Raw genomic sequence first — 72,089 nt, forward strand, 5'->3', positions numbered from 1 at the left:
TTAAAATAGTAAATGTCTACCAAATGTCCATCAATGTCCACAAATATTCACAGATGTCTACAAAAGTCGAAAAATATATTTTTGAAATGTTAGTATAAATATATTATTTCATGTAATTAAAAAATAATAATAATATTAAAATAATAAATATCTACCAAATGTCCACAAATATTCACAGATGTTTACGAAAGTCGAAAAATATATTTTTGAAATGTTAGTATTAATATATTATTTCATGTGATTAAATAATAATAATATTAAAATAATAAATGTCTACCAAATGTCCATCAATGTCCACAAATATTCACAGATGTCTACAAAAGTCGAAAAATATATTTTTGAAATGTTAGTATAAATATATTATTTCATGTAATTAAAAAATAATAATAATATTAAAATAATAAATGTCTACCAAATGTCCATCAATGTCCACAAATATTCACAGATGTTTACGAAAGTCGAAAAATATATTTTTGAAATGTTAGTATTAATATATTATTTCATGTGATTAAATAATAATAATAATATTAAAATAATAAATGTCTACCAAATGTCCATCAATGTCCACAAATATTCACAGATGTCTACAAAAGTCGAAAAATATATTTTTGATTAGCACAAATATAATATGCATTACACATTTTGTCAATGGACTCAAGATCTTAAAATGTCCCCAGGACATTTTGTCTATGGATCAAATGTCTTGAAATGTCTATAAAGACATTTTGTCTACAAACTCTCAATGTCTTGAAAATGTCTATGAACACATGTTGTCTAGAATAACTCATCCGAAATGTCTTGAAATGTCTACGGGACATTTTGTCTATGAAAGTCTGTGAAAGTCCCGCTCCACTACCCCCCCGAAGAGTCACCTTGGGAGATATTCATGGCAGTGCAAAATAAGTGGCAGGTCCATTTGCAGATTTCGTGACGGTACGTTGTTGGAAATTACACAAACAGATTTGTATTTTACATAATATTACGATTTTGTTATGGAAAAATTTAAGACTATTTTTCAAATAGCCTCTAATTTTATGATCAGCTTTCTGACTAGCCCCTACTTTATTAAAAATATCCAGATAACTCTCTTTTTTAGTTACCGTTATAACTCCGTTAACTAGTCATTAGTCATTACCTCTCTCTCCTTCGTCTCATCACCTCTCTCTGCGACCTCATCTTCTCGCCATCTCATCGTCTTCACCGGCGAAGGTCGTCGGTCGGTCAATTTTCCGGTCGGCGACCTTCAAACATTAAAAAAAATAATAAAAATTCCTCTCCCCTCTCTCTCCAAAAAAAAATTATTATTCTTTATTTCCTCTTTCTCTCTCTAAATACTCCAATGAAGGGGTTTCCCCTTCGCCGGAGGTCGGACAGAAATAGATCTTGAAGGTCTGTCTAACCTCCGACGAAGGAAAACCCCTTCGTCGGAGTATCTAGAGAAAGGAAAGAGGGAATTAAAAAAAAATTAGAATAGAGGAGAGAGGATTTTTTTTTTATTTTTTAAATGTTTGAAACTCGCCGACCGGAAAATTGTTCGGCCGGCGACCTTCGCCAATGAAGATGATGAGGTAATGAGATGGAGGAGAGAGAAGTGATGACTAGTTAAGGGAGTTATAACAGTAATTGAAAAGGGGGTCATCTAGGTATTTTTGATAAAGTAGGGGGCTAGGCAGGAAGTTGGTCAGTTGGGGGTTATTTGGGAATTAACCCAACAATTTATTCCTCTTTACCGTTAATCACGTTCTGTCCTTCCGAAATTTCTCTCTCCAAACTTTTTATTGCTTTTTTTGTTGACAATCTCTCCAAACTTCCTCTCTCTTCAATTTTTTATCTCTTTAATAACCAACTACACTTTCAACAAAAAAAAAAAAAAAACCAACTACAACTATACTTCTAGATTTTTTTCCTCCTCTCTCTAAATTTTTGGAACAAAATTTATTTCTTTGAAGTCCTTTTTGTTTATTTTCTTTTCAGATTTATTCGTTTCTTTTTTTAGTTTCCTCACACAGATATTTTCTCTCCAATCTCAACAAATTTCATTCTTTATAAAAAAATTCTCTCAAGATTTCCTGCTTTTTGAATTAAACTTTTTTTCTCTTTATATATAATTTCTTGTTAATTTCTAATTTATCTCTCAAAATCTTTTCACTCTCAGAATTTTATTCTTTCTCCCTATTTTCTTTCCAGATTGTTCGTTCTCTTTACAATAGTTTCTCTCCAGTTTTTTTTGCTTTTTAAATTTCTACTTTTGTCACTAAATATTTTCATTCCATTTTAAAGTTTCTTTCCATTTTCTGCTTTTGTTTTTCTCTTTTAACTACTTTCTTTCTCTCAAACTTTATCTCCTTATGTTTTGACATATTCTTTTTAAGATTTCAAATTATTGGACATTTTGTTATATACAGTACATAATCAAATGTCATGTACATTCCTTCATAACTATAACTTAATTTAATGAAAATTTACATGACATTTTTATATGTACATAATCAAATTTATTCTATTGTACATATGATTATGTCCTATACACTTTTCAAAATTATACAAGAACCGAATTTGATAGCCGACATGTTCGACCAGTTGGGGACAGGGCGTCACCAAGCTGTTCTAGCCACCTTTTGAACTTTGATTCAGGAGAGAAAGTATAAGACTAGGGGTGGCAATTTGGTCCGAACCAGCGGGGTTTCGCCCAATCCCACCCTTAACAGGAAGAATTTTACCGACTCGTTTATTTAACGGTTCGGGTATGGTATGAAATTAAAAAAATAATTGGGTATGGTATTAGATAGTAAACTTTGCCCTGCCCCGAGTAGTATGTTATATATTAAATATACGTTACATTTAAAGTTATGTTGTTAAAAGTTTAATCTTATATTATCAATTTACTAGAGTTTGGCACAGTTGAACATAATCATGTCTAGCTAGACCGACGTCCAACGCAATTAAGTGTTCCTTTTTTTTTTTTTTACCTATAACGGAATCTTATTGCTATTTTGTTATGTTTGATAGAGAAAATGCGGGTTTATTGGCTTTGACACAAGTTGGAAGTAGAAGAGTCGTTCAAATAGCAGCGGCATTCATGATCTTCTTTTCTGTATTAGGTACAACAATGTACCCAAGTTTTTTTTTCTCACTCATCTGACTCAAATGGACCTAAAATCAAATCAAATCTGCCATTCAAACGACCCAAACATCACAAGTCAAATTTCAGTTTTGACTTGGAAAAAACAAAATAACTTTGTGTTAGAATTTGTTTTCATCGGGTAGATGAACTACTTATTCATTAGTTTGATCACTCTTTGGTATATTATATTAAATTACATTTCTGTACTCTTAAGTTGATCTAATTTTTCCGTACTTTATGTTTTAAATAAGGAAAATTCGGAGCATTTTTCGCGTCTATTCCTCTACCAATCGTTGCAGCATTATATTGCATTATGTTTGCGTATGTCGGTATATCTCTCACTATAAAATCTAAGAATACAAGGAGAATTTAATGAAGCTCTGTGCTTTTTTAATTATGGGTTATCTTTTTGTGGTCTCAACAGCTTCTGCTGGTATTGGTCTGCTTCAGTTCTGCAACCTCAACAGTTTCTAAACAAAATTCATATTGGGCTTCTCTCTTTTCATGGGTCTTTCTGTGCAACAATACTTTCGCGAATATTACTTGGTTGCTGGTTATGGGCCTGTGCATACCCGTTCTTTAGCGGTAAGCCGATTCGAATAATCTTTATTACTTTTCGACTTAATCAAAGTTTCTACCCTCTTCAGTTCAACGACGTAGTGAACGTTATCTTTTTATCCCCTGCAACGGTAGCTGCCATTGTTGCTTTTTTCTTAGACTTGACACTTTGGCGAAGAGATACTGTAATTCGAAGAGACTGTGGATTGATATGGTGGGAAAAGTTCGTGTATTTTAAGACAGATACAAGAAGCGCCGAGTTTTATTCACTTCCATATAACCTCAATAAATATTTTCCTTCAATCTAATCTGCCAAATTTGCGTTTCACTATCCTTACATACTTGTGCTTTTAATTGCATCTTATTGGTTAAGGATATATAACGGCATAGTTTTCATTATGTTTTACATAGCGGGGTCTTTTGTGTTTTTTTTTTCCGTAAGTAGCTTGACTCATTTACGATTTGGATAAATGTAAATTCGACATCAATATATGGTGATATTATTTGCGAGAACAATCCCAAACGCAAGAACAGAAGTTTCATATGCGTAGGGTTTTTCTACCATTGCCAATTAGTCATTTTTCGATCCTCAAGTATTTATGTTCATAATAAACTTACAACGTGAGGACAACTTAAATGTTGAAATATTAAAATATATTCATCCTATATCAACAACACTTGGCTGAATTTGTCACTACGTAGGTTTTCACCCTCTAAATCTTGGGTTCCAGACACCTATATATACTTATTACCTTTATAAAAAGGAAAAAAAAAAGAACATGAGCACCAAAAGCAATGTCTCCTTGTATAATATGGATTTCAAACATTTATGATCTGCATATGAATGAATCAAACTATTAAACCCTCGAGCTATTAGTGAACTATGTCCACAAGAATTGTGAGCAATACAGATACTCCAACATATAGAAATATTCTTGTTTTTTTTTTTTTTTTTTGTTGAAAGCGAATACATTAACTTAAGAGTCTTTTACAATATCCAAAATAAAAACCAACATAAAGGTAAACAAAGTACAACGACATAAAACCGAAAAGAGGAATTGCACAAAAAAGCTTCGTTTAGTGATGCTTCCTTCATTCTGTAGCTTATAAGCCCTATAGCTCTTCAAGAGGATGATATGCCAATTGGTCTCGAGAGTCCTTCCGATTAATAGAAAGATGAAACTAGTACCTGTTCTTCTGGTTGGTTGAATGATGAAACTGTTATCTAAATTCCTGTAACATTGAAGATGGATTAAACAAACACCTATAGTTCCAATAAGAAACAACAGTGTCTGCAAGATGGAACCAAAAGATGATTCCGAGGTATCCCGCCAGTATTTTCCATGTACAGAGACCATATCCGCTTGAGTTCTACCTAGTAGAATCAGTTCAGACACCTGGTAAATGGGATCGCCGTCATAACCCGAGTATAAATACCCTGCTAATCCGACAAACGATCGCAAATGAATTGCGACAAAGGGTGGAAGTGAAAATGTTACAGAACTTTGATAGAAAGTTAAATCAATTTGATAACCAGATTCAAAGGTAATTAACAAAAAGTGGAGTGGAAGAATAACAACAGAAACTGCACGGCAAAGTTGGAGAAATATATTCGAGATATAGTGTCGTCCGGGGTCGAAAGGAAAGTTAAGATGTATTCTATTTGTTATTCGGCTGATCCAGAGGCCAACGTGGCCAGCAACTGTTCGATTAATGTTCCTAAGCTGATTACAGTTAATGATGGATGAAACTAACATGGAAATCTGATCAAAACTACCGCAAGTAGATCGACGATATGATAACATTATGTAACGAGGATTAGTGTTGTGAACGAAGTATGCATAAAGGTTCACCATGACCGGACGGCCGACAGAATTGAAATCAGATATTAGGATTCTCTTCGGAATGATGAGTACCATATAGAAATAAATCAGGATGAAATTCATGAGCTTACGGATCAAGATGCAACCGGCATGCAACATTGTAAAGGTATGAGTAAAGTATCTTTAGGGTTCTAGCTTCTAACTGACCAGATCAAAAAATTTAAAATGAACGTGAAGCAAAATCACAATAAGAAAGACTCCCCTCTAGGTTGAATGAAGCTAAGAACTTAACAGTAGAGATAAGAGGACTTCCCTGATGTAGTTCATTGTGGTTGCAGAAATAAGATTAGAGAGCGTTTGTGTCCTGTCGATACCCCTTGACCTCGTCTATTAAATAAGAAGATAAAAAGGTTCGAGAAACTCCCCTTGCATGTGTGTGACGATGCTTGATGGTGGATACTTTCTCTTCTGTGAGTGTTTCTTTAGAGTGGAGGACAAGGATGAGACCCTCAATCAGCAGTTAGGGTTTAATAGTTTTGAAACCAAAAATCTAGATCTAGGTATTATGTAGTAGATAGAAGTGGGTAGGTTACTATGTAGTAGATATATATGCTCCTGGTGAAGATACTTGGATGAGAAGGATCAGGTGGGTGGATGTTGAAGTAGGTCGTGAATGTTAGGGTTACTTGGCTGAATAAAAAACTAGATCTACATGGTTTTTTGTTGGTGGAAGAGGGTGGATTACTTGTAATAGTTAGGAATAGATGATTAGGTGATCTTTGAGTTTTGATTTAGGTGAGGAATGGAGATTGATTCTGTGATAGTATTATGAATGTGGGCGTTTCTATTAGGGTTTGGGTGAAAAGGGGAGAGAGCAAAATCGCAAGATGCTGATGTCACGCGAGAAATATTCTTGTTATTGTTTCAACTTATATTCTCCAAAAAGTAGATCCCTCTCTAAGGGCAAATCCAATGTATGGGGGCTGGGAGCCCGGGTTGAGGGGCTCCCAGCCCCAATTGTTACTGTTGGGAGTATCCATCGGTAACAAATGGGTTGGAGATCCCCCAAAAAGGGGATCACCCCACTTATATTTTATTCTTTTTATTTTTTTTTTCAATTGATTTTTTTATTTTCTTAAAATGTTATGAACTACTTATTTCTTATTTTTTTCTCTTTTTTTTGTGTGTTTATCTTTTTGAAATTATCTATCTCGAATAATATCACATTTTCAGATTTCGACTATAAATTATTAGATTTCGACTATAAATTAAAATGTAATATTATTTGAGAGAGATAATTTCTAAAAGATAAATACCATAAAAAAAGTAGTTCAAAACATTTTAAGAAGATTAAAAAAAATCAATTGAAAGAAGAATAAAGAAAATTAAAAAGAAGTGGGGTGGATCTCCTTTTTAGGAGATCCAACCCAATTATGACCATTGAGGCAGCCCAACAGCCATATTTGGGAGTTGGGAGCCCCCCATCCCGGGCTCCCATTTTGGGAGCCCCCCATCCCGGGCTCCCAGTTGGGAGCATGAGGTTCCCAAATTCGAATTGGGAGCCCAATCCCCACCCACGTTGGTTATGCCCTAATAGCTTCGAAAAAATTGAATACATGCATTAAAATACGAAGACTTTATTTTCACTCTTTCACGTATTAGAAGATTTTAATTGGAAAGAAAATGTTCCATACTAATCCCGGGTCCATAATCATGGTTTCCAATGCACGAGATCTTGTAGTACTTACAAATGAGGCTCTATCATTAGTATTACATCCAAAACAAATCCATACTAGATACTAATGCAATTTGATTTGCTCTTCATAGACAAAATTAGGATTTACGATCCCAGGTAAGATCTGTTCAGGATCACTGAATTCCAGGATCTTTTTTCTATCGGATAGGAACGGTTGTTGCACAAAATGAACTTCTAATAAACTGTCCCATAAATTCCATACCAATCTATATGAAGAAGAAACCATGCGTGCAAGGAAAGACATTCTTAGTTGTAGAAATGGTAGTTCGAGTTCAGAACGAAATTGACGATACTTTCTTTATCTTTTGAATTGTTCATCCGGCTAGATGGTTTAGCTATTCACATATTATCACAAGATGATAAAAAAAAGCTAGTGAGACATGTTCTGGCCAAGAAACTTAAATATTATGGCTACTGTGATTTAGAGCATCTCGCTGGTGACAGTTTTTTGGGGGGCCGGGACCTCCATTTAACCTAAATGACTAGGCACAGGAAGGAGCAATGGGCATCATGAAGAACTTGGATAACCTAAATCTATCAAGTAATGGCGATTTTGTAATTTGGATACACAATGATCAGGGGAGTCTATTATCTTCAAGAGCAAAGGACCTAATGGTTAATTAGCCATCTCAAGTGCCCAGGACTTCAGGCCATTTCGGAGACCTTAAAGAGCAAAATTTCATTCCCCATCTAAAGTTCGACCAGTTTTTTACAATTCCAAATCGTTATTTCTCTTTCATCTAATTTAATTTTTTTTGTTGAAAATTAAAAGAAAAAAAAAACACTGAGTTGTGCGTGGGTTTTGATAAAACCAACTACTTCCCTAACAATGAGCAATAAACACTCTGATTACCTCAAAGGTTTAGGAAACAATCATTTGAAATATTTATGGAACACCAACCTCATACTAAAAAAGATTGAATATTTTTTTACATTTAATTAGGATTTTATATATATTTGTATAATTAATTAGAAGATATGGAAAAACAAAAGAGTTATTATTATGTCCTCATACACAAAGTCCCCAACTATATCTTTGAAAGTTGAAATACTCCATTTGAAACCTAATAGGCAAGAGCATTAATAATTATTCATATCCAGTATAGTATTTTATTTGGAAAATGAAACAATGCCCAGCTATAATACCGGCCCAATCCCGGCCGGGGTATGTTATACTTTCTTTCTCTAAATATCAGTTTGTCACGTACCCCGACTGGGATTGTGTCTGGGCATTCTGTCAGGGTTGATTTTATTTTCTCTTCTTAATATGTTAGAATTTGAAATATATTCCTAAACAACAAATCTCCCTTAACTTAAATTATTCTTTCTAGAAGATTTACTTATCTCTAAAACGAAAATAATTTAAAATGTAAGATAACTATTGCTCACAAAATCATCATTAAATCCAATAAATCTCCTTGCCATTTTTGATCTAAGGCTTTCATAATTCCTCGCAAAACCAGAGAGACAAGACTTCCGTTCTCACCCTATAAATATATGAAGCCAAATGTCTCCTCTAAGATATGGTCTGCAGAATTTCTTCAATTTTGTATTCAATTGTTCATGGTACGAGTAGTTGTTTTTTCTCGATCTTTTTGTCCACACAATTACTAAGGGTAAACTGTGTAGGAGCATTGGATAGTGAGATGATTAACAACTATGTTGGATCAATGAGTTTCTATGACCAACTAGGCGACTCAGCTCACAGAACACTTGTTGATTCCAACCGAATGAAAGATGATGGGACCTTCAACTAGTCTAAATCTTTCTGGTAATTTAGATTTGTTTGTTCTTTCTTTTCATTTTTTTTGAGGGTTTAGATTTGTTTGTTCTTCCTTTTCGAAGAGTAATATAGAAGTATATAATATATACACACACCGACCCACACACACACACACTTTTCTTTGTTCTTCTAGTTGTTCCTATTTATTCAAAACAAAGATCTACTTTTGCAGGAATAAATTATCAATCATTATGACTTTCACTCTCAAATTTAGCCTCTCATGCATCGGCCTGGGGAACTCAAATTTCATTGTGAGTGTTGGAGACAATAATCCGACATCGTAAGTAATCTCTATTCTCTAGCTACTAAATTGTACTTGTTCTACATCGGTCACAAGAGAGTCTGGAGCTTGGACTATAGGTGTACGTTTAAGCTTAGTAACTGATTCGGTCTTTTAGGCAAACTCATGGAGATTTTGCCTAGAACAAAATTCCATACTGTCTGGCTTGGGCCTGATAGTCTTAGTTGGGAACAATATTGATGCTTGCTGAGACTTTGGGGGTATCACAATTCACACCCGAGAGTGGCTCGTCCCCGAGGATAGGGGATTGTGAAGTCCCACATCGCTCGTGAAAAAGTCTGGACACTAGGCTATAGGTGTACGCTCAAACTTAGTAATGCCATAGTCTTCTGGGTAAGCTCGTGGAGTCTTCACCAAGAACAATACGTTGTACCTGTTGGACTTGTACGGTTTTGTTAGTCTCTTATTTGTTCTTAGTTTTTGTTTTAAGTAGCTCTCGGCCATGGTAATTTACCCTTTCATGGTTCTCTAATTCTCTCAACCTTTCTACAACTCAAAATCCTCTCATGCGTGTTTATTCATTTTCACATGGTTGCAGGTAGCAACATTTAACCAACTGGTCACGTACGAAGCTGAAAATGTTAGCTTCATCATCACTTGGTTGCAGGTAGCAATCTTTGACCAACCGGTCATGGTGAAGCTGGATATACAGCTACTTCATTCTTCTTAAATGATTTCAGTTGGAAAACAAATTCCCATAAATAGATCACTGTGCATTTCCTTGAAATTTCTGTATACTCCAACATGTAACATTTCTTAGCTCTTAGGTGCTTTTAGATTGGATTGATAGTAATGGATTTTGACTATGTCTATCTTCTTATAATGCTTCATGGAATAAACCAGTGTTGCTATAATAATGTCTTCTTTCTCATTTGCATTCTCACTCAACGTAACGTTATATATTAATTTTAAGTGATAGGTTTCGTGTTGAATCTTTTACCTTGTAGACTCGCGCACAAAGGAAAGTACCATCTTTCCAAGTTATTTAATTTAACGTATTAAAGTTGCACAGATGCAGGCGCATAACGCGTGGGCCAACGTTCACGCGTGCCCACGACCTAGTCGGCCGGACTAGCTAGTTTAGGAAGTTTTTATTTTATGAAAGATTCATAATGAATCTAGGTTTAGGAAGTTTTAGGTATTTCTATTATTTAGGAATCCTAGTTTATGTCTGTCTAGGAAAGTTAGTATTCTATAAAAGGAGGTCCAGTCTTGTTTATTCTTCGTATATTGAAGAGAAAAACCATTGAAGTTAATTAAGTTTTAGTTTATTTATCGTTTTCTTTACAGTTCTTCGTTTATTTTCTTGTTCTTCTTTAATTCCGCTGCGACTACATCATGCACCTTTTGACAACTCGCTTAATTGAGTATATTACATGATTACCATAAATCGCATATTTTTTATTTGGCCATTTGGTCCTAAGAATCGTTGAAAAAATACACAAGTACCCCGATTGAATTTTCCATGCAAGTATTAACTCAAAAGGTTAAAATTTTTCATAATTTTGTTACCTTCAACTTGATTAAATATTTCAGAACTTCTATTTCATAGAGGTCGGAATGACTAAGAAGCAATGGGATCCATGAACATCTCGGTTAGCTTTAGTTTATGAACTCAATTGATATTCTGTAATTTATATGACAATAATGATCAAGAACCTATTGTTGTTAATCAATGCTAAGGTTCTTGTTTTTGCGTCGACCGCCTCAGTGTCAACCACTAATCTAAAGATACAAAATCTTTTGATTAAATATATACCTCAAGAGACATGAGTCTCATAGAAGGAAAATTTTAGGCTATTCTAGTACTTAAGCTGGCCCCTTGGGTGCAATCTAAAGAGTTTTATAGTCAAACTAGGGTATAGCCCGTGCCTCTGGCACGGGGCCTTTTGTGAACCACTTACCTAGAGAGACTTACAAAATTTGTACGATATTTTTGGAGGAAAGAAACTCTACCAGAACTAAAACTTAAATTGCAACTAACAATGAAACTGGGACTTGAGGCATCTGAAGTTCTTCTCTTGGTTATAAAGTTAAATAGGTAGCGCCCTGTTAACCTCAAGCTTTACTCTCTCTTCGTAGTTTCCAACTTGGTTGGTTTTTCTCTATCACCATTAAAACTTTACCCCAAAGATGATGGTTCTAAGATTTAATGGTTTAGAACGCTGCGAGTAATTATGTATCATCACCTGTAGCGTACAAATTTAATGTATTAGAATAAATTGATCAGATGGAAAAGAGGTTAAGGACTTATAAGAAAACAAACACAAACCTTGTAATTCCCCACACTCTTTAGATTGTGGTTTAATAACTTTGCACGGTATCATAGTCGTTTTTGTCCATGTATCGGTGACCACATTATTACCCACGAGAGCACCACTCTAAAAAGCAAAGATAAGTTCAGGAGATGCCAAGATGCGAAAAAAGCAAACCCTGGTCCAAAGCAAGTCAAGCCAAAATTAAAAAATCTGCAAAATTGAAGGACTCAGGATGAAAACTTATATGAAAAGATCAACTGTAAACATAATTAATGGAAGTGAGATGAATATGGGCATCTTCCCAAGCTTGCAACCCAAAATTAGGGAACTGTGAGAATCCACATTATTCTCCTTCATAGTAGAGCCACTGACAACACCCCGTACAAAGTTATCCAAAAGAACTTCGTTAATCCATGGACTTGAGAACAACCGTTGTTGTGTTATTAGCCTACGTGGAATCGAACATGTCCATTAATAAGAATTTTGTCTCAAACTGCAAGTCAGGAAAAAATCATTCTCACGGGGAAAAATCATATTCCGAGCTAATTTAACATGATAATGGATCCACAAACTCATCAGAAGAACTAATAATATGAACCGAAAAGAGTTGAAACCAACTTGTAAATCTGAGTGGCAAACGTAAAATTTATAGGCCCAATAGGATTGACATTATTGACTCAACTTATAGTCAATCGCATCAAGAATAAAAAGCAGAATGTAAAATCATAATAATCAGACATCCCCCACTTAGAGGCAACAACTATAACAGAGAAACAAAGAGTTATACCTTTCAAAGAAGAAGCAATGCCAAGAGTCGGACACGACCTGTGATTCAGAATACTATATTGATTTAACAATAATGAAGACAATAATAAATTACTCAAGAATTAGAATCCAGTCAGACATTTGAGAGATATTATTCTTGAGTTCCAGTAACATCTGATGTTGAGTCTCCTGGAATGGACGGGACTGGATATCAAAGAGGGGAAGAAACAAAGAGGAGTTGGTGAAAAGAGATTTCATGACCAAAGAGAGTGAATCTTCTTTTGCACATTCAATATCCCCAATTATTTCGTGATAGTACTTTGCAGTTTTTCTGCATATATGACAAATTGACGAGTTTGTCGTGCAACAAAAACATAACCATTGAAGTACACCATAAGAGAATCCACTGTCCGAATTACTAAGCACCTGGACTACCAAAAGAGAGTGAAAATTCTCTAATAGATGAAATGGAACCGTCAAGCTCCTCGAGAACAACTGTTAAAATTGTAGGTCGGTATATAACAAAATGAGATCCAACGGGAATTTCTCGCACCTCAGTGGAGTAAGAGACAGACACGACCTAGAGTTAGCACTTTTTGCTTCATAGAAAACCTCGTTGATCACATCCCTGTTAATTTCTAAAATATGAACTCCTGGGAATGAAAATAAAATTATAAGTTGAAGTAAAACTCGTGAGGAATGGGAGTTTAGAGATTCAAATATCACAAACTTCAACTCTAATGTGAATTGAATAGATCGCGACAAAGAAGATAACATACTTGCGAGATTAGAAGAGCATTCAGTTGCTTAAATGCAACTCAATACTTATAATATCAAGGTTGAAAAGAAACAGAAGAAATATTGGCAGCCATCAACATCAAACTTGTATTCCTATACTCTTCTGATCCTTGTAAGTCACTTGGGCTTTAAGTATCTTTGTTTCTTTAGAATACAAGGATCAGAAGAGTATAGGAATATGCAGCAAAGTTGGCAATTTCAGCCACAATATCACTACCAAAAATAATGAAATCAAAAAATGAAGAACCAAAAAAGAGAAGTCTAATTTAAAAAATGTCTTCACAGAAATAACTAAGAGAAATATAATTGCCAACAACCCTTGGTTGGAGTGGTAAGAGGTATAATCTTTCACCTAGAGGTCAAGGGTTCGAGGCACACGCTTAACCATTCAAAAAAAAAGAAAAATATAATTCAAACAGAAGAAATTTAAATATTTTTTTGCAAGATTACAAAGCTTGCTCATGAGACATTGAAGAAGGAACAATAAGATAATAGTGGAATCATAGTCGAATCAGTCAATGCAGTGGAAATCCGCATTTTGGATGTTGTTTGAGAGTGAAATATCAGTTCAAGAAGATTGAATAATGAAGAGATTGATGAGAGGATAAAATTAGTACCTGAAAGAAGATCGAGAAAATAGGCGTTAGGATTTCTGGGTGAGGAAGAGGAGAAAAGTCAGTGTGAAGGTCAGGAAACGAACTTTAATAACCGTACTCGGGATCAGTTGGACCTCTGCCTATTATCATTTGTAGAAGTACAATAAGTTCTAGAGCTAGGTAGCCATGAGTACCAGCAAAACAACTTGTAACAGACCATTCATTAGTTTCTTCTGCTATCCTTGCAATCCCAAAATCAACAATCTTTGGTTCATAATCTTCGTCGAGTACAATATTCGTACATTTGTTTAACCTCGCTTTCTTTTTTTCCTTTCACCGGTTCTCACCACCTAACCGGGAAAGGGTGCAATATTTTCTTAATGGTTAATAAATCTGAACGTAATTCTCGGGTTGGTAGAAGCACCAACGCTGTTGAAAAGAGTTCTTTACCTGCAAATACCTAATACAATGGCATCTTATTCACAAGTTGGCCGCTTAGATCAGAACACATTCTCACATTGGTAGATGGTACGATCACTATCTATTAGAAATACAACTCCAAACTAAAAACTCAGACCAAGTTTTAAACACAAACATGATCATTAGCTAGGTCTTACAACCCCTACGACTGGTAAGTGCTAACAACGGGATATGGAACGGGAGAGACCAAATAAACAAGCTAAGCAAGATTACGACTATACAGAAGCATCATAAGCAAGAAGGATACTACAAATATACGATTGTGATCAAACTTGTAAAAGATGCCAGTCTAAATACAAAATCTATCCCCAATGACCCATAATGATTCTTTTTCCAATACATACATTCATTAAATCTTATGTCAATGGGCGGATTAGGAACAAAGTAACCCCATAACTTAAATCTTATGTCAATGGGCCTATTAGGAACACAGTAACCGCATAAACCTCACCAAACATCATTATGTTATGACATTTGATAGATGAACTTATCGAATATTAGAAACGATAATGCGTAGAAAAGAACCTCAACACTCGTGATAATAAACCTCAAAACAATGAAGAACCTCAACACTTGTGATAATAAACCTCGTGATAAATCTAGAGAATAAACTACAATCTGCTCGATCTCATGAGTTATTGCCAGAAGGGTGGGCAACCATTTAGGCTGTAAACCATAAGCATATCTGCATATGCTGGTAATAATATCCAAAGACTATAATGGACTTTAGTCATTCTCCACTCCCCTTACCATTTAGGCTATAGCCTATGACCAACGGATTTCACGTCAATTACAACTAAGTTAGAGACCAAATCATGTTACTACTAACTTCAGACTGTAATGGAAACCAGAAAAAAAATCACACAGACATTTCACCAAACATGTAGTGTGCAGAAAATTCACATAGACAATCCACTAACTTCTTCCTATTTTTCCTGAATCCAATTACTATGATTTCAGTCGCAGTTTGTTGATGATTGTGAATTGGCTACAAAATCAATGATTTTTTTTGACCGATGAAGAGAACAGAAAACGAACCTTCCCGGGGAAATTTGGGATAAATTCCAAATCACAGGGTTTTTCTGGAGAGAAATGTGAAGACCAAATTCGGGTTTTTTTCTCTCTAACAAAGTAGACAAATTGAAAGAACATAACAAAAATAAATGAAACCCCAATCAATGATTTGGTAAGAAAGAAGCAAATTGAAAGAACAAAACTGACCTTGCCTGCGTCTGATATCAAATTCTGGAGCCTATCGATTTTTGGGAGAAACTTTAGTTGGAAACGATTTTTATGGAGATAAATGAGAAGCGGCACGGCGGAGGGATGTGTCTCTCCGTCATGAATTGAGATGCCGAAAAGATGCATTGCTACAGCATGGGATGAGTCACTCAATCCGGTGGTGGATGAGAGTGTTGACGTGGATGGAACGACCGGATTTATCCAAGGGTTTGTCCCGGTCAGCACCCATCCACCTATTTTATTATATAGATTTTTATAGTATTTAAGTAGTTATAGTGTTTATGGTCGATAAACTCCAAATTTTTATAAAATTTTGTTAACAATAATATATTACTTCAAATTAAAATATATTTTTTCGAAGCAAAATACAACTTTTTTGTTTGAACACGACCCAACCGACTCATTTCATATTAAAAGGGGGGGGGGGGGGGGTAATGGTTTAGCAATTTTTAGTCGGGGCGGGTATGATAATTGAATATCCGCCCCGATTAATAATTGGGACGGTTATGGTAACACCTGTTTACGAACGTGACAGAATTGGAAAGGGGATAAACCGTCCCAAACCCGCCTCGCTGCCATCCCAATGTAGGACATTTTGTTTATTAGTTGTATCGATGTTTAAGAGGCTTTTATAGTTCTTTTTGTGGTTCGGGTTTCGACCCGAAACTGAGTTGAGTTTGTTTAGATTCCGCTTCATAGTTTATTTTTGGTGTATGCGAATATATGGTTTGCATGACAAGTTTACAGGTGCGACCGGTTCGATTTACAGAGGAGACTCTGCCGGATTTTTGTCTCGTCTGTGAATTGCCGGGGAGTGGTCGTGTCTATTTTGGGATACGGGGCGTCACAGTTGGTATCAGAGCAGTTAGTTTTGGTGACCTATATCAGAGCAGTTAGTTCTGGTGACTGTCCGGTAAGTCGTGTATAGTGTAGAGCATTGACTGCTCTAGACTTTAGGAATAGATAAAAAAAAAGTGACAAAACTAGGTGTCTAAAAAACTTCAAGATTAAAAAAAAACTATCAAGAGTAAAAGATGCTATATAGTATTTGATTTGTTTTGTTTTTCTTGTGATTTTTGTTTTTTTTTTAATTCGTTTTACTCGCGAACGGGAGACTCGGTTGGAGGTTTAAGATGGTTTCATATTTCGTTCATTGTCGTGCAAGATATTATGGATGGACAATCAAGAGGTTTCAGAGATAAATTCTAGATAAGTCAACATGGATGTTGTTGTAGTATCGAAGACAAATATGTCTGAGGAGATCAATATAGTTGGCATTTGACAAAATAGAAGTTTAGAAGGATCGGCGACAACGAACTATTCAGAAACTTTACAAGATACATATATATATATATGAGCTCATGTGGGAAGGATGCTATATGTGGTCGACTTGTTTGATATGTATGGGCTAGTGGTAAAATTTGTGAGCCTAAGTCACTCAAGCAGGTGATTCTCATATGAAAGCATTGCCAGGAGTAGCTACCCTAGGCGAACCAGAAATGTGAGAAATGCCATCGAGTAACGAAGAAGCTATTGATTGAACCACTTAAGAAGTATTGTGACCATAATGGAGTGACCATAACTTCAGAAAGGATACATGAGGGTTGTAGAGAGATTCAAATGGATGAAGAATGTAAGGGTGGTGAAATATACGATGTTATCTCAAGTCTTAAGCCGGTAAAGGAGAATCAAGTATACTATCTAAATAAGCTTATAAGTATAAGAGCATGAGGAGCGAGCTCTTAGAGAACCTATTGATGGTTTCAGAAGTTTTTCAGTACAGTACGAAACGATAATGAACAGTTGTGGTATGATCTGATTAAGAAGTCGTTGAAGGAAAACGAGTAGATTTCGAAAGATGCATTGGGAGAAAGTCTAGGTCGATCCAAATTTCGAGGATGAAATTTCTATAAGGGGGGAAGATTGTAACATCCCATGTTTCTAAGGATAGTTTAGGGACTATTTGACAATTGGGTCAAGTCAAAAGAGGGGCTAAATCAGCAAAGAAGACAATTTAGGGGTTATTTTGCAATCCACCCAAATTCAGGGACTAAATTCTAATTTCGTGAAACTTCTTAAAAGAAAGAAAGATCAGAATTTGTTTCTCTCTCTACTCGACTTTTCAGCAAGGTTAGGGTTTGGAGGAAGAAAAGAAATTCGATCAAGAGAGGAGTTGGGAAGATTGTAATGGGGATTTACTTGTTTTGTCAAATTCCAACTTCAAGAAGTGATCAAGCTAGGTTTTGCCAAGAAATTGGTAAGAATTTTGGTTCTCTCTCTCTAGATATCCATGGTGATTTGAGTTTGAATTAGTTTTAATGGTGTTGTTCATACTTGCATATGTAGGGACTAATCAATTAAGGAGGAGAACGAAACAAAATAAGGGTAATCTTTCTAGCATCAAAGAATTCAAGGTGAGATTGACAATTCTTTGAGATAAATTCAACTCTAGGGTTTATGTGTATGAAATTTGGGATATTTTCATAATTAATGTAATTCGAAGGTTGGGATTGCTAGAAGTTAAATGGATTGTGGAATTTAAGAATGTTACAGAAGTTGATTAGGTTAAATTATCAATCGAAAGGCGAACCGAGGGACTGAAATTTAGTCCACTGTTATCGACAATATGGTCCTGTTATCTTATCCAATTGGACTTACCCGAAACACGAGAGTTATAGATTAGGTTGTTAGCTTTCCGAAAAGGTATGGTAGAAGTCGTTTTGATATCGGACGAGAAAGTTACGACTGTTTTACTAAACAACGCACTATTCAGCAAATCTGAAAACTGCCTACTGTTTTTACTGTATTAGATAGTCATAGAGGTTCCAACAGATGTTATTTGAGTCTTCTCCATTATTGTAGCTTGTCTCTATACAATTCCATAAAGGTATAGTACGAGTAATTCGAAGTTCAGATGAGAGAGATATGAGCGTTTTAACATGCAGCGTACGATCAGTGAAACTGATGCACTGCTTCGTATGTTTTGTATTTTTCAGAGAGGTTCTAATTTGAATTAGGATAAACCACCTTATAGTAAAACATTATAAAGGATATAAGCTTTCCAACGACTTAAGAATGGATTGAAACCGATCAACGATAAGAGAGTTGTGATTGTTATAGTGCGTAATGCGTTGTTAGGGATATCTATGGTGTTGTTGTGTATGTGTGGTAACTTTCGAGGATGTCTCTCTAGGGTAATGGGGTACATATTTAATAACCAAATGCTAAGGATATGAGTACCTTTAAAATGGTATATGATTGACCCTAAATGGACATGGCTATGAAGTTAGAAAATCGATCGAGATTTGGTTATACTTGAAGTCTTCCAGAGTTCGCGAATGTACTTTTATGTTTTGTTTCTTTACGTTATTGCTTTGTTGTGCGAAGGTTCTTAGTATAAGAACCTAATGTTTCTGTTCGATTTTTGGTCATTCTTCCTTGTCTCAGAGTATGCGAATGAGGAGGAATTAGTTCGTCTGGTAGGCGGGAGGTCTTTGATGATGCAAGGACTGAGGTAGGGGTTTTAAATCCTTTATCCAGCATGGTTTTATAGATAATGAATATGCTAGATTCTATAGTTATATATGCTCCATTATAACTAGAGTTTAGGTAGCATGAAACTCGATTTATGTGATGAATTGAAATATGCTTGAAATGTGTTGATGCGATATGAGAAATGTTTTCGAACTGATTTTACGATTATTGTGAACTACTGGGATTTTCTTGTATGTACCCGACTGCGGATTATGTCAACCTACGGGCACGTATCCATTGAGGATAGGATGACATGTGGACACGGTTGTGATCTGTGTGAGACCGGTGAGGTGGGCGACACTAGTCATGAGACCTGTGGGAGCAGAGTGCTTCACTTGCTGGCGATTGGTGCTCGTGCCTCCAGCTCGAGGCTCAGGGCCGTACACCCTAACCGCTCGCCTGGGAGGTGACATTGATTGGGAATCTCTTTGCTTTGTGGCGATATGACTCTTGGTTGTTCCACTTCCGTGTTTGATAAAATAATGAATCGAATGAGAATATGGATTTTGATATACGAATAAAAAACTGATTTGAATCGAATATGAGAATGTGGTTTTGATATACGAATGAAACTGATTTTGAAAGATCGCATTAAATGCATGACAGGGTACTGAAGAGAATGAGGTTCAGGTCCTTCCATGGTAATTGGGGGACGACTCTCTTATTCGAACTCGGTGATCAAAAAACTGATGTGGCGTTAAAATGCCACATTTGGATCACTTAACTTGGATGAGTTAGTTCGTTTCGGGTTTTAATTCTAATTATTTATGTGTTTTCCTTGGTAGGTAGCTTATTTGGAGTTTGACGTTTGATTTGGAATAAAACGGAGCATTTATCACCTTTTCATCTCATGTGGAAGAGATCGATAGGAAAGAGCATCAGGGGTATTTTGGTAATTTTGTGAAAATCAGAGCTAAAGTCGAGGCGAAATGTAATAAGATAGGAATCGAGGTTTTGCAACTTTGGACTTAGATGATGCTCATTATGATTGGACGCTTACATTTTAGGATGAGACTACTAGTGAGGAGACTTTTAGCATTTATATGCGTTTATCGATTTTGATTCGCTTGTTTAGCATGCTTGAGTGTGTCATTGGTTGTCATTATCTTATTTACATCGATGTTGAACACTTTTATCTCTTTGAAACTAGAATTTTGTGGGTATATTCACTGGAAACCCTCACGAGACGACACTCGTCCACTAGGGGTAACCTAGGGGTTTAACGGCTTGTTGCATACGCTAAATGCAACCGGAATTCCTCCGAAAGTGAGTTAGGATTTTACTTTATTGTTTTATTTTGTTTGTTTGCTCGGGGACTAGCAAATTCTAAGTTTGGGGATGTTTGATGTGGCGTTAAAATGCCACATTTGGATCACTTAACTTGGATGAGTTAGTTCGTTTCGGGTTTTAATTCTAATTATTTATGTGTTTTCCTTGGTAGGTAGCTTATTTGGAGTTTGACGTTTGATTTGGAATAAAAAGGAGCATTTATCACTTTTTCATCTCATGTAGAAGAGATCGATAGGAAAGAGCACCAGGGGTATTTTAGTAATTTTGTGAAAATCAGAGCTTACATGGCAAGTGGAGTCTATGGCGAGTCCAACGGCGAAGACGGAAGTCGAATCGGAGTTCGGACGAAGAAATTACGGAAGAAATAAGTTTGAGGGTACTTTTGTCTTTTCTGGAAATTAGAGGATGTAGAGAAAATTATGAAGGCACACCCTTGATTTCTAAATGAGCAGCCCAAAAGTTCACAAGAGAAAGGACAATTAGAAGTTTTATGAGCACCCCTAGTCTGGCCCAAGTCAAAGAAGATGGACCAAGTCTTTAGTCTTTTGGGCCTTTAATTAAGAGAAGAAATAAGACAAGTCTGGGAGGAAAAGAGGTCATCTTCTCCAAGAGCTAGGGTTTTGGAAATAGGAGGAGAGAGAGAAGAGGAGTTCCGGCCAAAGCTTGGCCGACCACCACACTAACCGGCCATAGCTTTGGCTGACGCGGCACATCTAAGGCACGGGAAGACGGGAACAGCAGCAGCCATGGGAAGAGCTCAGGTATTCACGGGACTCCATTACAGCAGCTCGGCTGAGAGCTCGGGACTCCATTACCGGTGCTCGGCTGCAACAAATCAATTAGCTGCTAGCTCAGGTCTTTCCTTCTCGGGTCGGGATTCCAAGTGAGCAGCAGCTCAAGCTCCGGTACAACAACAACTCGGGTATTCACGGGACAACAATTCTACCTTCTTTCTTGCCGGAAATACCAGATCTGACCGGATTAGTTTGGGTGATTTCGCCCATTATTTTGGCAGGAAAGATTAGGGGTTTTCATTGAGATGTTATTACCTTGATGTCCTTGGTGTTTGATTTCTGTTTTGGTGTTCAAACTTTAGAGAGAGAAAGCTTGAAATTTGCTTTAATGGTGGATTTGGGTCATGAAGAAGAAGATAGTACTGTTGCTAAAGGGACTCATGTTTTTACTGAGGGGACACCTGATTTGCATAGTTAAGGGGAAAACAGAACTTTGCTAGGGGAGATCAGCAGCACTTAATGAACCATTTATTCCTAGCCTTGCGCCTCATCAGAATAGGGAGATTTTCACCTTAACTTATGTCTTTCTTTCTTATCTTCTCGTTTATTATGTGTTCCACCATGTCTAGCTAGCTTTTGTATTCGGATACTCGTGAAACATGTTTTGATGTGACAAATGAGTTTTAATGATGAAATCTTCCGGGTTTTTAGACCGTTCATGGACTAGAATCTGAGTTATACAAAGAGTTTGTTGACCAATCCAAGTAAATGGGTGAAGGTAACTAACTTTTCATGCTTATTGATTATTAGTAATAGTCACTATCGATTTTGTGGTTCGAAGTATCCTCACTTTATTCTTGCTCGACCATTTTTCTCGAATCTCTCTCACCTCTCACTTTTAGATTAGATCGTTTTATTTGTTTATTTATTATAAACCAATCAAAACCCCAATTATCATCTTTTCATTTTAGTATGAGTTAGTGGTTGACACCTAGACCGGTGTGCTAGACTTTCTCGATATTCTTATTACCTTCCTATCTTCCTGGATCGATCCCAGTCTTACCGGGTTATTACTTGACGCCCGTATACTTGCGGGTGGCGACCTTTTAGGGTAACCTTTTAGGCCCATCAAGTTTTTGGCGCCGCTGCCGGGGATAGGTTTAGTAGTTCGGATATTGTTTGCTTGTTTTGTTCATTAGTTTAGTGTTATTTGTTAACTTAGACGTTTTTCTTTCTTTATTTTCGTAGTTTCTTATCTTTTCTTTTTTCAGGTACCACTTTAAGAGAAAAGCCCAAAAACAGGAACATAAGAGCGAAGGGGAACAAAAGAATCAGAAAGGAATCGGAAGGAAGAACGAAACGAGAGGAGCATCCGCTAGTATCGTATTCTATCTCTTTCTTTCTTACGTGTGTGTGATTGGTTGGATAAGTTTTGATTTACATTGATAGCTTGTTTGTTAGTTCCTTGAGCATTGTGAGATCATGACACGTTATTCTAATGGTTGGCCATTCCATGTTGATGATGACGATGACCTTGATCTGAGGAGTTCCATCACTACCCGACCTGGTATGACCTTCGGGGAATACCAGCAGATGAGTAGAAACGAGTCTGACCGACCTGGTATGACATTTGGGGATTATCAATGAATGTCTAGAAACGGTCCGATTAGTGAGTGGAGTAGATCAGAACCTGATCGATCTCGTATGACATTAGGAGAATACCGACAAATGTATAGAGATGGTCAAATTAGTGATCGATATGGTCTGACACCGAATATGTATGAGAGACCTTATAGTCCACACTATTTTGAGACCAATGATTTTAGAGACAGGTATGATCCTAATATGTACGATGAGAGTTATGATCAAGAGTCGTCATTGAATTACACTAGTGAGCCTTATTATGAGGAGACTCTTGAAGAGTCCACGAGTCGTCTTAGAGAGATGATGTCACAATTTGCGACTCAAACAACGCAGGAGATTGAGTCATTGACTCAACAGGTAAAGATGCTTAAGTCACAGTTATTCGTCGACGAGGAAGGGGTTTCACCACCCCAAACTCAAGAAGGTACTAGGTACGATGACGAGGGTAATACGTCTAACCCTAGTACTAAGTTAAATGTCGATGAATTTACTGATAGTACCTTAGAGCCTGAACGATCTGATGGCCTTGTTGTCTTGTTTCCTCCACCAATGTCGTCTCACCATGATAGGACTACATTAGACGTTGATGTTCAGGGTTATGGCTCTACGAGCAAGTTTGAGGATGACAGGATTATGAACTATCCAAATTTTGACACTTGTAAGGAGTCAGTCTTAGATGCAATGCTAGGAAGGCCTGATATTATAACTGACTGCGAGGCTCCAGATGTCTTTGAGGATATTGATGACGTAGTAGTTAGAGACATGTTGGATAGTTCGTCAGACTATTTACCTAAGAAAACCATGGACCTTGACTTGGTCCCCGAGCCCATTGCCTTACCCTTAGAGTCTAGTTCGACTTTCCACATGATCTCAAACTCGGTTGTTGATCCCTTTTGGGACATTTCAGACGTCTTTCCAAAGACGTCTATGGACATAGTGGATATTCTATCCACAAAGCTTCCAGATGATTTTTTGCCTTCTACTGATATTTTGACCCTTCACGTGTATGTCGATCCTTTTGATGATTTCTTTGTTGTCGTTCCTTCTATTTATGCCTACTTAGTGGGCTGTGCACCCACTAAGTTTGGGGATGGCTTGTTTTCTTTTAGGGTTAATTCCGTTTTGGCCCCCGATTTGTGACCAACTCGCCGGTTTGGCCCCAATAAGTGTCCGGCAGTTCGTTTTGGCCCCAAAACCAATTTTTCGGGCAGTGCTGACATCATCGTTGCATAAGCAATAAATTCCTATACCCAAAATACCCCTCTGACCAAATCCCCCCCTTTCCCAAGTAAATCTTGAGCCGTCACATCCCTATCAAATCCCTTCGGCTATTTAATGCCTCCCTTACCTTCCCAACTAAACTTTCCCTTCCCTAGGCAGTTACAGAGAAATCACCTCTCTTATTCTCTTTTAACACTCATCTTCTCTTTCATTACCCTTTCTTCTTCTTATCTTCTCTTTCATTACTGTTCTTCTCATCTTCTCTTTCATCAATTTTCTTTTCTATCAAAACCTCTGAAAATCTCAGTTAAAAATGTCGAAGATGTAAAATCAAACCCTAATCATGTTATTACTAAACCAACTTCTCAAGGTGTTGTTCGTCGGATTATAATATTATCTCCTGATTCTGAACTCAAAAGAGGTAATATTTATTTCTTAATTCCTTCTTCTTCATTACCAGAAAACAAACTCAGTAACAAGAAATCATTCAAGAATAAGAAGATCAAAACTACTACTAATTCATCTGTTTCTCCAACTACAACTAATTCAAATCCTTCTCCCCCACCACCAAAATCATCAGCAACAACCCAAATTGAAGATAAAGTCTTAGATTGTGATAATTACTTATCTGATATTCTCTCTGAAAGGAAAATTAAGTCATCTTCGTCACGCCGACATCGCCGGAGTAGAGATCCAATGGTATGGAGACCACATCTTGATAGCATTCATGAAGATTTATAACATTTTCCTTTTGCCGGAATCTGATATCTCTCACCGGACAGTTAGTCGGAAAATGTATTATGGACATTGATTTCACGGTTCAACTCATGTGGGTACGTGGGGTAACGTTTTTCTTTGCATGTGGTGGGTCATGTTGGTCTTGTGGATAAATTTGTATTTTTTTCTCTTTTTTTTTCTCCAAATTAACTGCAAATTTAATATAGCAGATTTGGATTGGCCTTGTATTTTAGTAAATTTGGAATACAAGATGATAGATTTAAGTCGAAAAAGAGATTGGAAATCTTCCTTTATCATTTTATTTCATAAGTCTATCAATCTATCGATTTATGTTTTAGTTTTTGACATACGATGTATATAACCGAGAAATGCATTCCGAACAAATAATAAGGCGGTACAAAGGAAGTAACAAATCTAAATAGGTACGGATTTTAGAAGCCTACAACAAAAAAAAATGAGATGTATTACAGATTTAACTGAGATTTTCAGAGGTTTTGATAGAAAAAAAAACTGATGAAAAAGAAGATGAGAAGAACAGTAATGAAAGAGAAGATAAGAAGAAGAAAGGGTAATGAAAGAGAAGATGAGTGTTAAAAGAGAATAAGAGAGGTGATTTCTCTGTAACTGCCTAGGGAAGGGAAAGTTTAGTTGGGAAGGTAAGGGAGACATTAAATAGCCGAAGGGATTTGATAGGGATGTGACGGCTCAAGATTTACCTGGGAAAGGGGGGATTTGGTCAGAGGGGTATTTTGGGTATAGGAATTTATTGCTTATGCAACGATGATGTCAGCACTGCCCGAAAAATTGGTTTTGGGGCCAAAACGAACTGCCGGACACTTATTGGGGCCAAAACGGCGAGTTGGTCACAAATCGGGGGCCAAAACGGAATTAACCCTTTCTTTTATTGTCTCATGTGCACTTCATATTCTTTATCTTTTTGTGAGACGATTAGCACCTGCATATAACTTTCTTTGGGTTGACCCCCAAAATTTCCGTCTCTCATTGTATGATCTTTGACTGATTGAGATGAGTCTTGATGTTTGTGGGTATCATCTCTGGAAACCCTCCACGAGACAGAACTCGTGCTCTTGCAAAAGCAAGAGAATCAACGGCTAATTGCATAGCTCAATGCAATCGTGTTTACCCGCGTTAGTGGTCATTTTTATGGTCATGATCTTATGTGTTTCATTCTCATATTTCTTGTTGATCATAGGAGCATTTCTTACTTGTTTTGCTTTTGAGGCATGGTTTGTTCCAAGTTTGGGGATAGCGACGAGCTCGACATCAACTTGGAACCTGTTCATACACGAGTCTTGGTAGTAGTATCTTTTATCTCCTCCGGCTATGGTAATATCTTTCCATTCTTCTCTTTAAATTAATATGTCTTATCTTTTGGTGAGTATATGGTTGAAACATTGAGGACAATGTTAGTTTTAAGTTTGGGGATGGGGTATGACTTTTAGCCATGACCCTGGGGTTTCAAAAGACAAGAAGGTTCGATAAATTCGACCAAATTTGAAATTTTTTGGGTAGATTTGATATGACTTTAGTGGTATGCTTAAGTATGTTGATGCATGTGTTTCAGTTTTGGTGAATGTTATGCATGTTCTTAGTCTTTTTCATGAATGTCGAGTCCTTTAGCGTTTGTTGTCTGATCATGTGAGTAGCATCCTAAGAAAGAAGAAACATTTCGGAGGGACCTATACTAGTCATTAGTGGAGACTTAAATCCATGTGAGATATCTGAGCCTTTATATTGTTTTCGAGTGTACTCTTCTGCGCTAACTCTGAGCACCCCTAGTCTGGCCCAAGTCAAAGAAGATGGACCAAGTCTTTAGTCTTTTGGGCCTTTAATTAAGAGAAGAAATAAGACAAGTCTGGGAGGAAAAGAGGTCATCTTCTCCAAGAGCTAGGGTTTTGGAAATAGGAGGAGAGAGAGAAGAGATGTTCCGGCCAAAGCTTGGCCGACCACCACACTAGCCGGCCATAGCTTTGGCCGGCGCGACACATCTAAGGCACGGGAAGATGGGAAGACGGGAACAGCAGCAGCCACGGGAAGAGCTCGGGTATTCGCGGGACTCTATTACAGCAGCTCGGCTTAGAGCTCGGGACTCCATTACCGGTGCTCGGCTGCAACAAATCAATTAGCTGCTAGCTCAGGTCTTTCCTTCTCGGGTCGGGATTCCAAGTGAGCACCAGCTCAAGCTCCGGTACAACAACAGCTCGGGTATTCACGGACAACAATTATACCTTCTTTCTTGCCGTAAATACCAGATCTGACCGGATTAGTTTGGATGATTCCGGCCATTATTTTGGCAGGAAAGATTAGGGGTTTTCATTGAGATGTTATTACCTTGATGTCCTTGGTGTTTGATTTCTGTCTTGGTGTTCAAACTTTAAAGAGAGAAAGCTTGAAATTTGCTTTAATGGTGGATTTGGGTCATGAAGAAGAAGATAGTACTGTTGCTAAAGGGACTCATGTTTTTACTGAGGGGACACCTGATTTGCATAGTTAAGGGGAAAACAGAACTTTGCTAGGGGAGATCAGCAGCACTTAATGAACCATTTATTCCTAGCCTTGCGCCTCATCGGAATAGGGAGATTTTCACCTTAACTTATGTCTTTCTTTCTTATCTTCTCGTTTATTATGTGTTCCACCATGTCTAGCTAGCTTTTGTATTCGGATACTCGTGAAACATGTTTTGATGTGACAAATGAGTTTTAATGATGAAATCTTCCGGGTTTTTAGACCGTTCATGGACTAGAATCTGAGTTATACAAAGAGTTTGTTGACCAATCCAAGTAAATGGGTGAAGTTAACTAACTTTTCATGCTTATTGATTATTAGTAATAGTCACTATCGATTTTGTGGTTCGAAGTATCCTCACTTTATTCTTGCTCGACCATTTTTCTCGAATCTCTCTCACCTCTCACTTTTAGATTAGATCGTTTTATTTGTTTATTTATTATAAACCAATCAAAACCCCAATTATCATCTTTTCATTTTAGTATGAGTTAGTGGTTGACACCTAGACCGGTGGGCTAGACTTTCTCGATATTCTTATTACCTTCCTATCTTCGTGGATCGATCCCGGTCTTACCGGGTTATTACTTGACACCCGTATACTTGCGGGTGGCGACCATTTAGGGTAACCTTTTAGGCCCATAAAAAACGTTTTTAGATACTTAAGGTATATATGTATCATGAGGTAAACTCTTCAATGATTGCTCCCTTAGTGGGAGAAGGGCTTACCGGCTAGGGGTAAGTCTCTTTCTCGAGGAGACGTAGTGCATTAGCTAGTGCCTAAATTGGCTTGTACTATCTAACGCACTCTAGGCTCTCCTGAGGAACTCTCCTCTTATTGGGAGCGCACCATGGGTGGGCAGCTAATCACTGCTATTGCTTGCTAGATTAAGGAAAAATGGTTTTGTATATAGTATATATAGTAACTGGATTGATAACTCGTTTTGTCATGATGTTTACAACTTATTAAAGGAACTTTTGAAAACGTGATGGGTTTTGGATTGGTCTTCTACCATAACTCGTGTCGGTGAGTATTCTGACCCCCTACCGGTTGTTTGTGGGCAGGTGCTTGGTTGTAGCCTCGAGGCGGAGTTGTATTCCAGCCGGTGATCTTGTCTAACAAGGCTAGAGGTGTTGCGTTGTTTTCTTTGGTTTTCGTTTATTGGCTTTCCATTATTTTAAAGTTATGTAGTTATTGCACAACTGAACTCTAATATGTCTATATATAACACTTAGATCTGTTTATAAGTTGTATCGATGTGTAAGAGGATTTTATAGTTCTTTTTGTGATTCGGGTTTCGACCCGAAACTGAGTTGAGTATGTTTAGCTTCCGCTCCATAGTTTATTTTTGGTGTATGCGAATGTATGGTTTGCATGATAGGTTTACAGGTGCGACCGGTTCGATTTACAGAGGAGACTCTGCCGGATTTTTGTCTCGTCTGTGAATTACCGGGGCGTGGTCGTGTCTATTTTGGGCACGGGGCGTCACACTTCTACTTTCTGCGGATAAAGTATAGGACATTTTGTTACGTGTTGTACATAGTTAAATATATTGTACATAGTCCAATGTATTGTACATATTTTATGTGTAGTACATAATCGTAAAAAAAATCAGAAAATTCACAGAATTTTTTCAGAGAAGCTAAATAAGATAAACCAAGTTCATAAAATTTCACACAACATAAATGAAATAGATCTGAGTTCATTAACAATTTCAGGTATCTTAAAAATCATAGATTTCATTCACACGTTTCTTAATAAGAATCTAACATAATATATATTAGAAACCTTTTACAAATAAACCAAGTTTGATTATAAATAATAGACTAAGTTAACAAAGATCTTCGATCAGCTTTAAAAAACCAGATTTGTTTGTTTTTCAATTTAATTTTTAAGAAATCTTAGATCTGGATTTAGGATTCACAAATGGAGAAAAGAAAAATCGATTTACAACTTCCTTAATCTTCGTGGTATAGAATTGTGTTCCTCTGTTATAGTAAAAAAAAAAATATTCTTTTCATTAGTGAATCTCTATTTCAAAAGCAAAAAGATTTGTTCACACATTAAATCAAAAATCCAGATTTGTTGGGTCCATATTCCACCGGTTCTCCCCCATAAACCAAAAATCGTCGATCTAACTCTTCAACAAAACTCAACGACCTAACCTTTCACCATTAAATCATCGATTTAACTTTTCGCCAAAAATCATCAACGATTTATATTTTTTTATCAACTACCAAGTCTTTTAGAGAGAGGGAAAAAGAATAGAAAGCTATAAGTTTTCTTAGACAAATAAAGGTGGGACAGATATAAGAAAAATTAAGATAAGAAGGGTAGTAGGGAATTAACAAAGTTAGGCGCATGGACTTGTTGTACTTTTTAGTTTCAGGCCCACCAATTAGTGACAGTTGGACCTGTAACTCATTCCTAAATTAGGGTGGATCTTACCCACAATAGGATGCCCCGTTTTGGACTTTTCCCCCATTTTTCCTATCTTTATACAGACCGATATGGTTTTCAATGACCGTTGATTTGGGGAAATAAGAAAAGTATCCGGGGTGCAAAGACTTTTTAAAAAGATGTTCAATATTAGTTGACCAATATATTTTCTAATTCTTACGGTGAGTAAAACGTTGTTGACCATTTCTTCCGCATACCGGCAAGGGTCGCCAGAAAGCTGTCATTGCCGACGACCTTAATTATTTCTTTTCAAATCTTTCTTTCTCATCTCTCATTTTACAATCACCAAATCCGACCATCGCCACCCCATTCACCACTATCATCATTTCTCTCTCTCCCTTTTCATCGTTCTCTTAGATAGCGAAATCGCCTCGAAATCTCTCAATTACAATTAACCAATCAATTTCTCTCTATCTCTAACTCGACCTAATTTGAGAACCTATTGCCCTTCAATTAAATCGTGAGTCTATATCGTCAAAAGAGTAAAGCTTGAATATCAAGCATATAGTGGATTCTAGGGTTTCTTTTCCAGAGGACAAAAGAGACTGTGTAGGAAGTTTTGGAACAAATCTAGGGTTTTTTGTAACTCGAATTATTAGATTCTAGACTCGAATTATTAGATTCTAGGGGTTCTGTAAATCGAGTTGCAGGAAATTGATGAAGATTTAGGGTTTTCTGTAACTAGAATTATTAGATTCTAGGGTTTTGTGTGAGAGAGAGATAGCGTGAGAGAAAAAGAGATATTCTGTGAGAGGGAGAGAATGTGAGAGAGATATCGTGACAGAGATAGAGAGATCGTGAGAGAGAGAGAGAGAGGGATTGGAAGAGACAGCGATAGACAGTAAGAAAAAGAAAGATAGAGAAGGGAGAGAGAAATAATAGTGGTCGTGGCGCCTGGAGGTGGTGGCCGGATTTGAAGAAGAAGAAGAAAATTTTTCTTTCCCCTTAAAATTTGTTTCCTCGGAAAAATAATGGGTCATGAAAATGTCTCATCTGAGTCGTTTAATTTAGCCGAGTTAGTCTGTTTTGAGTCTTTATTATAATACAATGGTTGGTTTTCTTGATTAGGTGTGTTTTGCAGAGTTAGGTGTGAAAATGGTTAAAAATGAGAAAAAAGATGCATGAAGGATATTTTGGTCATTGGGAGTCAAGGACATTATGGTAATTTGGTCAAGGTCAGTGCATGGGTAGAAAGTAGAGTCCAAGACGAGCCCCTAGGAGAAAACGGAGGTCAAATCGGTGTTCGGACGAGGGAATTATGTGAAGTCAAAGGCAGGTCAACATTTGGTGCACATTTGGTCAATTTTCGGGACACAATGAGGCACAATTCTGTCTAGTGGGATAAACTTCATGACGTGGCTCCCTTTTTTTCCATTTAAGTCCCTGAATTTACAGAAATGCCCCTCCTTTTTGTCCCACTCAAAATTCAGCCTATAGTTAATTGACAAGTGGCCATCTTTTCACCACAACTCCCACCAAAAATTCCAGATTTGCCCTCAATTGTACTAGTTGATTCCTTAGCCAATGTTTATCCATTTCTTGAGTAGAAAGCAACCCTAACTTCCTATTTTAACCCTCTTTCTCCTATTTTCTCCCAATTAACTCCTAAAACCCTAGCCATCAACCCATCTATAAATAAATCTCTACTTATCTCATTTCTCTCGATACTTGAAAACCCTCTCAATCCCTCTCCTCTTTTAGTCTCCCTTTCTCTCTACATCTTCTAAACTAAAAAACCCTAGCCTCCATTCTCTGCTTTTACTACCCATTCCACCATAATTTCTTTCCAATCTCTCTCTTCTTTTCTAATTTCTTCATCTCTTCTCTACATTTTCTTTCTACTTCCAATTTCTTCATCTAAACTTCCAATTTCTCCATAACTTCTTTTCTAAAATCTTGTATCCTCTTACTTCTTTTCTAAATCTCATCTTCTCTCTTCTCTCTTCTTCTTCTAAAAAAGAAGCTACCATTGAAGTTTTGAGATAATATTCTTGGAAACAGTTGGAGCTAATATTGGACATCAACATGGAGGCACAAGGAGCTATGGATCTAAATCTCATTTGGTGATTTCTTTTCATTCTCTTTTGTAATTCTATTTACTTTAGAATTTCAATGAATATTACTTTAGATTTCATGAGTAGCTAATCTTGTATCTAGAGTTTTAGAGGAAACCCATACTTGGACTTATTTTAACATATGTTATTGATTAATGAATCCTTGTATTGAGCTTCAATATCTATTAATTGTTATTTCATATAGATTCTATAATCTTGTCTTTGTTCATGCTTCATAGTGAGATATTTCATGCTTTTGTTAAGTTATTATATGGATATGCTTATTAGATGATGAATGATTATTAAGGAATATAACTTTTATGTGATAATCAATTAAAATATAAATGATTTTGAAATGTGTTATTAAAGAATATTTTCCGGAATCTAAATAGTTTATTATGTTAGATTTTGAGTTATATATGAAAAAAGGAATTTGTTAATTGAACTCATATTTTAGATAATCCATTTATGTGGTGGAATCAAGAACCCTAGATTTCTTTCCCATCTTGATTTCATTCTTCTTTAGTCTTATCTTGTTTTCTTTTAAAAATAGTTTCATAAAATCAAACCAAAATTAATAAATGGAGTGTTAATTTAAGATTTAGATAAAATTACTTGTCCCTTGGAACGATTTCCCGATTTACAAACTTTACTATAACTTGATCCCTACACTTGGAGAATAGACCTTTTTAGGCCTATCAAAAATCTTCTAAATTTCACATCCTCCCATTAAAATTATGCACCCCGGATACTTTTCTTATTTCCCCAAATCAACGGCCTTTTCAATTAAACAAATGGAACAATTTTAGGATAAGACTGGCGGTAATATTATAAGGGCAATAATGTCTAAGTCATAACTTTTTCTTGCGCTACTTTGATAAATAAAAAGTCGACCTCTTGGGAAAAACAAAAATTTTATAGTACAAAATTTCAGTGGGTTAGAAAATCAAATTTTTTTAGAGACACATCCTTCTTATTATGTCGCCTCCATATAGTCGTCTGACGGTTTTCGTCAGAGTTCTTTTTCTTCTCATCTTCACCGTGTTCTCTCTCTTTTTTTCTTTCTCCATTCGTGCTAAATAGTATTGTGTCTATACGCATACTCCTCCGTAGTTCCTCCTCCATCGGCGTTCATCTGTTCTATTAAGTCTCTCTCTATTAAGATAAAGGGTTATTTCCCAAATAGCCCCCAACTTTGTGACCAGCTTCCTGCCTAGCCCTCTACTTTATCAAAAATACCCAGATGGCCCCCTTTGACCGTTACCACCTATTTGACTGTTAACTATTTATAGTGCTTTCCAAAAGTACCCTCCCATTGATTTCCATACAGTCAAATCTCTTTCTCTCTCTAAAAACTCTTTCCCTCTCTTTCTATTTATTTCTCTTTCCATTATCTTCACATCTGCCATGAAGTGTTGTTTCAACTTTCTGTAAAGAGAAAAAAATTTATATTTTTGATTTCGATTTGAAATGCTTTTCGATAAACTAATAGATAATTTTAGTTCCCATAATTCTTTCAGGAATTCCTCTTGCATTCTCGACCAAAATTCCGAGATCTAAAAAACGAGTTCCAGAGACTATCATTTCAATTCCGAGATCTAAAGAAATGAGTTTCAGCGACTATTATTTCAATTAAAGCGGCGATGTTTACTCGAATTTCAAATGAAGGATTTGATAGAAGCTTCATCAAACCAAGAAGATCAATTTTTGACCAAAAAATGATTACTTTTCTTTCAGATCTAGTAATGGCAGAAGTGATTTTTCAGAGTCCCATATTAAAAACTACAGGATAAAAATTTTGAACTTGATTCAAACAACACATTCATCAATATACAAACTGAAATAACATGATTAAGAAGTTCAAAAATCTTTTAGTTAACTCTTTTTCTCTCTCTATACATTTCAATCCCACCATTAGTTCTAAGATAATCAAGTTCAAATAGATCTGAACTTTACTTGCTGCATCATCTTCTTCGTCTCCATCTTCATCTTGACACTCAAATTAACATCTCTCATTTCCTAACTTATCTTGGTTTCATGATACCCTTTAAGAAGATCTCAACCTTCTTCAACTAATCTCCTGTTCTTCATCAATGAAGATGATGATAAATTCTTCACCCTTTGATGTAAATTAATTTGTTGAAGACATTAAATGTGGTTCTTGATCTTCATAAATAGATTTATGTCCAATTGCTCTAAAATCTTCATCTACCATCACACCGAGATAAGCACGAGGAGAAGAAATTTTCCACATGAGATGTTACTGCTGGGGAATAACCTAGTGTATCTCATACACCTAATTGTCTATTAGTGTTGGTAGCGGAATCTCAAACATCATATGTTTAACACTAATTCCAGGATCTATACATGAACATACCAATGAACTAGATTGGAAAGATGATTACCTCTTAATCGCTTTCCCACGAACTAAATTCCGATCAGTATTCGGAAGATAAGAGCTCCAAGTGTAGCTCCTCTACTTGAGACACCGAATAATGACTTGAACTCCCTCCTTTCAGTCAGCTAGGACCTTCTTGAAGGTTGAGATGAAGAACTCCTTCTTCTTGACTAGATACTTGAGAAAACTCCTTTTCTCTCTCTCTCTCTGAGATGTATATTCTGAAACTCTTTCAGTTAACCCTCTCAGTTCTTGAGAATTCAATCTCTGAATTGCCTCTCTCTCTTTAGGTTGTATAATTAGGTATATATAGAATTCCCTAGAAGAGGTATTAGACTCAAACTAGGATTCCATAAACCTAATTATTAGGCAACACCCAAAATACCCTCCATTGGGTCACTTAAGTGTGGCCGGCCAACATAGCCCTTTATGGGCTTCCTTGGCCGGCCCACTTAGGGCCTAGCCGGCCATCACATGGCCGGCCCTATTGCCTTGGCCGGCCATCACATGGCCGGCTTCCCTAAAGCCATTCCGGGCCTCCCTTTTGGGCCCGAACATGTTTATCTCTTTCGGACTTCTCCGAATCTTTCTGGACTTACCAATAACGGATCCAATCCACTTATTTGCCATTATCCATCTAGTCAATTCTCTCCGTTCAAATCATTATTCTGTTGTGTAACCCTTGTAGGATCCGGTCTATGTTAGCCGCGAATCAACTCTTGATTCGACGATCGTAGTTGGCTTCTAGCTAAGCATTACGACCCCTAATTGGACCGGACTAATGATCTTCCGAATAAGGTCATTAAGATCCTAATAGCCAAATTGCACGCATTGCATCCTTGGTCGAAGGACACTCCTTCGGAAGGATACCATTCCTTCAGACTTCAGGCACCATATCCTTCAGTTACTCGATCTAGCAACAATAGATAAACATGAGAAGAAGAAAATTGTAGGAGCTCTAGAATCATTGAAATCAGATCCAGAAGGACTACTTGGATCGAAATAAATATCGCACCAGAAATTAGTGCTCATTTATTAATCAAGTTGCGTATATGATTTAGCCCCGATCTGTGCCACAACTCATCAAATAATTTCTGAGTTTTTGGAACTCCTCTTTGTAGAGAGAGATTGGGGAAATATTAGGGATTACACAAAGAGAAAGAGAGAGAAAGAGAAGAGTTTGTTGAGTATTTATTTTCTCTCTCTAGAAAGAAAGAAAATGGGAGTAACGTTTGATTCAAAGTTTTAGTAAAGCTCTAGAGAGAGAAGATCTAAAAGAGGGAAAGAAAAAGTGATGATGGGAATGAGAACTTTTAGGGAGAGAGAGAAAGAGATTTGACTGGAGGAGAATTAATGGGAGGGTGCTTTTGGAAAGCATTATAGATGGTAACAGGTCAAAGGGGGTCATCTGGGTATTTTTGATAAAGTAGGGGGCTAGGCAGGAAGCTGGGTAATTAGAAAGATTTAATACATCTAGCCCATAGATGTGAAAGTATCGTCCCTCGTAGACTGAAAATCTCAGATTTGTCAAGAAAATTTTCGAGGGAATTCCTTCTCTAGTGATTATGAATCCAAGTAATACTCTTTATTCTTTTTATCTTTCACTGTGAATTATTTGAATCATTTAGGTTCATATTTTTCGTTTCCATTTTTCTCTTACGGGGATTACATCATTTCCACCGTTGTACTTTTAGCTTTTGTACTTTTAGTTGGTTTAATTTGGTTTCTGCAGCTGAAGTGGTTACTAATGTCATAGAGTTAAAAAATATGAAACTATGATCAGTTATCCATGTGATATCTTACAGTGGGGTGGCTGAGAAAACCGAGACCCAGTGGAAAGTTTTATTCGGGGCCTTTTCAATAATATAAAATAAAATCTCTTTTTTTTATACGTAACATAGTAAACAAAAATTTCCATTTTGGTTACATAATTCTTTTTTGGTTGTATTTTAGATGAATTTGAATGAATATAGTAACTAAATATGTATTTAGTGTTTCAAGTTACTTACGACAGAATATCTTACTAACAACTTATTGTCTTGCAAGAAAAAAAATTAAATTCTAATTCTATGTAAAATATATTTAGAATCATTATTTAAAAAGACGATGAAAACAATAATTATTGAATTTCGAATTCCATAAATTATTAGCCTGAAAGCATATTCTTGTAACTGACTATTTGGTAAAAAAAAAAGGATAGAAAATTGAACTCTTGACCTCTAGTTTGTAAAACAATGAATTTACCAACTAAACAACAACCAAGTTCTTGCAACAGCTTAGTCTTTCAAACATTATACCAAAATTAGTTGTTTGAGGAGCCCACAAATTTTTTAAGTTTTCTTATAGTTTGAAAGGGGGGGAGGGGGTCCGGTGCGATCGCACCTATGGACCCCCTCTTCTGCGCTCCTGATATCTTATTGCCTACCTTGTATTAATCCATTTTAGATTCTCATAGTTTTTTTTCTGTCACAGAAGACTCTCATAGTTTAGTAAGGCTTTTTGTTTTATTATTTTGGAAATTGACTACGATCTACGCAGGATAACAACCTAATTCTAACTGTTACGAGAACAGTCCCAAAGCCCAATTACATTGTATACCTTACTAATTTGAGTTTAATAAACCATAGAATCCACCTCTTCTGGAAATCGAACGTGTGACCTCTAGAATTTTGGACTACCGGGGCTACCAAACTTTAGCGAACTTTTTGTTTTAGTTTGAAGAGAAATAGGCAGAATGATGGTCATCTCGGTTTCATGGACTAGTGACTGTTGGCTCCAAGAAAATCCTGCCTTTTTCATCCTTGCATATGCCTATAATGTTTTTTTTGGTACAATTATACTTTTTTTTTTTCTTTTTTATTTTTTTTTTATTTTGTTGAGCATGGTACACTTATACTTGATCTTTACTTCCACACTTTTATATGTGGAATCAAATAAAATGGAAAAAGATAAAGGGTATGTTGTGTTTGTGGATATTAATTTTTTTTTTTTTCAAAATTTTGTACCATAAAAAACTTCTTTGTCACCCTAAGACAAAAAAATCTAAGTTACGAAAGTTTAAAGAGAAAGGGTAGGTGGTCACATTTTTTGCAACACAATTTCTTTTTTGCCATACCCAACTACACCTTTAAACCACCATCGCCACCATTTCTCTTCTCTCGTATTTTTTTCTCTCGCTCGCCTTCAGTGTCGTGCTTGACAATTTAGGAGCCCAGTACCAAATTTTGATTGGGGTGCTTTGAACGAGCTCACACTGTTTTACACATAAGATAATAACCAACAATTTTAGAGTAATTTGTGTCAAAATTATAAATCAAATGGAGTAATGACGCTGCTACAAATCAGTCTAACATTTCTCCAAGTACAACTTTTTTCATTTGAAGAAGTTCTTATTTCTACGTAGTATTATTTAGAATTCAAGGAAAACAAACTAATTTATTGGATAAAGTCTTAACACCTATGGTTTTATTACTCTCCTGCCCAACGAAAACGATAAACACATCGGTTTATTGTCTTTGATTTTATGAACTTATTAATGTTAGTATTTAGAAAGACATTGGAAAAGTTAAGCTTCTCACCTTTACCATGGGATGTCTAAAGTTATGATTTTGATAATTACCTCAGGACAAAATAAAAAATTAGATGCAAGGAAGATAAGTTTGATAAAGAGAAAAGATCTGAGAAAGAAGAGAAGAAAAGAGAGAGAGAGGGAGGTCAAACCCTTAGGTAAGCTTTTAACGCTTAGAAAAATATAAAAACCAATTTTGTAGGTCATTGAGCTCGAACTTTTATTTGATATACCGTAATAGTCTATAAAAAATTTCCAAAAGTAGGCTCTTTGTGGTGGGGGGCCTGTGCGGGCGCACGACCCGCACCCCCCACCACACGACCCTGCTCGCCTTTTGTCTCTCTTTCTCATTTTCTATCTCATTATCTCTCCGAAACTTTGATTTTCTCTCACTCTCATGAAGGATTTGTCCTTTCGTTCTTGGACAACCCCAAGTTGACATATTAACTCAACATCGATGTAGTCCAAAATCTGAACTGAGATTTTTTTTCCAACACATTTCTTTCATTCTTCTTTGTCCATTTTTACTTCGTCTCTTGTTGCCATGGTTTTGGGAGGTGATGTGAAGGAAGCAAGAAATATTTTTGTCCCTTAATACAAATTTTAATTATTTTTACACCCAATATTGTTGTCCATATAAGAAGTTTGTTTATTTCAACAAAAAAAAAAAGAAGAAGTTTGTTTGTCCGCCTATTAACGACCTTTACTATAATAGACGTAGTTTTTGCACACGAATGAGAATCAACCCCGTTGGAGGGTGGACCCATCACACGTGTACTTGTATTAACATAAGACATCAAGCATATGATGTTCCGGTATATAGAGTAAATTAGAAGGGAAGCAAAAGTGTGGTAAGCACGGAGTCATGGAATTAGTAGAGAATAGGAGAGAAAAATAGAAGAGAGAGAGAGAGAGGTTCATCTTCTTCTTATCCCAAAACTTTCTGGTTTCCGAAAATTTGATCAAAGCTGTTAGAATAGATTCTTCCTACGAGTAGGGGTTTTAAAGGTTTTGAATCCTGAATTATATAACAATGGTGGTTGATCATGATCTCTCGTTTCGAAGTAAAGCAGTTCACTTTGTTTCTGATCTCACTACTGTTCTTCTAAATCCAATCTCTGATAAACCCTCAAAGCTTCATGTATGTTTCTTCCTTACTTCATTCATATATTTACTTTCTATCTTCTCAAACTTTCCTTTTCTGTTCAATTTTGACCCTTTCTCTGTGAAGTTAATTCCATGATATATTTTTAATGGCTATTGTGAAATTAGGGTTTTTCCGATGTCCACTATTTTAAGTTGACTCATTAAGGCTTATCAATCATTCATGGGTATGTTAAGAAAGTAGGGTTTCTCTGTTTCTTGATGTTTTTTCTCGGCTTGATGAGTTTAAGTTAGTAATTCTACTCATGACTGTGGTTTTATGTTGCCAAAATCTTGTATGTTAATTCATGTAATAAAGCCAAGTTCCAAATTCAATGGTAAAAGCTTTTTCTGACTTCTTCTACTGAGTTGCCACATATGGAAAATGTTGAGTTTATGGTCATCCAACTCAACACTAATTGGCAATGAGTGGAGAAGACCTAAACATTATATTCTTGGTTTCTAGATTGCCCTTCTCCCATGTGGGACTATTCTTAGACGCCCCCTCATGCGTGGTGTTCTTTGAGCCTCACAAGTGTTTTTATTTTCTTTTAGGGTGACCTGGAGCATGTGTGGCTTTTAAGCCAATTACTTGTAGGCCTAACTTTGATACCATGTTAGGTTTGTGGTCATCCAACTCAAAACCATTTGACAATGAGTGGAGAGAACCTAGACATTATATTCTTGGTTGCTAGATCGCCCTTCTCCCATGCGAGACTATTCTCATTGAAAATTTAGATCTTGGAACTTCTTGATTATTTACATTGTTCCCTTGGAAAAGTTCAACATTACAACCTTGTGTTCCTGGCCAATAGAATAGGTTATGCTTCTCTGTCGGCTACTCACATATTGTCATTTATTCAATATATATTGTATAGCGATAAGCCTAGGAAGTGGCATGAGTGGTTATTTTTATGACGATCAACACAAACCCAATGCCAATTTTTGTCCTTAATATCTCGGTCCATGCTTGGTCCCAAGAGGCAGGATTTATTTTTCTTTGTTTGAGCTCTCAAGAGCCCCAAGAGGCCTTGATAAGAGATGATGTTGAAGTTCGCCTTCTACACCAGGAGTCTTAGCGCTCCCTATTTGATGTTGGACTATTACATCTCCACCGTCCACACATTAGGATGAGTAGCCCTTGCCTCTGATCCCATTTGTGACAACTTAACGTTTTGGCCATAGCCATGGCCTTCTTCTGCCATTCTCTTACATGATAATCCTCAGAGAAAGTGAAAGCATAAGTTGGTGATTTTCATTGGTAGACACGCTTAGAGCCAATAATCTTTTCAGAATGAATGTACTCTTCTATATTTCTTTATAATCATCTCAAATTTCTGAAGTTCAGTTTTATCCTTTAACTGTGTCCGAGTTTGTTACAGAGACATGTCTGGGCTTTTTAGCACATTAAACGAGTCATATTTAGGATAGATAGGGCAAGAGCAAAGTGATTTTGTTAGTTCGATATGTACGTGTATATATTTCTACCTGCTGCCCACACTTGTATAAATCTTATGTGGTACGCTTAGTGTTGCTATGTTGCGCAGCAAAATGCAGTTTTAAACTAGATGAAAATTTCTGCATGTGTAACTACTGCACACAAAAACATGCTTCATTCACTCCTTTTTCCTTGGTGTCTGTTAATGTTTCTGTTTTGTCAGGAGGATGTGATACAGGATAATGAACGAGAATCAACTTCCACAGATGATTCCGGTATCACTGTCGAAGGACCTGATACATCCTCATTTTCTGCATTCCTATACTCGCTACTCTCTCCTGAATCCGGGACTTTATCAAATGTAGAGGAACAGAATCAGATTCATGAAGAAATGAATGAGGGAGCAACTGATCCAGGCAAAAAGAAAACCACTGGAAGAAAAAATATATTTTCTAGGAGTAAACAATCACTTGGCAGAGCCATCTACCAAGTAGTCAGGATTAACGGGTTTAGATCAGATAAAAAGTTTGATGCAAAGAGTTCTGGTGGGAGTGATCAAATACTACCCCAACCTGAATTGGAGCTTGTTGATAATCAAATTCAGACTGTAGCAGAGGTTATTCTTCCTGATATCTCTGAACCATCATTACTGCTCTCAGAGAAGGCTCGAAGGTCCATTTATGTTTCACTTCCTGCATCAATCCAAGGGAGGAAGTGGGTGTTACTCTACAGGTACGAAGATTTCTGAAGTGTTTAACAAATGAGAAATGTAAATGTAAATGTTGTTCTTTTGTTGCATAAACTCAATCAAATTGTTGTACGTCTTGTTTTTGTCTGTGGATATGTACACCTTGAGGTGTAAGCATCCATCGAATTTTTAAACATGGGTTACTTCTTTGATATCTTTCATTTGATTTCATGCAGTACTTGGAGGAATGGAATATCACTATCTACCTTATACAGAAAAAGCACAATTTGCCCTGGTTCCAGTCTGCTGGTATTTCCTCTGACCTTAGAAGTTACATAGTTTCTTAGCAAATATATGTAGACAGCCTTATTTGTGTAGGTTGCTGTGTATGGCTCCTCATACAGTGCCAGACAATAATAACTGTTCTAGTATCCATGTTATATAGCTTGACACATAGGGTATGCTACTCACATATATACATATCCTCTCAAGTTGTATCCAACGTTTGATTCTTTAAGCATCTAAGGTTTCTTAAATCGTGTAGGCATCCTGGGTTGTGTCTGCAACTTCCAAGTAAAAACGATTTATTTTCTCTTCTACACTAACTCTAATTAAGAACAATAAGCTCCAAAAGTACTCCGTGCCCGAGTCTGACGTTTTTGGATCTCTCTTCTCATCTGTTGTCATTCCTACAATACACGGTGAACACTCTACATGTTTTTGGGTTTCTAGCAATCTCTCTTTCTTAGTATCTTGAATTGGAAGTTGAGTTCGTTTGATTGTTAAAGTTTGAGTTTTTATGTTTTGAGCACGGGAAGAAAGAAAGTTTGAATTGTTAGATTACAAGTTAAGGTTTATGAAGAATCAGGATGTAATCATGGCTTCGTCTTCTTGAAGCCGGCATTGTCCAACACTGGTCAAACCCTTGCTATTAAAACTTAACTCACATTTCTAGAGCTAATTTACTTAAGCATGAAACTGGAAAGGAGTCAAGCCTTCGACTATTTGACTCTTTTATTATACTAGCTAGTAATATATATAAACTTTAGATGGAAGTCGCTCCTTGTCTGTCAAAAGCAAGAATTTCGTCTACTTCCCTCGTTACATATTAAGATGGGTCACGCAATTGGAACTTGCACATTCAACCCCAGAGCTTTAGAAACCAAAATTATTTATTTCACCTGATTGTGGAGCAAGTATTTATATCACCTGATTGTGGAGCAAGTATTTATAACATTAATACATTTATTCAGTCATTGGTCTTAATTGTGTTCGTTTTGTTTTAGTGAAGCTCATTATTAACTACGCCTTAATGGGTACAAATATTCTTTTGCTTAGGTTGTTGGGGATCGTAGAGGTGCAGTATTTGGAGGCTTGATCGAGGCACCCCTTAGACCAACCAATAAGAGAAAGTATCAGGTATTTTTTACTGACACTTTTTCTTAATAGATTATTTTTTTCTTTTCTATGTAATTTGTTTTTTTTTTAGTTTTACATATATTTCCTTCATTATTTCTTATCGTGAGTCTCGTGTTTCAAGCAGGGTTCAAATAATACATTTGTTTTCACAAACACATCTGGGAACACAGTTGTATTTCGCCCTACAGGTACTATACTATATTTTTGAATAACAACAATGTATGTAATTTTATTTTTACATAAAAACGTACTATATATGAATATATGTATGTTTAAATAATAATGATAATTGATTAGCCGCGTTGTCCGATTTTCATCTTATTGACTTCTTAGTCTATCGGGTAGGTTGAGTCGCAGGCTCAGCTGAGACTGGTTTGAGTCCAGAGCTCAGCTACACGTCTAGTATGTGATTCATTTACGCAATAGACACCTACTGGAGTCTGATAATGTAATGTCTAACTTTAAGATGAAATATGCAGGTGCAAATCGGTATTTCACTTTGTGCTCGTCCAGTTTTTTAGCTTTAGGAGGCGGTGGTCACTTTGCGCTTTATTTGGATGGAGATTTGTGAGATTCATATTCTCTTCATCTTACCCATTTCATTTATTTCTAGAAGTTGTTCAGTACGTGATTTTGTCTTACTTACAGATTGAGTGGGTCGAGTTCAGTTTCCGAAACATTTGGGAATCCTTGTCTGGCGCACGCAGAAGACTTCGAAGTAAAGGAAGTAGAGGTATGCTTTAATAATCTGATCTTGCTAGTTGTTCCTGTTAACTGATTCAACCAGTACAACTTTTATATGTTCAAACATTTCTTTTCCCAGCTGTGGGGTTTCGCTTATGGATCTAAATACGAAGAAACCATAGCCCTTTCTCGAACTGAAGCACCCGGTATTTGCAGATGGTGAAAATATGCTCTCGTTTTCACCATGAATAATCGATTGATCCAGCCTCTGCAACAATTTAACAGGTCAGCGCTGCCATCGACTTACTCGTATGCTTTCGAATTTGGTATTAACAACTAAATAGTGGAAGTGTTGTACATATACCATAGTATTTCAATATTATCATCACCATGTTTTGTTCCTTAGAGTAACCATAAGAGCCTTGCTTGTACATATAGTAAACCTAATATTAAGACTGTGTTGGTGTTTCTTGACCACTATATTACTTTGTCATAGGAAACTATGATTATCTTCTCTATCATGTTCCTGATCTGTGTGTGCACGCGAATGGGATCGTATTATAAGGTTTTTTTCTTTTCGGTTTCATGTAAGTGGGTACCAATTGACACCCGTACGTTCGACATATTATGTGAAATTTAAATCTCCTTGTGTGGTTGTCATTTTCTTATTCCCGGGCACTATATAAATGTATTACTTGGTTGATAGCTAATTTTTAATTTTCATAAATAAACTATAAACATAACTTCTTAGTGTTATTAATTTTCATAAATAAATTATGGCTGCTGCTATGGGGAATAATAAAAAAATCTCGGGGGCATAAAGAATAAGTCAATCAGGATTGACTTGGGGGAATATTTATGTTTTAGCCCAAAATAATTCTGATTGCATTTTAACCCTTAGTCTTCATCTTCACCCACAATTTCCGACCACCACCATTTTATTCTCTCTCCTCCTATCTCTCTCTCCCTCCTCCTCCTCCTCCTCCTCCTCTCTCTCTTTCTCATATTTTCCCTCTCTAAAAAACCTAGCAGATCTGCTACCGTACTGCTAGGATTAATCTTCAACTCAATAGAAGACGAGGAAGGGGGAAGCCTTCCATTGCAGCGGGGAAGCAGATCTGCTACCGTACTGGTGAAGGGGCTTTCTCCTTCCATTATGAAAGTATGAAGGATGACTTAGGCTTTCCTTCTTATTTAATCAAATTGTTTCATGAGTTTTTCTGATCGTTCATACAAGAGATGTTTCATAGAAGTATGAATCTCCTTCCATTATGGAAGTATGAAGGATGACTTAGGCTTTCCTTCTTATTCAATCAAACTGTTTCATGAGTTTTTCTGATCGTTCATACAAGAGATGTTTCATAGAAGTATGAAGATGTATAGATGAATAGATGTATGAAGTATGAGAAGATTTTTTATACAACAGATTGTTAGGGTATTGATCTTCAACTCTTACGTACTTTAATTTCTCTCTCATATAAAGCCACTTCTTCATTCTGGTCTTTCCACTTAAGGGTACTTATGAGGCAAGCTTGTAAACTCAAATCTTTTCTTATTGTTTGTAGTGTTAGTCAAATCCCTACTTTCAAAGAAAATTGTTGAGATCAAAGATAACCAACATCTCTTTCAAAACTAAAACTACTACTAATCTAATCACTCATAGAACAACCGATCTTCCGCTCTATATGATTTGTGAAATGTGGTGGTGGCGATGGTCGGAAATTGTGGTGGTAGTGGTTGAAATTTGTGGGTGAAGATGAAGACTAAGGATTAAAATGCAGCCATAATTATTTTTGGACTAAAACATAAATATTCCTCCTAAGTCAATCCAAGTTGACTTATTCTTTATGCCTGAGAGATTTTTTTATTATTCCCCAAAGCCGTGACCTAAATTATAAACATAACTTGTTAATGTTATAGGATGATGTAGCCTAGCCATCTGGCTGCTAGTGATACTGTCCGCTAGTGTTACTGTCCGCTTTGGCGAACTTGCGCCTCACGGTTTTAAAAGGCCTCACTAGTGAAGGGTGCTTAACCTTTTAAGAGGATCACCAAATTCTGTGTCACCTCCCGATGTGGGATTGTTTACAATAATTTGGAGGTAATTTAGCATAAAGCCCCAGGCAAACCCGAGCGTGTCTCGGACTTAGTCCGAGACACGAAGGGACTTCATCAGACTTAGTCCGAGACTGAGACGACATAGGACCTCGACCATGGGCCAGACGCGTATGGGACGGCCTAAGACGTCTCGGTCTTGGCCGAGACGTCCAGACAGGTTCGACCCTTAGGCAGACGCGTATGGGACGCGTCTAAGCCAAAGGCTAGCGTCCTGGCCGAGGGGTGTCCAATGCCCAAGACCGAGACTCAGATGCGTCTGGCCTATGCCTTGACGCGTCTGGTCTCGGTCAGACCGTGCATAGGCACGCCCCAAGAGGTTTACAAGGGTACAAAATTACTAGTCTGACGAAATGTTTTGAGAAGAAATTTGGGCCGTTCCACAACCTATCAGAGAACAAAGTGGTTGTTGCTCCTAATGGTATTCTTTTGATAATTAGTGCTTCGCTAGGTTATCATAAGAATTGCGAGAGAATGTATAAATCGAATTACTTCGACCATGAGAAGAGTCATGTGTAAGTCATCGAAAAGTACTGGTCGAATAAGTTCGACCAAGAGCAACAAACTGTTAAGAACAGTTAATCGCGGTTCCTAAAAGGAAATAAATGGTAACGATAGATTAAACTCTAGATAGCTACTGCACAAAACGAATACGATTCGCAGGAGAACTTTCAAGTAGTTGAAAGTTGCTCGTTCGGAAATGTCTCAAAGTTTGAGAATACTCCGCATTGTTTTTCATAAGCCCTTAAGGTCAAAATAGTTTATCTAACGAATTCAGAAGATTGAGATCTTACTGATAGAAGGTAAAACCCATAGACCTGCGTAGAGACGAAAACCAACTCTGGATTTTGACTTGAAGCCAAAATAACAAGGAACCAATATCTCATCAGGTTCTAGAACTTGGTAATTTGGTCAATGGAGTAAAACCCGTTCGACGAAATAGTTTTTCAGAGAAGAAATTTGAGAAGGATGGAAACGTTGGAGTCTCCCAAAACTAGACAAAAAGAACACAGGTTCATACCATGAGACAATGAACGAAGCCTTTTTTAATTTAAGCTTTGTTCGTACTAACAAAGAAAGTTAGAACCGCCTTCCCTAATGAATTAATGAAGTTAAAAGGTTATCAACTTTAGAAATTAGTAAGCTACGCATGCTTCGGAAATCCGTCAGTGTATTGGAGCAAGCAAGAGTTGGAATCTTTGATTCAACAAGGCAATCAAAACCTTTGGTTCCTAATAAATGAAGAAAATCTTGAATCTCGGGAATTCAAAAAGGTTAGTGGGAGTAATAGGTTTCCAAGGTTCGGTATGCAGAGAACGTACCAGAATTGAGAACAACATAGAGATGTTGAAAACAATCAAGAACTGACTCAATAAAAATACCACACACTAAAGGATAAAATGCTTTTGGGCATTAAAGATCTATATGAATAAATCAAAAGGATGATAGGACTAAGTTAACAAATTTGACACGCCAAGATTCTTAAAATCCGAACTCGAAAATTCTACAAGAGAAATTCGACCCAAATCTCATAGAGCCAAGCAAGACTCAAAGTCTGATAGGTGATGATGATCAAGCATGCATGAGAAAGAGAATCATGCCTGGAACATGAAATAGGTCATGAAGGACATGATCAACATTTAGACATCTCGAATACTGAGTGTATAAATAGACGACAACATCCGAATTCAGGTTAGATAATTGGAACACTACTAAAGGACATCCTAGAAAGGTCTTAGGATGAAGTAGTACAAAAGTTGAACATATCACACATTGCAAACTTCCAGACATGGAAGGAAAGTAGGCCGAAATTGGTCGAGCCAAGAACTGTTGCAAACTCTACAAACAAAATGATAGAATTGAAACTTGAGAAATTTCAAATCTAGTAAAGAAACTAGAAATTATCAAAGAGAATTGAAGTCAAGTTCAATTAATTGATAATTAGCGAAGTTTAACCAGATTACATCCGTTGACAACTAAACTGTCACCTAAGACGAAGTATGAAAGAGTTCATACAAGGGTCTAAGGCATAAGATATATTCTGGAAATAACTTTGACTTGTAAATTGAGTGAGAAAGGAGTTTATGGGTGAGGCTCAAAATTACAAACTCTCGTTATCGAAAATAAATAATATTTCATAGTCGTCTAAGTTTGGTTTAGTATTTAAACGACAGTCCATGGATAAAGATATATTCCAAATAGGTTTGGCTAGTTACGTGATCTGATAAATGAAACCCTATTAAGTGAACTTAGAGTTATTTCATTATCATCTCCCTAGTCCAGGTCATTACATGGACAATAATGACATACGAAAATTAACACGTGAGATCGATAAAATAACGCTGTTTTATGGGCTATGTGAATAGGGTATTCAGGCCGACCACGTGGGTGCATCGTTGGGAATATACATTGGATAACACACAGATGAGAAGCGCATCAATGATGATGAACGTCAAAACTTTTCATTGACAATATTGGAGAGATTCCTCAAAACATGAGTGTTCCACTTATCTTATGTAAGGAATGTTCGACTTTGATTCTACCAAATACCGCACCGTAAAAGGAGGTATTAAAAGCGGATACTGGGAAGACAGGATAAACATGAAGTTGAATGGGAGTACAAGAATGGATTGTGTCATCCTAATTAAGTTACGTATCTCGAGACAACTTGATGAGTAGCAACTGAAAATGCGTGGCTGCGCTCGAATGAATTAAAAGGCTAATTGAAGATTGCACTTGTTCTAAGTACAAGTGGGAGACTGAAGGAGATGTCCTTCGACCAAAGATGCAATGCGATCAATTTGTCGGATAGGAAAATTGATGAAGAAGATCATTAAGTCTGGATGATTTAGGAGTCGTAGTGTTTAGTTAGAAACCAAGTACGATTGTCGAATCACGAAGCGATTCGCGGCTAACTACGTCCGGATCATACATCGAGTTACACAAAGAGTGTCAAATTGATCGGAATATATGACTAGAGAGATGAGACATATATGGTTGGATGAGACCCATAGATATGTACCAAGCTATAGGAAACAAGGAAATAACAACTAGTTGTTATTTCCAAGAGTTTTCTAAATCTTATTCAAAAGGACTTTTTAGGAAACCTAATTAGGGTTTTACTCTAACTTAGGGTTCTATATAATGTCTCTTAAGAATTTAATAAGGTGTGAAAAATTCTCAAGATGCTTTCAATCTCTAGAACATCAAGTGATGTAGACGCAGCGGAATTAAAGAAGAACAATAAAATAAACTAAGAACAATAAAGAAAACGATAAGAAACGATAAAATAAACTAAAATTCTTAATAACTTCAATGGTTTTTCTCTTCAAGGTAAATAATAAAATAGACTAGACCTCCTTTTATAGGATAAAAGACTTTCCTAGATAGACTCAAACTAGGATTCCTAAATAATAAAATACTTAAAACATAGAAACTTTAAAATAAAGAAATACCAATTTAAAGCAACTTCCTAATCCTATACTAATTAGGACAACCATTGTGGCCGACCGGGACGTGGGCACGCGTGGACGTGGGCCCGCGTGTTATGCACCTGCATCAACATCCCGTTCCCCAGAAGGTTCGTCCCGAACCGAATGTTGGATGGAGGTAAGTTCAGTAGATCCATCTGCAATCGGCAACAAGGTGATAATCTTCTTCTTCCATGGAAGCTCATAAACATTCAAACGTCCTTTGGAAGTAGCATCCACATCTGATTGCCAAGGGCGTCCCAAAATAATATGGCATAGATCCATGTCGGTAACATCACAAGTAATGTCAAATAAATAGAAATAGCCAATAGAGAGTGAAAAGGTACACATGCGATCAACACGTGTAGCAGTACCAGATTGAATCCAAGCAGTACGATAAGGATGTGGTTTCGGAATAGTAGGAATACCCAAGTAAGCAACTAATCTAGAAGAAATCAAATTCTCCACACAACCATTATCAATAACGATAGTACAAACTTTGTCCAAAATCGTACCTCGTGTAACAAATAAATTTTTCCATTGAGAATGAACGGGTTCAAGTGGAGTAAAAAGTACCCTACGAGTTACTAGCATAACACGGTCACCCGAATCAGGGTCAGTATTGACATGATCGACCTCCTCATCGTATGAATCCAATTGATTTTGTTTCTCCACTAAGTTTGCTTTACCACGTAGCGGGCAATTATTAGAATAATGATCTGTTTCAAAACAACGAAAACACTTACCCGGAGGTTGTTTTTTATATGGATTCTCAGGAATATTCTTAGATCCATCATCCGTTGGTTTTGATAGATCGGCATCATCTGGAGGTGGTCGAATATAATTGGGACGATTGTAGTTCCCCCGATAGATTGATCGAGAATCGGACTCAAAAGAACGAGCCACACTAATACATTCAGAGACGGAAGAGAAAGGACGGAGGTTGACAAGAACCTTAATATCACCTTGAAGGCCATCTTTGAATTTTTCCAATTTCATGGATTATTTATCGGGGAGATTAAGCCGAGTACTCAAACGCTGAAATTCGGAAGCATATTCTTCAACTGAACGTCGACCCTGACGACAACGAAGATATTCCAAACATAACTGATTTTCGTAATCAGGAGGGAGGAAACGTGCCATCATAAGTGATTTAAGTTCAGACCACGAGGATAATGGAGGAAGATTTGATAATCGTCGTTGTTCAGATTCCTGTTTCCACTAAGTTAAAGCCGTTTTTGAAAGATATCCGGTAACACATCTTACCTGTTCTTGTCCGTGTACCTGCATAACATCAAAGAAAATTTCCAATCGGGCAATATAATCCAAGAAGTTTTCAATGTTGATGGAACCGTCATATGCCGGGACGTCCATTCGTATACGGTACGAAGAATAAGCTGGTGGAGGATCATGATCTTCATCGGGATGGTGGTCGTCGGGTTCGGTATAAGTGGAACGTGTTGGAGGGGCTGTACGGTTTCGTTGCATGGATCTATTAAGGTTCGGTTCTCGATAGGTGAAACTGGTAGTGGAACGATCGGGTTCATAAGATTGGGTTCGGTTGTGAAGACGAGGTTCATTACGGTATGGTGGGTAGTCGGGTTCATCGAGGTGGGTTCGGTGTTGGACACGAGTTTCCTCTCGGTTATGGTGATGGGTTAATGGGAATTCAGGTTCTCGGTTATGAGGAGGATATGGGAAATCGGTGGGTCGGTTGGTGAATGATTCGGTATGTCGGGTTCGGGAAGGTGGATAGTTGTCGGAAAAACGTTGAACTTGGTGGGTGAGGGAGTCCGGTTCTCGGTTTTGAAAGGGGTGGTGGGTGTCGGTTCGGTGGTTCGAAGAAGAGGCACCTCGGTTTGGTGTGAGGTGGGGAGATACGGCTTGAGAGTGTAGGCGAGTGGGTGTATCATTGTTGGCTCTCGAGAATTCAAGGTCACTGTTTGGTTGGTGAATCTCGAGTGGGAGAGTGGTTGGTGAGTAGTGTTGCCGAGGGGTATGGAAGGGGTATGGTTGGGTTGTATTCGGGTTGGTAATGGATTGGTGAGAGAACAACTCGGGCCGGGTTGATGTGTGTTGATCAGTGAAGGAGAAAGGTGGTGTGGTTGGAATGGTTGTAGGGTTTGTGTATGTTAATGGGAAAACCGGTGAGAGTGGTGGTGTAGGGTTGGTGTATGAACAAATCGGTGGTTGGATTGTAGTCGGGCATGGGTTGGTGATAGTGTGACCGAATAGGGGTATTGGGATTGGTTTGGTGATGTCAACGGTAGTGTTGGTGGTGGTTGTTGTGATGAGGTTTGAATCGTAGTAGAAGAGGAAGGAGTGGTGGTGGAAGAGGGAGACTTACATATGCTTTCGAGTTGTTTAGATAGCTTCATGATGGACTCATTGACTTGATCAAATCGATGATTGATATTGTCGAATTTTTCCACGTTTTCCTTCTTGTAATTATCGAAAGCTTCTTCCAATTTTGTAACCGTGGACAACTTCTTGTTGATGTTCTCCCATTCGGAGGCAAAATTTGGTGTCTTCTCTTTAGTTGTTGTAGTAGGAACGGTAGTATTAACCATTGTGATTGGTTAAAAAAAATGGCTCTGAATACCACTTGATGTAGACGCAGCGGAATTAAAGAAGAACAATAAAATAAACTAAGAACAATAAAGAAAACGATAAGAAACGATAAAATAAACTAAAATTCTTAATAACTTCAATGGTTTTTCTCTTGAAGGTAAATAATAAAATAGACAAGACCTCCTTTTATAGGATAAAAGACTTTCCTAGATAGACTCAAACTAGGATTCCTAAATAATAAAATACTTAAAACATAAAAACTTTAAAATAAAGAAATACCAATTTAAAGCAACTTCCTAATCCTATACTAATTAGGACAACTATTGTGGCCGACCGGGACGTGGGCACGCGTGGACGTGGGCCCACGTGTTATGCGCCTGCATCATCAAGTAGAGAAAGAAAGAGAGAAAATTTCCAACTATCTATCTAGTCAAAGAAGAAGATGTTCTTCAATCTAACCACCACTGGAGTTCTAGCTAACAACGAGGTGGGAGATTAAGGTGATTGCTCGGTGTCCCAAGTAGAGGAGGTACAATTGGAGCTCTTGCTCTTCTCAAAAGCGATTGGAAAGGTTCGAGGGAAAACTAGCGATTAAGGTATTTATCGAATAATTTTTGGGTTCCTAGTCCAAAATAATAATTATAACGGGTATTTAGTCCAAATTAACCCATCTCTATAGAAAAAACAGATCTCTATCATTTCAATTTAATCGTAATACCCATTATAACCTTTTATATAAGAAAAAACCCACTTTTGAAAACCAATCCCCAAAATTCTCTTAAGTGTCGTTTGGCAACCAAAAGTAGAAGTACTTTTGCTTGTAGTAGAAGTTCTTTTGCTTTAAAAAAGTAAAAAAGTTTCAAAAGTATATTTGGCAAAATTGTTACTTATAAGTAAAAAAATCAAAAAGTTAGTTTGGTAAGTCAATTTACTTTTGATAATTTATTTTTCTTTCTCATAAAAATACTTGATTTTAATTGAATTTATTTACGATTACTCTTGTATACGAAGTAGTGGTTATATTGGTGGTAGTGGTAGTGCCATGAAGGTATGGTTATGAGGTGTGGTGGTGGTGGTGAAGGTACTGTGCTGGTGGTGGCGGTGGCGGTGAAGGTACGGAGATGGTGGTGGTACGAAGGTGGTGGTTAAGGTGTGGTGGTGGTGGGGGAGATGCAATGCTTGTTGTGGTGGTGGGGGGGTAGAATGGTACGGTGATGGTGGTGGAGCGGAGATAGGCAAAAAAAAGCTCGTCAAGTAAAATTTTTATGCATGTCTCAAAAAAAAAGTTACTTTACTTTAAAGTCAAAAGCTAAAAATTTTAACTTTAAAAGAAAGTCAAATTTTAACTTAAATGAAGTCGGTAATTTTTACGTATCAAACTAACTTTTTGACTTTTCTACTTAAATAAGTAATAAAGTAACTTATTTTAGTGTTGCCAAACGACACCTTACATTCTTTTTCAGATTTTTTCGATTGATTTATACATTCGATTGATTTATACAGAACACGAGGAAGTAAGAACCTACGAAAATAAAGAAAAACGTCTAAATTAACAAATAACACTAAACTAATGAACAAAACAAACAAACAATATCCAAATTACTAAACCTATCCCCGGCAGCGGCGCCAAAAACTTGATGGGCCTAAAAGGTTATCCTAAAAGGTCTCCACCCGCAAGTATACGGGCGTCAAGTAATAACCCGGTAAGACCGGGATCGATCCACGAAGATAGGAAGGTAATACGAATACCGAAAGAGTCTAACCCACCGGTTTAAGTGTCAGTCACTAACTCAGACTAAAAACGAAAAGATAATAAGTTGGGTTTTTGGATTGATTTCTAATAAATAAACAAATAAGGCTAACTAAACTAAAGGTGAGAGATTCGAGAAGAGTCGAGCAAGAATCGAATGAGAGGGATACTTCGATCCACAAAATCGATAGTGACTAGTACTAATGATCTATAAGCATGAAAAGTTAGTTAACTTCACCCATTTACTTGGATTGGTCAACGAACTCGTGGTTTAACTCAGATTCCAGTCCATGAACGGTCTAAAAACCCAGAAGATTTTATCATTAAAAGCAATAAAACTCTTTTGTCACATCAAAACATGTTTCACGAGTATCCGATTACAAAAGCTAGCTAGACATGGCGATACAAATGATAAAAGTAAGAAGATAAAGTAAGACAAAATTAAGATTGAAATCCCCCTTTTTCGATGATGGCGCGAGGCTAGGATAGTTGGAAAATATGAATATGTATGTGCTGCCAATCTCCCCCTAGCAATATCCTGATTTCCCCTTAACAGAGCAGATTAGGTGTCCCCTCAGTGAAAACTAGGGTTCCCCTTAGTAACAGTACCTTCTTCCTCTAAACTAAAAATCCACCATGAAAGCTTCACTTAAGCTTTCTCTCTCTGGAAATATCAACCAAAAACACAATAGGATGACAAGGGATTCAAGGCAATGATCAAAGGAGCAAAACCCCTAAACTTTCCGGCCAAAAAGATGGCCGGAAAAACCACAAACGAATCCGGCAAGTGAAGAAGAAATTCCGGCCAAAGGGATGAAAAACCGGCCAAGAACAGATCCTTCCCAAGCCAAATGTAGCCGTCCTTGCACGTCCCCTGGTTAGAAGCTTCCTGTCCCGTGCCGGTGATGAATCCCGAGCTCCTCAACTGCTCCAAGCTGCTCCCGAGATGCACAGCAGCTTTCACGGGCTGTTCTGCCGTCCTGAGTTGTGGCAAAGTCCCGAGCAGCTACTGCCGTCCCGTGCTGTTGTCCCTTTCCGGCCGGTGATAGAACCCAAGCTTGCTGCTGTGGAGGAGCTGCTGCGCCGGCTAGCCAAAGCTATCGCCGGCGGTTGCCTCCTTTCTTTCTCTCTCTCTACTCCCCAAAAACTCTCTAAACCCTAACTTTCTCCATTACCTTTAGAGAATCATCAAACCCTAGCTTTTTGATCATCAAACTCCCAAGTATGATTTCCTCCTTCTTTTCTAAAGGCCCACACCTTTTCTTAATGGCCCAAAGACTAAAACTAGGTCACTTGACTTGGTCCAACTTCTTTGACTTGGGTCAAATTAGGGGTGCTCATAAAACTTCTATTTGTCCCTTCTCTTTTAAGCTTCTGGGCTTGTCATTTAGAAATCAAGGGAGTGCCTGTAAGTTTGTCTCTACTTATAATTTGCATAAATGACCAAAATGACCCTTATCTTCTTTCTTCTATAACTTTTCCGTCCGAACTCCGATTTAACTTCCGTTTTCGCCGTCGGACTCACCATTGACTCCACTTTCCATCTAACTTCTGATTTTCTCAAAATGACCAAAATACCCCTGATGTTCTTTCCTTCCGGTCTCTTCTACATGAGATGAAAATGTGATAAATATTCCGTTTTATTCCAAATGAAGCGTCAAACTCCAAATAAGGTACCTACCAAGAAAAACTTATAAATAATTAGAAATAAAACACAAAAAGAACTAACTCATCAAAGTTAAGTGATCCAAATGTGGCATTTTAACGCCACATCACTATCTATTTCGCAATATACACGTTATTTAGTATCAATTACGTATATTTCTACAACAGAACACATTTAGTATAGTTAAAGTATGTCTAGATGTCAAAATTACAGTGTTTTCTGTTTATTGATTCTTGTTTTGTTTTATTGTTAAAGTTTCATCCTTTACTTCATTTTTTTTATGTGTCATACATAAGACATTATGTATCAACAATGTTTCTTCCAATGAGAAAAGGACTAAAATTTTATTTTCTGGGAAGATTGGACCTTAATCCCATTTTGAATTTTATTTTGGGCCTAAAATCCGTGGACCCTTTATCGAACTAGTTTAACTTAGCTATGATTATTAGCTTATGCATGAGATCATGGGGAAACTAGTCCTAGACATGTTAGATGTCTGAGATTCCGCTACCAAACATTAGGAGACTACATAACCCAACAATGTGCCCCTATCAATTTACATAATTTCTAATGTGTAGTTTAAAATATAAAGATACCAACTAATTAACTCTTATTCATCTCGAACAATATTTTAAAAAACGAAAAAATAGATTTCAAATGGTCAAGATTAAAAAAGAAATAATAATGAACTCTGCAAAAGATGCTTTTCCAAACCAATTGGAAACGATTCGAGTGTTATAAAAAGATTGAGAATCAAAACTTCAAAAAATAATTTGTTCACTGCAAAAAGATTAGAGTGAATTCCTATTTGGCCCTCTACTTTGTGACCGACTTCCTTTATGGCTCCATATTTTCTGTAAATTCAAATATGGCTCCCTTTTTTTATGTAAATGTCCTAACTACCCTTCCTATAAATATTTTTTCAAAATAAAACAAAAAAACATAATTCCACCTCACTTCCCTCTCGACCACTTATCTCTCTCTCTCTAACTCACCACTCTCTTCTGCGATGAAGGTCGCCGGCCGGAAAATTTTCTGGCCGGCGACCTTAAATTTTTTTTTATTTTTTTTTTTATGTCAACACTCTCTCCAATCTCTTCTCTGACAAAGGTCGCATCTAGGGCCTCGACCAAGGGCCAGTCGCATCTAGGATGCGTCTGGAACGGCCTAGGGAGTTTCAGACTTGGCCCGAGACATTCCATATGGCCCGACCTTAAACCAGACGTCTAGGACCTGTCTGGGCCTAGCTAACGTCCTGGCCCTAGGCCAGGACCCCCTATGCCTAGGCCGAGACTGAGATGTGTCTAGACGCGTCTGGTCTCGGCCAAAACGTGCTGAGCGCGACCCATAGCTCTCGGTCTTTAGCCGAACTGAGCATGGGCCAGATCTATGCACCACCGGAGACTATTTTGGGTCGGACCATCATGTTAGGTCTTGACCTTAGGGTCTTGGCCCTTGACCCATGGTTGTCCCGGGCTATTTCAAATTTGACTTAGGTCCATGGGCCGATGTTTTAGGGGTCTTGACCCGAGTGGGAGTTTTTTTTACGAAATCTAAACTTTTCTCCCGGTCCCACTTAAGTATCACTGAAATTATTTTAGGTCACCCGAAGACCCGAAACAGGTTTTTCTTAAAATTGATTTTAGAAATCATTACGAGTCGAACCATATTTTTCCGAAATTGACCCGGGTTCTTCAAAAGCTCAAACAGAGTTTTTTCTTGAACTTGATTTTGGAAATCATAAAAGATAAAATCGGATCGTACCCTTAGCTGAATTCATCGAATACAGACTTAAGGTCCGTAATGTGACATAAAGATATCGACAAAAGTATCTCCCGGATGATCATGCATATATAATTATTAGCCTTGAATATTAAATAAATGCATGTGATGTGAATGCAGAAACTAGTATTGCAATAAGATGTTATTTCCTTCATTTTTGTTTTAAGCACGGATGGGTGAAATTTGTAATTCAAAGTTTATATGATCTGTGTATCGTTTGAGTCTTGTAATTAGAGTTTAGGGTCTACGAGTTCATTGAAGAAGCTCAAGGATGGAGATCCTAATTAGAGTGGGAGAAATCAATAGAGGTTCAAAGATGACGATCTAGACGAACCAAAAGGCGAAACAAGAAGAAATCTTAAGAAGATTAGATCTTTTAGGACTAGGGGTTGTACTAGGATCCATATGTGCTTGATTTATTTTCTCGCGCACATTTACTTATTTATTTACGCTTTATGTCATGGATGTTGGTTAGGCTAAATAGTTTTCTATGACGCATACCAGACTAAACGTAATAGTTCCTAAAAGTAATTTTGAGAAAAAATGTCTACCCAGACTAAGACACCTTTTAAGCTCTTGTTCGTGATGGTGGGTTCGCCTCAGCATGGTGCCATCTCTATCTTGGGACAATGCGGGTGGATCTATGACAGAGGTCTACGCGTCTATATGGTTTTTCTTAACGAGATCAGCAATTAAAAGAGTTTTGGATACTCGAAGCAAAAGGGTGGCTTAGGAAGTTATTAATGCAATCTATCAACCAAGAGTCATAAGAGTATGATCAATGAAGTAGTTTGCTCACCTAGGACAACGGAGTTGAGGGCAGGGCTCTAGTCCGCTTAACTTCGAAGAACTGGTATAGTTACTTCTACCTATGCAAGTTGGAACGTCCAAAAGGATATACATTGAAGTGTACGAATCAATCTCTGTCTTCTGATAAACACTGTGTCTAGACACAGTTTCCCACACACAACCGAAATCCGTCTAAAAACTAAAAGGCCATGTACGAGGAATACAAGGCATAAGTTAGCAAGTCTGACGCAATTTTTTTAAAAGAAATTTGGGCTTCATACAACTAATCAAGAGAATAAAGGATTTCTTGCTCGTGATGGTATCCTCCTAATAATTAGTTCTGAAAGGAATAATTAGTTATGTAGGATAAGTGGGAGGAAAAGTCGAATGCTTCGAGTAAGAGCAACAAAACTGTTATAGAACAGTGGGAGGAAAAGGAATTAATACCCACCTCCCAAGACGAATAGAAATTCGTCAGAAAACTATCAAGTAGTTGTAAGTTACTCAAAAGAAGATATCTCAAGTGTTGAGAGTATCTCGTTGTATGTAAGCCCTGAAGGTCATTACTACTTATCTGACAAGGTCAGGGGATTGAAATCTTACTGCTAAAAGATAAGAAGTTAGACATGCGCAGAGACAGAAACCAACTCTACTATTGGCTAAGAGTCAATAGATATGAAATCCTTTCTCATCAAGATCAGGAACTTTATAATTTGGCAATGGAGCGAAACTATTGAACTGAAATTAGTCTTCAAGGAAGAAAACTGAGAAGGATGGAATAATTGGAATTTCCCAAAACTAGACAAAGTTGATTAAGATTGTGAATTCATACAGTGAGACTATGAATGAGATCTTACATCAGTCTATGTTTAAGTCCATAACTAACACAAGGAAGTCAGAAACCGCAACGATCGCCGACTTTAGTGATTAGTAAACAAGCATGCTTCGGAGGGATGAAGTAAGCAAGAGTTGGAATCTTCGATTCAAAAGAGGAAATCAAAGACGTTTGATTCTTAAAGAATGAAGAGAATCTTGAATCTCATGATTTCAAGAAGGTTAGCGGGAGTAAAGATTTTCAGGTCCGGTATGCAGAGTACATACCAGAATTGAGAACAACATAGGAATGTTGGAATCAATTAATGAAGGACCACAAAGGATGAAATGCTTTGGGCATCAAAGGTCTATGAATATAGATCAAAAGATGATAGGGCTAAGATAAGAAAACTTTGGATTCTTAAAAGTCTAAATAGGAAAGACTCTAAAAGAGACATTCGGCCCAAACCTCATGGCGCATAGCTCGATAAGGCTCAGAGTCGGGGGACCCAGATGAGCAAGCACGCGTGAGGAAGATGATTATGCTATAGGCATAAGATTGGTCATGCGGGATATGATTTAACATTTGCCTAAGACATCTCAAATACTGTAGTATCAAGAGACGTTAACATCCGAATTTAGATAAGACATTCTGAACTACAACTAACATCCTCAAAGGCTTGTAAAATTACTAGGATGAGTTAGTTCAAAGTGGAAAAGAAAGTTAAACACGTCAATGCAAACTTCCAGACATGGAATGAAAGTAGGCTGAAAGTGTTTCGAGCCGGAAACTGTTACAGACTCTGCAAACGAAAGAATTGTAGCCTTAACTCCACTAAAGGGTTACTAGAAATTATCAAAATAAAATCGCAGGAAGCGACCTTCGATAATAGACAAAGTTTTATCGGATTACATCCATAGTTAACTAAACTGTCACCTAAGACAAAGTATGAGAATCATACATAAGTCTAAGGCATAAGGTATATTCTGAGAATAACCTTGACTGGTAAATTGAGTGGATAAAAGGAGTTTTACGGAAGAGGCTCAAATTTACAAACTCTCGGTATCAGAAATAAGTTAGTTATTTCGCAGTCGTCTAAATTTGGTTTAGTATTTAAACGATAGTCCACGGATAATAAAACATTCCAAATAGGTTTGTCAGATACGTGATCTGATGAATGAACCCTTATGAAGTGAACTTGGAATATTTCATTATCATCTCCCTAGTCCAGGTCATTGCATGGACAACAATGACTCTGGAAGACTAGCACGTAGTTCGACGAGATAACACTGTTTCATGGGCTATAGGAATAAGAGTATTCGAATTGACTAAGTGGATGTACTATTAGGAATATACACTGGATAACCCTCAAATGAGAAGTACATGATGAACGTCAAAACGCTTCTCATTGACAAGATTGGAGAGATTCCTCAAAATATTAGTGTTTCACTCATCTTATGTAAGGAATGCCCGACTTCGGTTCCGCCAAACGCCGCACCGTAAAAAGAGGTTATAAAAGTAGGATACTGAGAAAGACATAATAGATATGAAGCTGAGTGGGAGCATAATAATGGACTGTGTCGTCCCAATTACATTAGGAAAAAATGTCTCAAGGTCGCTTGATGTGTAGCAACTGAAAAATGCGTGGCCTCTCTCAAATGGATTAAAGTTAATCATTTGTCTTTGACAGTTGTACTCGATATCAAGAAAATCTGAAAGATGTGACGTATCAGATGGGGTAAAAATTGACACGGGAATCGAGCATTGCACTTGTTCTAAGTACAAGTGGGAGTGTGAAAATGTCCTTCGACCAAAGATGCAATGCGAGTAATTTGTCGGATAAGACAATTGATGAAGAAGATCATCAAGTTCAGACGATTTAGGGGCCGTAGTGTTTAGCTAGAAACCAACTACGATCGTCTAATTACGAAGTAATTCGCGGCTAACTTCGACCGGATCCTACATCGGCTTACACATAAGAATGTCTATTTGATCGGATGATATGACTAGTGGGATGAGACATATAATCATTGGAGAGTCCCATAAACATGTCTCATTGGCCTAAAAGAAGTTTAGGCAAAGATAGCACAAAAGACCCAAAAGAAGGGTATTTGGGCCGGGCACCAAAGGAAGTGATTTGGGGCCCAAAAAGGGCATGGCCAAGCTTGGTCGTGTGGCCCTATAGGGGCCGGACAGATCTGCCCAAGATGGGCTTTGATATGGCAATAATCAGGAAATCAAGAAATAGAATCTAGTTTTTATTTTTGACTATTTCCTTCATCTTATTCAAAAGGACTTTTTGAGAAACCTAATTAGGTTGGGACTCTAACTTAGGGTTCTATATAATGTCTCTTTGGGACTTGAATAAGGTGTGATATTTCTCAAGAAGCTTTCTTACTCTACAACATCAAGTAGACAAAGAAAGAGAGCTAAGTCCCAAGCTATCTAACTAGTCATAGAGAAGAAGGAGTTCTTCTAATCAAACCACCATTGGAGTTCTAGCTAGTTACGAGGTGGGAGATCAAATTGGTCATTCAGGTGTCTTGAGTAGAGGAGCGACACTTGGAGCTCTTGGTCTTCACATTCGATTGGAGGGAAAATTTAGCGATTTAGGTAATCTCTAACTTTTAGTTAATTATTAGCTTATGCATGATGATCTTGGGACTTACTAGTGTTAGACATGAGATGTCTGAGATTCCTCTTAGAACTCTAAGAGTAACCACAACCCAACATGGATCATCAACCATCACTCTGATTTTAGTAGTTGAGGCAGACCTTTCTTAGTGCGGAAAACGACGTATTCATAGCACATTTGCTTCACACGACTAGTCCTTCTGCAAATGAAGCAAGAAAGTCTCGAGTCTAATATTCTTTTGCCTTTGGTTTGTGAAGTTATTGTATTTGTTCAATATTTTTTCCTTTCACTTATTCAAGCGTTACTCTTGAAATTGATCCTAGGTGAACACTTTCTGCCTTTTGCCAATTAACCATATCTTCTTACTGAACCCAGTTAGCTATTAGTTCATCAAGCTCCATTTATTATTTTGAGGGTCATAGGAGATCTTCAGTTTGTTATACTGAACATGAAGAAATATGAGGACCAAATGAACAAGTATGCCTTCGGCCAATTTAAGCTTTAGTTCCCTGAGTTTGGTCACTAGGCTAGACATATCCATAATTTAGTCCCTTATGTACCCCGTAACTTTATACCGCATGGTGAGAAGCTTGGATAATATAGTGCTTGTCTCTACTTTCTCACTCGCCTTGAAGGATCTCAAAGTTGACTAAGGAACTCCTTAACATTCTTCCTAGTTAAGCAGATGTTAAGCGCGTCCGACATTGAATTCTGCATGATCATCATGCTCATTTGATCAAATTTCACCTATTTTTTCAAAGGTGTTCCCTGTGCAAGAATAATTGAGCTAGAAAGAGGCCTTGCTACATTTGGTGATCGATCCTAAGAGAAGTGTCAAGATCCATACAACCTAGCATAATCATCACGTGCTTCTTCAAATTCTAAGAGCTTGAATAGTCGAGAGAGAGATAGAATACAGTGCAATGAGCAATTAGAAAACGTCTAGGGGTGCCTAGACTTATTGCTACATGCGCCCAGATTGATTGCTACAAACGTCCAGATAAATTACTACAGGCGCCCAAAGTAACTAGATGCGACGTAAGCTAGAAAAAGAGAATAAAGCGGAAAAAATTCTCTGTCACAACTGCCTATTTTCTCTCTCTAAAGTTAATTATTCTAATTCTACTTTCTCTCCCTAAACATGTTTCCACTCGTTCTCTATCTAAAAGAAAACTAACAACAACAATTTAACTCAAAAAATAATGTAATCATTTTTGTTAAATTATTTCACCAACATACAGAGAGGGAGAAATAATCTAATTAAACTTGATCTTTGTAAAAAATTAAATAAGTTATGAGAACCTTCAGAATAAATTTACACTAATAAACCATCATTTTTCTCTCTCAACAACAATCGAATTAGAGAGACTATGGGAGAGAGTAACAAGAAAAAAAATCAATAGTTAATATTTATCTCTCAAAAAGTAATAACCAAATCTTCAAAAAAAATTACAGTAACCAATTCTTGTATTTCTTAGTTAAAAACCAAGTCAGAGAGATTATGAGAGAGATAAATTGGGAAAATAATGTTGTAAAAAATCTCGTAAAGACAATCTTAAATGAGACCTCCCAGATATTTTTTAAAACGTAAAGATCTCTTAAAGAACCTTGTAAACACAATCCTAAATGTGGTTTTCTGGAAAATAAACCTCTTAAGGGAAAGGATTTTTGAGTTTAAGGTCCAAAAATAGGGGGGGTAATTAGTCATATATCCACTCCTAAATCAATAAAGAAAATAAAACCAAAATAAATCGAAAATGTAAAATAAGTCCAAAAATTCACTATTTGGTGGGCCCCATGCATCAATCCTTTAATTTTCTCTCAATTTCGCCCTTTCATAAATATATTTTTTAACCATTGGTAAACCAAAGGTTTATAATGGTTGAGTTAATACAATTATTCTTTCTATAAATTTTATGAAAGAATATTTATGGTGGATATTTAATGTTAATCTTTATTTCCAAAACTTATATTTTTCTAAAGTAACCTACCAAATCATTGGATATTTACCTAAAACTAGTTTCTCTCTCCCAAACACGAGTTTCTCTTTCTGTAACTATATGTTCTTTGAATTCAAGAAAATATATTATTTCCAAAACTGATACTATTTGTCTGAATTAACCTACCAATTCAATGAATATTTACCTAAAACGAGATGCTCTCTCCCAAAAACGATTTTCTCTCTCTGTAACTCTATGTTCTTTGAACTTCAAGAAAGTATGAATTTGTGATTTGTTTTTTATATCTACCTCGATCCAATTAAACATCTACAAATTCTTTCGTGAGGTTAAAAAACAAACTATTTTGCTAGCATCTTACTGATTCTACTAGCATATTTTACATTCTACTAGCATCTGATGAATGAATTGGACAAAGTAGTTTAAAAAGCAAATACTATTTAGCTAGCATCTTATTGATTCTAATAGCAATTTTTACATTCTATTAGCATCGGTTGAATAAATTTGAATACAGTAGTTTAAAAAGCAAGAATATTTTGCTAGAATCTTATGAATTTGTTACAATAGGTTAACAAATACTTTTTAGTAATTTTATGAAAGAATATTTATGGTGGATATTTAATGTTAATCTTTATTTCCAAAACTTATATTTTTCTAAAGTAACCTACCAAATCAATGGATATTTACCTAAAACTAGTTCTCTCTCTCCCAAACACGAGTTTCCCTTTCTGTAACTATATGTTTTTTGAATTCAAGAAAATATATTATTTCCAAAACTGATATTTGTCTAAATTAACCTACCAATTCAACCAATATTTACCTAAAACGAGATGCTCTCTCCCAAAAATGATTTTCTCTCTTTGTAACCCTATGTTCTTTGAACTTCAAGAAAGTATGAATTTGTGATTTGCTCTTTATCTCTACCTCGATCCAATTAAACATCTACAAATTCTTTTGTGAGGTTAAAAAGCAAACTATGTTGCTAGCATCTTACTGATTCTACTAGCATATTTTACATTCTACTAGCATCTGATGAATGAATTTGATAAAGTAGTTTAAAAAGCAAATACTATTTAGCTAGCATCTTATTGATTCTAATAGCAACTTTTACATTCTATTAGCATCGGTTGAATAAATTTGAATACAGTAGTTTAAAAAGCAAGAATATTTTGCTAGCATCTTATGAACTTGTTATAATAGGTTAACAAATACTTTTTAGTAATTAAAATATATTATGTGAAATTGTTTTTGTTACATTTTCAGTATTTTACTAGCATTTTCTTGATTCTGTTACCATCTGATATGAATTTGTTACAATAGGTTGATTCTAATAAAATTTTATGCTGGTAGAATCTTATCGAGTCTAACAACATTTTTAATATTTTATTTTAACGTTTGTTTTTTCTTACTCTTCACTACTGTAAATGATGAATGAAACCATCAATCGATTCTCTCTCTCTCCCACTCGATGCTTTCACCTTTTTCACTCGGTTTAATTTGGGCGTCGATGATGAATGAAATCAAAACCTAGTTCATATATTAGAAAGTGACGATGCTCTCTCTCTCTCTTCGGTTTGCTTTTGCCCGATTCTAATAGAAATATAAAAGAAAGTATTCTGCTAAACGGTAAAGGCAACTATTTTTCCGGAAGGAAAGTTTGTTTTTGAGGAAATCATTTAATGAATCTCTAAATATTATGGTATATATTATTTTAGGTTATTTTTTTTAACTTAGGATAGGTTAGGCAGTAAAAGAGAATGTGAGGATAGACATGTAATTTACTTTGAGTGGATTTATTTTCTATTTCAGATTATCTTTGGTCTCTAGACTCATTGATCATGCGATTTTGGACTTAAAACACATCCCCCGTAAGGGAAATCTCTTTATAAAAAAAATTAAAATACAAACTTTATTTGTTATCTTTTATCTTAAAAAGGAGATTTATCTTTTATTCTAAAAAGAAATTTTATTTTCAACTCCAAAAATGGTGAATTAAAGTTTTTAAACATCTCATGAATCCAAACAAATAGAGACTCTGATACTACTTGATGTACTTATGTTACATATACAAGAACGAGGGTGTAACCCGTGCCCGTGGGGCACGGACAGTTCTTTCGACTGCATTAAAGAGCTAAACACTAATTTCAGACATTTACGGAGATAAGCATAAGCTAAACATTAAAAATCAATTGAAGTAAACAAACACAAACAAATGGTCAGAATCAATACATTAACCCCCTTCTCTCTGCGGGCTATATTGAACCCTCTTGGCACACCGCACAACCATCCATATCTTCATCCCCTTTAGATGTCTATTGAGCTTGAGCTTGGAACGAAAGGATCATTTATTCCTTAATGTTCATATCATGCATTATTTTTCCATTCCATTCATCCAACTCCATGTCTGTCATTTGAGTTACCGCTAACAGGAATACAATCTCTAATGCATTGCACTGGTCCGGAGTAGAAGAGTCAAGAAACCCTACAGTGAAATGTATGTACAACTTTCCTCCCAAGAATGACATCTAGTATATCGATATTCCTTATCGCTTTGAACACCTTTTAACTTTAACAACCTTGAACAAAAAGTAAGAAAAGTAAACCGAATAAGATAGCGAACAACAAACGCGCATAACCAACTTTTCTTCATAAAGAAGAAATAATACGAAAACATAATGAACACTTTTTTACAAACATTTATTAGATAAATACGATATTAAAGAATGATATAATGAACTTAAGAAGTTGCTCATGTTAGAAACTTGAACAAAATTAAATTTGTATAAAGAAGCATATTGGTGAAATCCAAAAAATTGATAGTGATTTACCAGCTAATCAGTTAAGTTGTGTTGGCGTTGTTGTCACAGATGTATACCTTATTCGAACCCTCAAATCAGCATAATGTAAGTCTAAATCAATTACTTTGATTTCTCCTAAGTTTGACTAAATCTGAAAATCCAAAATGGTAGTAAAAAAATGATGGCTTGAATCACACTAAACCCTAGGAAGCCAAAATTCAAAAAAAACGTAGAGAGAATGAGGAAAAAAATCAGCAAAACTATATAGCTACGAAATATTTACCTGGCCAAGTTGCAACAAAGGACGAAGTCATACTGAACCTTACTAAGCAAAAACTCACCAAAACTGTAGAGAGAAAGAAGGAAATTTTTTTAGCGAACTATAAAGAGAGAGAGAGAGAAATAAGTGACAACATTAGAGATTATTTTGTGAGACGAACCATTGGACAAAAAAATTAATACAAACATGATACCACCAATGTATAAAAGTTGTATTGACGAAACTCTAAGATCGACAGTGATTTACCTGCAAATCAATTAAGCTCAGACACAACAAAAAATAAATGAGAAAGAACTTACCATGAAGAAGAGAGACAGATGGGTGACTAATACATAACAATGAAGATGAACCTACAAAATAATTGAAACCCAGACTAAAAGAATTTAGAAAGATGAAAAGTTATTCGCAAAAGAAAATGAAATTGGGGAGAACCTAGGTATAAAACTAATCCATTACTTTTTTGATTTTGACCAGTCTCAAACCTTTTATTGCTTAAGCCATCACTTTTTACAACTCTCATTTCTCTGAGATTCCTTTTCACAATTTCTAGTCTCTCATGCTCATTTCCTCATATAATTTTTGCTCAATGTTATCTCCAAAACACAAAACAAAACTTCAAATCTGGAATTAGCATTTTTCGCTCGTTATTGAAAGAAAACACATGTTTCGCTCTAATATGTCGCGTAGGAGGATCTATGGAGGGTAAGGAATTATCTAATTCATTAACTTCTTCTACTTCTATAAACATTCTTTGGGGAAAATTACCAAAACAGAGGGTGTCCAAATATCCTACAAAACAGTATTAGAAACCTAGATATGAAATACCAAGATTTAAAATATATTGAAACCTAAATAACATTTTTGTTCATTTTTGCTCAAAAATAGACTTTCACTTTTTTTCCTGGGGATCAAAAAACTAAAAGACGAATCAAAAAGCCAAAGTAGAAAAACATCAAAATGTATGAAGTAGAAAACTACTGAAACTACAAACCTTGCGCCATAAGAGCCCTTATGTAGCCACAAAAATCACCAAATCTCAGCCAACGTTTTCCGAAATTGCAGCAAAACCTTGCTTAAATTCTTATAAAACAAACAAACTGAAAAAGTTTGCATTTAACAAAAATAAACTGCGATTTCGCACTACAGGACAATAAACTTTGATGTACTGAAAGATGTAGATAAACAACGATGAACTTAAGAAATAGATTAGTATACATTTTGAGAGAAAAATTATCTAAAATGCTAAAAGAAGAATTCCATGAAAAGTTTCGCTCATTATATGCTTTGAGAAAAGAACATAATCCAAGACACAATAGCAAACACCTCCAAATGAGTGGACGTAATTAAATGGGACTTTAAATTTGAGTTATAAATGATCAGTTTGAAGTTTCATTGAGCATAAACTCAATAATTGTTCAACTCATTATTATTGAAAAGAACTTTTCAATCACTAAGAGAAGGAGAGGTCGAATAAGAAAATATGTAGATGGATACGAATGAGGAATAACTTACCATGAAGAAGAGAGACAGACGGGTGAAGAATACATAACAGTGACGATGGAGCTACAAAATAATTAAAACACAAACTAAAAAAATGAGAAAAATGAGAAAAATGAGATGTTATTAGAAAATGAAAATGAGAATGGGAAGAACCTTGGTATAAAGTTAAAATCTTAATCATAGCTAAAACCCTTAATTTCTTTGAATTTACATCTTCGACCCTAACTTTTTACAACTCTGATTTTTTGGGATTGCTCTTCACAATTTCTATTCTCTCATGAGCATTTCCTCATATAACTTTTGCTCGTTTTTATCTCCAAAACAAAAAAAATCAAATATGGATTAAGCACTTTCTCTATAAAACGAACCTCAAATTTGTTTTTTCTCTTGACTAAATGTGTATGAACCATTTAAGGTTCACATATCTTCTCCCTAAACACAACTTCAAAGCTCTGTTACAAAGGTTTTCTTGAGATAGACGTAAGATAGAGACATGACAATTCCAATTTTTACAAACTATTAGATTGTTCATTGAGTTACAATGATAACCTTTCAGATATTTTTATATAGACATAATTAACAATTTATCAATAGATACCTTGCCAGCGCAAAGCCGCAAATTGTCAAACATAGTCGGAGGCAACAGAAGACTTGGCTTTACTTTAATATGGTGCAAGGGGGCTTGATTGAGATATTCTAATTGCAGTCATAGTCGGAGCACAAAAAATCTGTAAATCAAAAGGCAAATTATTGATAAGCACAAACACAGTCTTCACTGTTAACTTATACAACACGAACACACATATCCGTCAAATCAGAAAAGAGGTCTTAATAGTAATTGCTTTCATAATGTTCCATAAACTGAAATTAACATTTCAGATTCTATATATATAAACAATGACAATAATGTTGTTAATTGGGTGGATTGTATTTTTGTTTGTAGATATTTATTTTACTATGCGGAGAGTGATCCATGGGAGATAGAGATAGCCGAGAGGTTGTTTGAAATAGTAACGGAGTATTCATGGGACGTGAAGTTAGTCATAGTTCTTGCTACATCTATTGTTGATTATGGAGATTGTTGGTTAACTGAACAATGTTCCAAGATAAATGGCGTAGCTAGATCGATCTCGGTTGTTAAGAACCTACCTGAAATATGGAGCAACAATAAGCAAAGTGCCACGAAAACAGAAATCACAAAAGCCATAAATGAGCTTATCAAATCAGCTTGAAGTATAACACCGATAATCATGAAGTTTTTCTTAGCTTCCTTCTAGATATATCTTAATTCAAGGTGTTGTTTATTGGACACCCAATTTTGCGGACATAATTATATTGCCCTAAAACAGAAGAAGATTGAAACAATCGAAACAATAGGTCTTAAATTACTTACAAAGAAACCATAAAGGTAGATAGATGTAACGGTTAGTCCCGGAGCTTTCACCTAGAACAACAAACATGTAACTCATGATAGCAACCCCGAAGTCCAAAAAGAGATTGGTTAACAACGCCCTAAACTGATGCAAGCATCCATCAAAGTAGTGGAATTACAGGAATGATCCAAAATGAGTTACTCCCACTGAAGTTTAAGATGGAACCACTAAAGATTACTAATAAAGAGCCACAAAATTCATCAAAACTAACCCAAACATTGTAAAAAATTATCAACTCTCATATTTAACCCAAACAAAACTATTATCAAAAATCATATTTAACATCAAAACTAACCCAAACATCAAAAAAAAAATGATTAACAACTAAATCCAGCAAGTTTACTAACCTAAAACTGTTTGGGTTAGTAACCCAAACATTCTCAACCAATTTAACCTAAAATTGATCATCAAAATTGATCAAAACTAACTCAAACATTGTAAAAAATTATCAAAACTAACAAACAAATTTAATCTCAAAACTTTTTACAAAGAGGAGTTTTTAAGAAGAAAGTACCTGCTACCCTTAAAACCCTACATCCAGAGATAGAAAATAGAGATTGTGAGTGAGAGAGAGTGAGAAAGAGAAAAAGGGGGAGAGACAGAGATACCTGCAAGAGAAATGGAGAGAGATTGATGAAATAAAATTAAATCTCAATCTCAACTTTTGAAATGGAGATGAGAAGAAGATGAGAGAGGGCGAAGGGAGATGAGCGGGAAAGAGTTTTAGCCGTGAAGTAAAAAAAGGCAAAAAATTAAGTCCCAACCTTTTGAATTAGGCATCTTTGGGAGATGCTGTTTCTTATGATCTCACCCGTTCATGATTTGCCATCAAATGTGGGCCATTCGATTTCGAAAAACCAAATCTCAAATAAATCTCCACCACTTGATATAACCTCTGAGAGGAGATCTGGACCATTGGGAGGAGGGGGAAAGATACCCTCCTCTCTTATTATATAGATATAGATATATCTAGCTGAACCAAAAATAGAAGTAACCCAAGATCTCTATTTGATTAATTAAAAAGTCGTAAGCAATTATGGGTACTTACCGAAATCCATTACTTAAAACATTAGTAGATTTCAATATTTCTCTTATTATCTAGAGAAAAACTTCTAAACGTTGAGAATGTTCGCAGTTTTTGATTTCTGAAAAATGAGAGTTGAGAATCTCGTCACTTTCTCCGTTTAGGGATTTGCCCTTCATATATGGAAACGACTAAACTGGTGACTGACAGGTATCAAGTAATTATTTAAGAGCTTATTATTTTTCAATAATTACTTTTAAGGACTTTACATATAACATATTAATAATATACCGCACACTTAAACTGATGTTATATTTATAAATTGATGAGGGGTGATTCATTAAGCTCGAGCTTATACCGTGAGGTATGAGCTTGAGCTGCTGTCCGATAGATTTGTTGGAATCATGGACCATATTTTCACAACAAGAGACGAAACCGTACATAACCTCTTGCCAGCTAGCATCACAATGGGAAAGTTAAATGTGTTCAAATAGACCTCGTAGAACTATTTACTTACCGTTACAGAAAATGGCATCCTCTTTAATTTAACTCGAACGTTGTCACATTTAGTCACTTTATTTACCAATATTGCCACAAAGTTGGTCAATTAAATCGGACGGAAAGTAATGATTTACATTTTTGCCACCATTTAATTTTATGTGTAGTTAAATTGCTTTGGCTAATCATTTTTACCACTTTGAATCCTACATGTTGACTCCCGTGTTCATCAGGATTTTTCATCACAGTTCGGTACCTTCAAATTAAAAAATTATAAAACTGAAACGCTTTTGTTAATGTGTCGCGTAGATATCATCTTGCCGAAGGCACGGGTGAAGCATAGTTTCTTATATAGAACGTTGAGAATTTATTTTTTCTTTACTTTACAGAGTTTTTTTTTTCTGCATTTTCATTATTTTGCAGAGTTTCTTTAACAAAAAATGATAACACATTAAACTGCAATACAATTTTAAATTTTAACTGTATAGAAAAAAATTATTTGTTCTTCACAGAATCTCTCAATCATTGTCCTCTTCGATAAACAAGTTCTTCCAACTTCGAAATATGCTTCCACAAAAAGTTACTTTTCTCAATATTAATGAGGATGAACCCCCAACATATAAATATTGACAGTGAGAAAATTAATGAAATTTATATTACACACGATAGAGATGATGAAAATAGACCCCCAACATATAAATATTGACAGTGAGAAAATTAATGAAATTTATATTACACACGATAGAGATGATGAAAATAGATTAAGTCACGGGATGAACCCCGAAGAGGTCTTTCACCTAAATCCAGAATCGGGAAGTCGGCAAGGTCATCTAATGAGCTCCAACCCTGCTCTGCCTCAAATACAACCAAGTTTCTCTGGGATTCGCAAGAAGAGCAGAGAGGGCCACATAAAGCAAGGCGGATGCCTTAAGCCCTGGACATGGGAAGGCAGAAGCACGCCACACGCTTACCGACTCAATTCTGAATCTTCCCAAAGATAAAAGAAGTTTGAAAATTGTGTTGCAGTTAAATAGGTTACAATTTAATGTTAAAGAAACTCTCTAAACTAATGAAAAAAGAAAATAAAAGGTCCACGGGCCTTTGGTGGAGAGGTAGGACATCCCTCCTAAGCCCATGGGGTCTTGAAATCGAGTCACGGTGGAAGCAGTTTATCACCAAGATTTATCCCATGTAATTTAGGCACTAATAAAGTAGATGTTGTCGGTCTTTAGGCTTTTTGTTGTCGGGCTTTAGGCCTCTTAATTATTGGTTTACCGTAGGCGATTATCACGGTTATCACATCTTAATGATATATTGGTGCCTTGTAACGACTAATGTAGATCGTAGTCGATTTCTCAGAAAAATGAAAAGAAAAAAGAAAAAAAGATCTTCAGAAATTAAAGACAAAATAAAATCTCAAGATTTCATATAAAAAATACTCATTATCATAATAGATGATTCAATATTTTCTCTCAAAAATTATATATCTCCAACCATGATAGCCAAAACAATTCAACCACCCGACATAGAATTAGATGGTGGCAAAATGTAGATCATTAGGTTTCAAAAGGTGGGGTCTAATTGACCAGTTTTGTGGCAATGTTGGTGAATAAAGTGCCGAAATGTTAACATAGTTAAGTTTAAGAGAATGGCATTTTCTCTAAAGAAATAGTTCCATAAGGTCTATTTCATCACATTTAACTTTCCCATTGAGATGTTAGCTGTCCAAAGGCTATATATGGTTTAAGTCTCCTATTGTTCAGATTTGATCCTCGATTCTCATCCAATCTAACGGCCAGCAGCTCGAGCTCATATCTCACCATATGAGCTCGAGCTCAATGAATCACTTCCTCATACCGGTGAGGTATGAGCTCGAGCTAATGACCGTTGATATAAAGAGGCGGGATGGACATGAGAATTTGACAGCTTGCATTCACACATCTTAGTTATGGAAATATTAGAAATAAGAAAATAGTCTTGTAAAT

The 72,089-nt window shown here is 36.4% G+C and overlaps 1 protein-coding gene and 3 long non-coding RNA genes across 10 annotated transcripts; 3 read left to right on the plus strand and 1 right to left on the minus strand.

The window, feature by feature from the left end:
- The first annotated feature begins 2,966 nt into the window (after window positions 1–2,966).
- Window positions 2,967–4,074, plus strand: LOC147530799 (uncharacterized). The gene is made up of 3 exons (XR_015228283.1): window positions 2,967–3,101; window positions 3,376–3,709; window positions 3,772–4,074. It is a non-coding gene; the product is annotated as an uncharacterized LOC147530799 (long non-coding RNA).
- A 6,873-nt stretch (window positions 4,075–10,947) lies between these two features.
- LOC147530800 (uncharacterized) lies at window positions 10,948–15,625 on the minus strand. 6 transcript variants are annotated; one of them, XR_015227171.1, is made up of 7 exons: window positions 15,464–15,624; window positions 13,784–14,222; window positions 12,922–13,021; window positions 12,508–12,794; window positions 12,391–12,428; window positions 11,618–12,051; window positions 10,949–11,534 (listed from the first exon to the last, which is right to left on the minus strand). It is a non-coding gene; the product is annotated as an uncharacterized LOC147530800 (long non-coding RNA). The 6 variants fall into 6 exon arrangements; XR_015227172.1 differs by having other exon boundaries at window positions 12,630–12,799; XR_015227173.1 differs by having other exon boundaries at window positions 10,948–11,534; window positions 12,630–13,021; window positions 13,784–14,212; window positions 15,464–15,625.
- A 1,964-nt stretch (window positions 15,626–17,589) lies between these two features.
- Window positions 17,590–28,489, plus strand: LOC147530801 (uncharacterized). Its single transcript, XR_015227241.1, has 4 exons — window positions 17,590–17,741; window positions 17,831–17,898; window positions 18,932–18,998; window positions 28,234–28,489. It is a non-coding gene; the product is annotated as an uncharacterized LOC147530801 (long non-coding RNA).
- Window positions 28,490–38,466: 9,977 nt separating this feature from the next.
- On the plus strand, window positions 38,467–43,681 carry LOC147530802 (TLD-domain containing nucleolar protein). 2 transcript variants are annotated; one of them, XM_086646850.1, is made up of 8 exons: window positions 38,467–38,790; window positions 40,454–40,962; window positions 41,155–41,227; window positions 42,257–42,337; window positions 42,462–42,525; window positions 42,817–42,904; window positions 42,986–43,070; window positions 43,161–43,681. In XM_086646850.1, exons 1-8 carry the CDS (start codon window positions 38,683–38,685, stop codon window positions 43,242–43,244), a joined length of 1,092 nt encoding a protein of 363 aa, XP_086502976.1. In that variant the 5' UTR covers window positions 38,467–38,682; the 3' UTR covers window positions 43,245–43,681. The 2 variants fall into 2 exon arrangements, with proteins under 2 accessions (XP_086502976.1, XP_086502977.1); XM_086646851.1 differs by having other exon boundaries at window positions 38,498–38,922; window positions 38,998–40,962.
- The last annotated feature ends 28,408 nt before the right edge of the window (window positions 43,682–72,089 follow it).

This window comes from Eschscholzia californica, unplaced genomic scaffold (assembly GCF_041429995.1).
Source record: "Eschscholzia californica isolate CP2 unplaced genomic scaffold, dmEscCali1.0.p SCAF_6, whole genome shotgun sequence".
NCBI classification, from domain to species: domain Eukaryota; kingdom Viridiplantae; phylum Streptophyta; class Magnoliopsida; order Ranunculales; family Papaveraceae; genus Eschscholzia; species Eschscholzia californica.

Bases quoted from the DNA above. Each gene is read 5' to 3' on its own strand.
- LOC147530802 (XM_086646850.1), top strand. From the start codon at position 38,683: ATGGTGGTTGATCATGATCTCTCGTTTCGAAGTAAAGCAGTTCACTTT. The intron at 42,338-42,461 runs GTATTTTTTACT...TGTTTCAAGCAG, and splicing joins CCAATAAGAGAAAGTATCAG to GGTTCAAATAATACATTTGT. The intron at 42,526-42,816 runs GTACTATACTAT...TGAAATATGCAG, and splicing joins AGTTGTATTTCGCCCTACAG to GTGCAAATCGGTATTTCACT.